At 43.8% G+C, this 72,089-nt stretch overlaps 1 protein-coding gene across 2 annotated transcripts; it reads left to right on the top strand.

Annotated features, from left to right (window-relative positions):
* The first annotated feature begins 38,345 nt into the window (after nucleotides 1-38,345).
* On the top strand, nucleotides 38,346-70,516 carry LOC118792943 (E3 ubiquitin-protein transferase MAEA). 2 transcript variants are annotated; one of them, XM_036550815.1, is made up of 9 exons: nucleotides 38,346-38,415; nucleotides 44,099-44,281; nucleotides 55,722-55,925; nucleotides 58,572-58,694; nucleotides 61,572-61,648; nucleotides 65,515-65,623; nucleotides 67,749-67,882; nucleotides 68,415-68,610; nucleotides 69,735-70,516. In XM_036550815.1, the coding sequence occupies exons 1-9, from the start codon at nucleotides 38,347-38,349 to the stop codon at nucleotides 69,828-69,830; spliced, it is 1,191 nt and encodes a 396-aa protein (XP_036406708.1). In that variant the 5' UTR covers nucleotide 38,346; the 3' UTR covers nucleotides 69,831-70,516. The 2 variants fall into 2 exon arrangements, with proteins under 2 accessions (XP_036406708.1, XP_036406710.1); XM_036550817.1 differs by lacking the exon at nucleotides 44,099-44,281 and having other exon boundaries at nucleotides 38,354-38,415; nucleotides 69,735-70,515.
* The last annotated feature ends 1,573 nt before the right edge of the window (nucleotides 70,517-72,089 follow it).

Here is a 72,089-nt window from a genome sequence, read left to right as displayed (position 1 = left end):
TCTTAGCAGCTGTCCGAGAATTCTGGCTCGAGCCTCGAGAAAAACAGTGACTGACTGAACATCAAAGAATGAGCAAATTCTTGCCTGAGTGCTTGCATTCCTATAAAGCACACCTCTTCCCTTGAATTTAAGGTAAATAAGATCAAGGCGGGTCTTTGATCTCATGCTAGATAACTGTGGGTGCTTGTGGCTAGTAGCACCCCCTGCAGTCAGACATGAGGTACACACAATAGACATTGCGAGCTGTAGTCAGCAAAAGCTTAAGTGTAGCATCAGATTTATGTCAAAAGTCGCGAGCGAAGGAAACATTCTCGCGCACAAAGCAGCCACCACGTGCGAGAGAATTTCTGCTTGGCGAGCGCTGGAGGGTATACGTGCTCGTGCGGGTTACTCTGCTCTCGCGAATCGACCTGAGTTTTCACAATTTGGGGGCGGAAACCAAAGGAGGCACTGGCCCTCTTATGATTGGTCACTTTCAATGCAATCACACCCACACGACCTCCTTGAACCTTAATTGACAGCTTCCGTGAACTGAACGACAGGCAGACACTGTTTGGCCAGAGGCTTGTTATTTTACATTTACATGTATTCATTTAGCAGACACTTTTATCCAAAGCGACGTACAAAAGTGCAAATAGTGGGAAAACAACAGGCACAAGGGCAAGATGTGTACAGGTCATACTATGCAGATAGTGCTAAAGCTGAGCGCAAGGTCAGTGTAGCGAGACAGAACTAATCTGATCTGAGGTTACATATCAAATACAGTCACTGGGACAATAAAGTGCTGCTATACTACCTAGGCAACAACGTGCTACAAATACAACGTAACTTGCTACAAGTACAAGCCAAGAATCTTAGATTTACAAGGTCAAATGGCAAGGGTGTCAGTCCAGGTAGAGTCTGAAGGGGTGTCTTCAGCCCACGTATGAAATTGTAAATAACTGAGAAATTTCAGTCTGAGTCAACTGAGTCCTGACAACAAGTTCGGAGTTGAAGACACAGTGGACGGAACAATGGCGGCGATACCTGAAGATTTATATGTAAGTGATAGGTGATAGATGGCTTCGTCTAACAACCCAGCAGTTTACATACTCTGAAATTTGGCCGGAACATGTTAGGTCATGGGACATAGGACAAGGAGGTCATGTGGGTGTGATTGCGTTAAAAGTGACCAATCATAAGAGGGCCATTGACTCCCTTGGTTTCCGCCTCAAAATTGTGAAAACTCAGGTCGATTCACGCAAGCAGAGTTAACCTGCGCGAGCGCGTATGCCCTCCAGCGCTTGCCAAACAGAAATTCTCTCGCGCGGGGTGGCTGCTTTGTGTGCGAGAATGTTTTATACGCTTGCGAGAATGTTTTCTGCACTTGCGACTTTTGACATAAATCTAGCGCCATACTCAAGGAGCTACGTCCAATGTGCATGGCAATAGGCCAGCTCTGCTTGTGTCTTATTTCCACAGGTTCTCAATGAAGACAATGAGACGAAAGATTGATTTATGATTAAGAATGAACTCTGACGATGGACAGATTTTAACCCCCATTCTCCCAACTACCACAAGGACATGAAATTACCCCCCCCCCCAGCAGAGGTCTAATACCCATTAAGAAACTCAGAGATTTAACACCCATTGAAATCCACCTTGATATGGTTTAATACCTGTTTAAAAGAATCTTGAGAGGGTTTAATATTTTCTTAGAGACCCTCAAAACATCTCACCATGAAATACCAAGCTGCAGACATCTGGAGGAACACAATTTACATTCCTGCCACAAAAACCAAACAAGAAGCCATTTACATGGAGGCAAAACTCATCTCCGCCTCTCTTGGAGCGGCTTTCACCAGACTCTAGTGGCCACACATGCTAATTGCCTGCTTGTTTAAATAATGCCTGGCAGCTTTGAGATTACTGAGTAATATTCTTCACTGTGTATCAATTGAATCTCTTCAATTCTCTATCACCCCCGTATGCTTTTATCATCCTTATTTACAATCACATTACAGTTTTAGTGACTACATTAAAGTAAACACCAATGCACTGGGTTTCCACCTCACCAAAACTTGTGTTTTTGATTGTTGAATTGTGGAGGTTTGTTGAAAAGTTCCTTCATCAACCAAAATCTTATATTCTGTCTCTAGGTTAGCATAGAGTATATCCACCCTAATCACACATGCTCTACTGTCTCCACATCAGCAAGAAACAGACTATTATACTTCAAGATTATTATCTTATATTAAAGTATAATGTTTTAAGGGAAATATAACATTTACTCAAACTAATTTAGTAATGCTCTTTTCATACAAGGTATTGTATTTATGTATTAAAATCATATCTTCAAAATGCAGTTCTTGATTTCTCATTGTGTATGTGTAGATTGACATATATGTATATTTTTGTATATAGTCTACAACTTTATAGGCCTATATTATATACCTTATGGTTGAACCTGTGTTAACTGACATTTCCTAGAGTGTTCTGGTTGGAATTTTTGTGAATAAATCATGTCAAGCTAAAGTAATGAGACAGATTATCTCCAGGCAAACTATTGTCAACAAATTTGACTAATATTCCTACCTATTCAACTATGCAGACCTACAGCTTTTGACGTGTTTTATCTAGCACGGCTCCACAATTAGTGGACGGAGACAAATATTTCACTTCCTGTGGACTTATGCGGAGGGTGTCTTGGTTGGTGTCCAGGTCGACACCTGGCACCGGCGCTGCGGTCGTGAAGTCTCACTAACCACAGCCCTTTTCACTAATCTTCGCAGGACTCCATGTAACTTTTTAAAATAATTTACATCACCTCTAGCAGCACGAAAAAAGTCCTGATCCTGTTCTGTACACACCGCACAGAAATCATACTCTTAAGCCCCTTTCAGACACGCAGTGAAAGCGGGAACTTATCTAGCCATTATCCGGAGGAGCTGTATGTGAGAACGCAAATGTCCAAATCGGACAGTCGGACTGCACATGAGACGGACTTCATTCTGCCAGCTCCCTAGTACAAAGTCCGTCTAATGTCGGATTGAGTCCATGGTACCGTTCGACTACTATTAAATGCCTGCTAAGTATTCGGACACCCTACAGATTGTGACGTACTGCTTTTTGCGTACTATATAGTATGGAAGTATGAGTATTCGGATGCACCCCATGGGAGAATAGGGCAGGTCATGTTCCGGAGAATCCATGGCGAGCGAGTGGGCTTGTTTATGATGTTTCTATCTTTGTATCACGCAACTGGCGCGAAACCGGAAGAATACAAACATCTGCTTCGTACTCTTTTCTGCGTGCATGTATTCGTTGACATTGCGGATACATCCAAATACCTGCTATTTTGAGTCAAATGATCGTAAGAGATAGTTAGCTATAGCTATACTGCCAAAATTTGTCTCTTACGATGATTAATAATGTTGCTTAGTAGTTTATTATATGGTTAGTAGCTAGCTAAGCTGTAGCTAAGTAATAGGCTAGTGATAAGTATAGTGAGATAGGTGAACTGGTGACCTAACATTACAAAGTGAACAACAAAAAATTACCTACCTGTTATAATAAATGTATAATTAATAACAAATTATGTGTACCAGTAGCACCATTTGGATGGCTATGTGTGATTTTTTTTTATAGGCTACCCTATACCACGAGGAAATCTGGACGTTTCTAAACTCGCAATGATTTCATGCAACAGTGTAACATACTACAAATGTAATCATTAATGGTCGCACACTGGGTACTACACTGGAAAATTAGCATGCCGTATACAGTATATCCTTGTGTAGTATGCAGTGGGCGATTTTGAATACAGCAACTGCGATTTCTGCAGCGTACTTTTTGCGTCATGTCCTGCTTCCTGCACGCTCTACCCAGGCACCGCCCATCGCCTAAACCAAACGGAGTATTTCCAATAGGTGAGAACGCGTCTCACACCGATAAACTCCTGCTGTGTGTAAAGTGAGTATACCTTTGGAAATATGATTAGATTTTATAATAGATTACAATTAGACAGTATATGTTTACACTTTAAAGTAAAAAAAAATCTGTATTCAATGTACAGATTTAATGTACATCCATGAATCAGATGACTGTGAACGCAAGGCCCTGCCAGCTCCATATCAATTCGTCCTCACTGGAGGGAGCCACTGCAAGGGCTTTACTCTCCCTGTCCTGTAAACTTCCTCTGTCTCCACTCACTGCAACACAACAGTTGCAGCCTATTCCGAGCCAGGTACGGCTGTTTTTTTTTTATTTCCGTAAACTCAATGGCAATCCACATATTGAGGTATGGATGCTGATGGAGGCAGCGATTTTCCCGCTGTAATCAAGTTACCCCACAACCCATCATGCGCGTGTACACACGCAGACACACACTTTTTTCCACACTACAGTTCTCTCGCGTCTGAGATACGTTCCAAAAAGGCGGCACTTTAGAGATGCATGTTGTCACACCCCCTTCATAAGAATAGTCAAACAGGACCTGGAGGAAAATCAAATACTGCCCTCTGCTGTACTTGTGAGGCCCAGCCCATAGCCAGTGGTAGTTCACTTTGGCTTTGGGATAGCAGACTCTCCTTATATCCTTCATGCAACAATGTTGCCCCTGTCTATATATCTATCTGTCTGTCTTTCTGTCCATCTATCCATCCATCCATCTATTTTTCTGTCTATATATCGATTTGCAAATATAGAATGATAAATATGTTTATGAAACATACAGACACAGATGCTGTGAAATTGCTTTAGAAACAGTCAGGCATTTGCTTTCTGATTTTTTATTTTATCCATGTTTACAAGTTATTTACTTCAATTATTTGTACATTTAGGAGGATTGTCAAAATCCAGAGCACACTTCAAAATGAGATACACTCTGTGAGGTGTGTAAAATGAGCCAGACGTGACAGGAGAAAGCAGTCCATCAATCTAATAACCAATCCTAAAACATAAATGCCCCATGCCAAAACACAAGGAAAACCTTACTGTATGCACTTATGTAAGTCGCTTTGGATAAAAGTGTCTGCTAAATGAATAAATGTAAATGTAAACCTAAGGACCAAGAGAATTAGGGAAACCACACTGTGACAAACTGTTTGACGTCCTGCTATCCAAATGTGGAATGACCACCATGAAATTGTCCCCAGCACAGTAACCAGAGACTGAGGAGGAGGTGAAACAGTACCCACTCCATTACTATAGACTGGGAGGGATGAGGCCGAGACACACCCAAAATTGTGCCACTTAAACAGTGGTTTCTTTTACATTAACTATCAATCTTTTTGGATATTTTTAATAGCTGCAGGATACTTTATTGAGTGGGTATGGGTACTAGTTATATGGCATCAGTTGCATTAAGAATTATATCACAATTTGATGTAGTTAGTGTCTTTTTTGTGAAAACAGAGCATGATTGACTGGTGAACCAGCTGAAGTTTTGATCAGCTAGCCATCCTGTGACAAAGGTCAAGGGGGTGATAGGAGGGTTAAGAAAAGTAGTGTGGGAACCGTACAGCAAAGAAGCACTTCCCATGACTGCTGCAAACGACAGTGGATTCCACCCCCTTTTCTCCATGCATAACTGCAAGCTAACCCCCAATGTTGTTGGAAGACCAGGAGGGATGTGTCGAAATTCAAATCAGCCAACAGGCGGTCTGAAATACTGTCAGTCTTGTCAGCTTGTAATTCACACATCCCCTTCCCCACCGCTACAGCGCTGCTGGTGTGTGCATTCAAAGTGCAGTGTAGCATAGTGGTTAAGGAGCAGGACTCATAACCGAAAGGTTGCCGGTTCAATCCCTGCTGGAACGCTGCTGCTGTACCCTTGGGCAAGGTACTTGTTGCCTCAGTAAATATCCAGCTGTATAAATGGATAACATTGTAAAGAACTGTAACCTATGTAAGTTGCTTTGGATAAAAGCATCTGCCAAATGAATAAATGTAAAAGCTCCAAATAAACCTGTTACCTGATTCACATTTCACACAACTGTGTACTATAGGCCTCACAAATGTACATTTAGTATCCAACCCTTCATTTTATTGCCTGTGGCAAGGCAGGTCAGTGCATGGATGGACTTTACCCCCCATCACAACAGAATAGAAGGAAATAAAAGTACAACCCATTTAAAACTCATTCTCCAGCTCCATGTTTGTGATAATAAAAAGGCCTTACCATAAAATATGTTATGCTGACAGATGCATGTTTATTACTAGATCTGAGCTCTCTGCTCTGAGGCTTAATATTAACATCCTGATCCCCTCCAATGTGTAATCACCTGCATTCATTCAGCATGACATTTTAATCAATTAGGTTATTAATTAATTAGGGATTCAAACAGACACATTTCTGGTGCTCCATGGCAGGTAAGGAGGTGATTAAACTGACATCCACAGGGACGCTGGCATGAGGACTTTTCTGTGGTGTGTCTTTCTCCAGACAACATGCTGGAAACATGCTGGTTAGCATATATGGTGTACCCTGTCCCTGAAGATCACAGGCCCCAATCTTACTTTGGATGTGACCTTGAGCAAAAACACAGACTACTGCAGTGGGAATCAGCTGCTAAAGATCTAAACCTGTGAACATCTCTCCCAGATCGGGGCGTTTCACATATAACGCACAATTGTTGAGACGGCACCCAAATGTGCAGCTGTTACAGCTAGGTGTTTCTTTTGTGTACTGCACTGATTGAATTTATCTGAAAGTGTACACTCTCTGGTTGGTAATGTTGCCCAGATGAGTTCCCTACATGATCTATGTCATTGTGTCTTTTTTTCTTTCTTTTTAATAAACAAAACATGACCGAGTCTAGCAGTCTGCTTACACTCAGCTGTTTACCTGTCTGTTGTGCCTCTTCTGCAGCTGCTGCTACAACAAGTGCAACAAGTGACTGAATGTACCCCAGAGGGTGCTGTGGCAGCACAGAATGGCAGTCATTCCGGGTGGGGACTTGCCAGGCCTAGGCAAGAGGGGCTGCCAGGGAATAGGCAGTGGCAGATAATCACAGCAGGATGGTAATGTGCAGTAGTTTCAGAAAGTAACTGGTGATGGCAGCGATATTATCGGTCTGACAAGCTTCTGCCGGAGCCAAAGCCCGAGCAGGACAGGCTGTCGTCACCCACCATGTGCATCATTGTCACACCTGGGGCACTCTGAAAATTGCACTTTGTTACGGCCCGGTCTAGGGTCAGACCGTAACAGGGAAAAAAGGGGAGACCACAGTCGCGAACAAAGGGAAACGTGTAACAGAATTTATTACACTAACATTTAAAGACAAAAAAACATATAACATAAATAAAGTGGGTAACAGGGAACACAAACTCAGGAGTCGACAAGCCAAAATAACAAACAAAACACAGTCTAACTAACGAGAGAGGGAAACTAACTGACCTCACAAAATAAATCTCAAAACAAAAAATACAGTAAAACTTCCCTTTCTCCCTTACGAAACCAAAGTGAAAAAAGAGATGGAAAAGAAAATGGCATCGACTTCCTACTTCCCACACCCAACCACAGTGTCACGAAGACCAAAAGCAATACTCACAAATACACATGGACGAGAACCTAAGCATACGCGCAATGATGTACAATTAACAATCACAAAATGCATAAACGACAAGTGATCTCCTCCCTTGCGCGGACTGAGCCTCTTTGAAGGGAGCTGTAAGGACTCAGGCAGGGACTCAGTCGCAGACCAAGAGAGCTTCAGGTTGCAGGCGGGTTTATTAATGACGGCAGGAAAGTAGCAAAACCAAAAGCAGGCAGGGTCGAAAACCGGAAGGCAGTCCGTGGACAAAAACAGGGTCAGTAACAGAAGCAGGCAGGATCAGGAACCGGGCAGGCAAACAATCAGGCAAAGGGACAAAACGGCAGGCAGGAAACGAAGACGAAGGGCAGGCAGAGTCAGGCACGGAGAATACAGAAATCCAAAAAACTGCGGGAACGAAACAGGTACGAAAACGCTGAGACGAACTGGCAAACAAGACAGGAACAAGCAGGGTAGAAATAGGGCTGGGCTGATGAGGAGATGGGATGCAGGTGAGCAGGCAGGCAGGTGAAGGTAATGGGGCAATCAGGTGGGCGGGGACCAGGCGGGGAGCGGGGCGGGGCTGGAACACAAGGAAAAACAAAAGCACATGGACAGGGAAAAACAAAAACACCACAGCTAGGAGGGCGGAGCCCTGACAGTACCCCCCCCCCCCTACGGACGCCCCCAGGCGTCACAGCGGGTTCGCCAGGGTGCCGGCGGTGGAAGTCCCGGATGAGGTCGGGGTCCAAGATGTCCCTGGCAGGGACCCAGCACCTCTCTTCAGGACGGTAGCCCTCCCAATCAACCAAGTACTGGAGTCCGCGCCCCCGTCGCCGAACTTTAAGCAGGCGGCGCACGGTGTACGCCTCCGATCCGTCGATCAGGCGGGGTGGCGGGGGCGCCCGGGGTGCAGGACAGAGCGGGCTCCGGAAGACGGGCTTGATCCTTGAGACGTGGAAGGTGGGATGTATGCGGCGGAGCGAGAGCGGCAGCTTCAACCGGACCGCTGCGGGACTGATCACCTTAGCAATGGGGAACGGCCCGATGAAGCGGGGGGCGAGCTTGCGGGAGTCTGTTCTGAGGGGAAGGTCTCTGGTGGAGAGCCACACTCGCTGACCCTGGCGATAACGAGGGGCTTTGGAGCGGTGGCGGTCGGCGAAGCGCTTAGCCTGGGCTGAGGCTCGCAGCAGGGCGAGCCGTGCACGCCTCCAGGTGCGGCAACATCGCCGGATGAATGCAGCTGCCGAGGGGACGCCGACTTCCTCCTCCTGGGCAGGAAACAGAGGGGGCTGGTAGCCCAGGCAACAATGGAAAGGGGACAGCCCCGACGAAGAAGATAGCAGGGAATTTACGGCGTACTCCACCCAGGGCAGGTGCTGGCTCCACGCCGACGGCTCCTGGGACGTCAGACATCGCAGCACCGTCTCCAGTTGTTGGTTCGCCCGCTCGGTCTGGCCGTTGGACTGGGGGTGGAACCCCGACGACAAGCTGACTGATGCGCCCAGCAATCTGCAAAATGCCCTCCAGAAGTGGGAGGTGAACTGGGGACCCCGGTCAGACACCACGTCAGAGGGCAGGCCGTGCAGCCGGAAAACGTGAAGAATAAGCAGCTGCGCTGTTTCTTTGGCGGAGGGAAGTTTGGGCAACGGAATGAAGTGGACAGACTTGGAAAAACGGTCGACGACGGTGAGAATGGTGGTGTTACCATCTGACGAGGGCAAGCCAGTGACGAAGTCCAATGCGATGTGGGACCAGGGTCATCGGGGAACTGGCAGGGGTTGCAGCAGACCGGCAGGTGGCTGGTTGGACGTCTTATTCCGGGCGCAGACCGAGCAGGCGGAAACGAAGCGGGGAATGTCCTCCCTCATGGTGGGCCACCAGAACCGCTGACCGATGAACGCCGCAGTACGTCGGGCACCAGGGTGGCAGGCAAGTCTAGACGAGTGCCCCCATTGCAGGACCTGGGATCGGACAGTCTGAGGGACAAAGAGGCGGTTAAGGGGGCAGGAGCTAGGACCCGGCTCGGTCCGGAGGGCGGCGCAGACGGTGGTCTCGATGTCCCACTGCGCTGCCGCAACCACGCACCGAGTAGGCAGGATGGTGCTGGGTTCTGGGGTCTCGCCTGCTGACGCGAACTGGCGAGAGAGAGCGTCAGGTTTCCCGTTCTTGGTACCCGGTCGGTAGGACAGGGCGAAGTCGAACCGGGAAAAGAACAGGGACCAGCGAGCCTGTCGGGGGTTCAGACGTTTAGCCGACCTGATATATTCCAGATTTTTATGGTCGGTCCACACCAGGAACGGCGTCTTTGCCCCCTCCAGCCAATGCCTCCACTCCTCCAGTGCGAGCTTCACCGCCAGCAGCTCCCGGTTGCCGATGTCGTAATTGCGCTCGGTGGGCGTGAGGCGGTGGGAGAAGAACGCACAGGGATGGAGTTTGTTGTCTGCAGCCAAACGCTGAGACAGGACGGCCCCCACTCCTATGTCCGAAGCGTCCACTTCCACAATGAACTGACGGGCAGGATCAGGCTGTGTCAGGATGGGCGCAGAGGTGAAGCGGCCTTTCAGGTTGCGAAATGCTGCTTCGGCTGCCGGGGTCCAGGAGAATGCCCTGCTGGTAGATGTCAGAGCCGTGAGGGGAGCTGCTACAGTGCTGTAGTCACGGATGAAGCGGCGGTAAAAATTGGCAAAACCAAGGAAGCGCTGCAGCTCCCGACGAGAGGTGGGGCGGGGCCACTCCTCCACCGCACGGACCTTCCGCCGGTCCATTTGTATGCTGCCCGCTGAGATAATAAAACCCAGGAAGGAGATGGTGTCACGGTGGAACTCGCTCTTCTCAGCCTTGACATAGAGGTGGTTCTCCAGCAGGCGCTGGAGAACGCAACGGACATGCTGGACGTGTTCGGGCAGGGAGCGAGAAAAAATGAGGATGTCGTCTAGGTAGACGAAAACAAACCGGTTCAGCATATCCCGTAGGACATCGTTCACCAGTGACTGAAACACAGCAGGAGCATTAGTTAATCCGAATGGCATAACCAAATATTCGTAGTGACCGGTGGAGGTGTTGAAGGCTGTCTTCCACTCATCCCCCTCCCGGATACGGACCAGGTGGTAGGCATTGCGGAGGTCGAGTTTTGTGAAGACGGTGGCCCCCTGCAGCGACTCAAAAGCAGAGGACAGGAGCGGGAGGGGGTAGCGGTTCTTCACGGTAATGGCATTGAGACCCCGGTAATCAATACACGGACGAAGAGAGCCGTCCTTCTTTCCAACGAAGAAGAAGCCGGCCCCGGCAGGTGAGGAGGATGGGCGAATAATTCCAGCTGCTAGGGACTCCTGGATGTAGCGATTCATGGCCTCAGTCTCCGGCAGGGATAGGGAGTACAGACGCCCCCTAGGTGGTGAGGAGCCGGGCAGGAGGTCGATCGCACAATCATAAGGACGATGAGGGGGAAGCGAGGCTGCACGGGACTTGCTGAACACGGGCTTCATATCCAGATACTCCGGCGGCACTGCCGAGAGGTCCGGAAGCTCCTCTGGTGCGCAAGCGACAGGTGACACAGGAGCTAGGGCCTCATGCAGACAGTGGGAGTGGCAGAACGGACTCCAGCCCAGGATCTTGTTGCCCTGCCAGTCGATGTGGGGGTTATGTCGCGCCAGCCAGGGATGACCCAGGACTATGGAAGCTTGCGGGGTATCAATGACGTGCAGTACTATCTCCTCGCGATGGTTGCCGGAGATGAGGAAGCCCACGGGGGGAGTGGCGTGGGTGATGCGGACCAGCGGGGCCCCGGTGATGGCATGGGCCTCCAGAGTCGAGTGCAGCGGGACCCGGGGCAGTTGCAGCTGGGCCGCCAGGTTGGCATCGATGAAGCTCCCATCGGCCCCCGAGTCAATCAGGACGGAGACCGGGTGAGGCTGATCCTCGACGAGCAACGTGGCAGAAAACAGAGGGCGGACTTCAGAGGACTGGCTTAAGGGGGTGACGCTCACCTGTAGTCCCCTTGCTACAGGTGAGCGCTGGCTTTTTGCTGGGCAGGTTGCCACGAAATGCCCAGGTTGACCACAGTACAGGCACGCCCCGGCGCTGATCCTCCTCTGACGCTCAGCCGGGGACAGGTGAGTCAGGCGAGTGCGGTCGACTTGCATCAGCTCCGGGAAAACAGGCGGCGGTGTAGCAGGGCTGCGCGTTGCTGGTGTGGGTAGGGGCTCACGGGAGGGGCTCCGCGGTTCACTGGCTCCTCTCTCCCGCTGCCGCTGTGACAGGTGCTGGTCAACGCAGATAGCCAGATCCACCAAGGCATCAAAGCTGACCGGCAACTCCCGAGTGGTCAGCTCGTCCTTGATGGTCTCCGAAAGGCCGTGGAGAAAGGTGTCATACTGTGCCTCCGTGTTCCACCCACTGGAGGCAGCGAGGGTGCGGAAATCGATCGCGTAGTCAGACACCGACTGGCGCCCCTGGCGGATCAGGAGCATCTCCCTCGCGGCTTCACGACCGTGTTTGGAGCGGTCGAAGACCTTCCTCATCTCCTCGGCGAAGGTGGCGAAGGAGTGGCAGAAAGGGGCGTCAGCATCCCAGACCGCAGTGCCCCACTCCCTGGCACGTCCCGTCAAAAGGGTAATCACGTAGGCGATCCTCGCCCGGTCCATGGGAAACGTGGAGGGTTGGAGTTCGAAAACCAGGGAGCACTGGGAGAGGAACGACCGACAGGTTCCGGGATTCCCCGCGTAACATTCGGGAGGTGGCAATCGGGGCTCCCGGCACGGGAGAGCTGGCGGGCCAGACGGGGGAGCTGCCACAGGCGGTGCGGGGCGGTTCTCCTGGCTCAGCTGCTGCAGTTGCAGCAGCTGGGACGTGACGCCGGCAAGGTTGGTGGCGAAACTCTCCAAGGACCGGCCTATGGCTTCCAGCTGGCTTTGATGGTCCCCCAGTAATGCGCCTTGCAGCTCCAGCGCAGTCCTCAGCTGGGGCAGGTCTGCTGAGTCCATCGTGGCCAGTTCGTACTGTAAGGACTCAGGCAGGGACTCAGTCGCAGACCAAGAGAGCTTCAGGTTGCAGGCGGGTTTATTAATGACGGCAGGAAAGTAGCAAAACCAAAAGCAGGCAGGGTCGAAAACCGGAAGGCAGTCCGTGGACAAAAACAGGGTCAGTAACAGAAGCAGGCAGGATCAGGAACCGGGCAGGCAAACAATCAGGCAAAGGGACAAAACGGCAGGCAGGAAACGAAGACGAAGGGCAGGCAGAGTCAGGCACGGAGAATACAGAAATCCAAAAAACTGCGGGAACGAAACAGGTACGAAAACGCTGAGACGAACTGGCAAACAAGACAGGAACAAGCAGGGTAGAAATAGGGCTGGGCTGATGAGGAGATGGGATGCAGGTGAGCAGGCAGGCAGGTGAAGGTAATGGGGCAATCAGGTGGGCGGGGACCAGGCAGGGAGCGGGGCGGGGCTGGAACACAAGGAAAAACAAAAGCACATGGACAGGGAAAAACAAAAACACCACAGCTAGGAGGGCGGAGCCCTGACAGGAGCAGGCCGGCCAGGAAATGATGGAAGGCTCCAATCACGGGCAAGGGGAGGAGACACCCAGCGAAGGACACACCTCAGGGAAGGGATGAGACGGACCTGGGGAAAACGTAAAACGACGCTACGACACGCAGCCGGAGCAAAAACACATACATCGGGGAAAACGAACAAACACAAACAGTAACGACCATGGTTGTAACAACTTCAAAACTTAAAATGTCTCACTTTAAACACCTAGCACACAGTAATACTGACTGATAGCTATACCTGAAACCTACTGACATTCTGTCAAACCTGAAATTGTCACCTCTGAAACACCTGAAACATAATGAAACACTTCAAATCACTGACAGACTGTCATTCCTGAAACACCTGAAACATACTGAAACTTTCACACCTGAAACACCTGAACTATACAGAAAGTTTCACACCTGAAGCTGTAACCGCTGAAACACATAAAACATACTGACACTGACACAGGTGAAACTGTCACTCCTGAAATACCTGAAACATACTGACAAACTATCACCCCTGAAACACCTGTCTTCTTCCCCAACTCTCACACTTTCTTTGCAGTGGTCTGCACTCATATCTCTGATCAATTCAGCTCCCAAGTTATTCAGTCAAAGCTGGATGATCACAGCCTCAGATGCCAACTGGATGGAGGCCAAGAAACTAGAAGTCAAGGATATCAATGCTGGCATTGTTTAAATCTCTTTCTGATCAGTGCTGGCACTGTTTAAATCTCACTGAGATCAAAGAGAAATCCCAGTTGTCTGACCTTCAAACACGCAGTCCAATTGCTGCCTCTTCGCTTTGTGTTTGTCCATGACGGAAGGTTAGAAGGTCAGATGGTCATGTGTTGGTCCCCACCACGCTTTTCTGATGCTGATTTGCTGACTGATCCACCAAGAGATGACAGCCTTTGTAACACCTCTTCCACCTGGTTCCAGAAAATGAGAAAACTCTGGTACATGGTACTCTGGACATGCTCTGCCCATATGGGCTTTAGGGCCTACTTGTTTGGTCTGGTCGACACTCTGCCTCTGTTCTACTACCATGTGCTTTCCTTTAATAAGTTGCACAGGTGTGGAGGAGTTCTATTACAGGCATTTACTGTATGCAACATTACGCTGTGCGCAAAACATTACATACTATATGCAATTTGATGCTTTACCAAAACAGACCCTTGTTAAAAGTTTTCTAGCAATTAAGTAGGTCCCCACCCACTGCCACTCACATGTATGTAGCATGTAGTATATTACATACAGTATACGGTAGTTTACAACCTAATATACAGTGCACTCAGAAAGTATTCAGCCCCTTCACTTTTTTCACATTTTGTTATGTTGCAGCCTTATGCTAAAATCGTTTAAATTCATTTTTTCCCTTCATCAATCTACACTCGATACCCCATGACAAAGTGAAAACAGGATATTAAAAATTTTTGCAAATTTATTAAAAATAAAAAACTAAAATATCACATTGACATAAGTATTCAGACCCCTTGCTATGACACTTGCAATTTAGCGCAGGTACATCCTATTTCTCTTGATCATCTGTGAGATGTTTCTACACTTTGATTGGAGTCTACCTGTGGTAAATTCCATTGATTGGACATGATTTGGAAAGGCACACACCTGTCTATATAAGGTTTCTCAGCTGATAATGCAGAGCTGGCTGCCGGGTCAAATTGAGTGATCGGGGGAGAAAGTCGTTGGTAAGAGAGGTGACCAAGAACCTAATGGTCACACTGGCTGAGCTCCAGTGATCCTGTGTGGAGATAGGAGAAACTTCCAGAAGTACAACCATCACTGCAACACTCCACCGATCTAGGCTTTAAGGCAGAGTGGCCGGACAAAAGCCTCTCCTCAGTAAAAGAAATATGAAAGCCTGCAAAGTTTGCAAAAAAGCACCTAAAGGACTCTCAGACTGTGAGAAACAAGATTCTCTGGTCTGATGAAACCAATTTTAAACGTCATGTCTGGAGTAACCAGGCACTGCTCATCACCTACGCAATACCATACCAACGATGAAGCATGGTGGTGGCAGCATCATGCTATGGGGGTGTTTTTCAGCAGCAGGGACTGGGAGACTGGTCAGGGTTGAGGGAAAGCTGAATGGAGCAAAGTATACAGATATCCTTAATGAAAACCTGCTCTAGAGTGCTCAGGACCTCAGACTGGGCCAAAGGTGGACCTTCCAACAGGACAATGACCCTAAGCGCACAGCTAATGCAGGAGTGGCTTAGGGACATGTTTTTATGCAAAAGTGGCTGTGCTTGATATATATTGCAGCTGTATTTTTGACACATGCTACAATGTATTTCTTCAGTATGTTTGATTTCATATTCAGCCATATACTGACTGTAATTTTTTTAGAGGTGCTTGAATGCAGTGAGTATTGCATATTTACGGAGTGTAGCCCTGTAAAGGGGGCTTTCTAAAGCAGACCGCTAAGAAGAAATATTAGCAGTTTATAACACTGGACCACAGAGACCCCCAAAATCAGCCACAAGTCTGACAATAAGCGGGAAGCACCAAGGTCACAGCAGGTTTTGTCTGTTTGGATTACTGACCCTCAGTCAGAGGTCAGCCCAGAGCTGATTTTAAAACCTGCCAAAGATGGCACAGGGAACAGTCATTCAATAAAGCGCCTTGAGCAAACACTGTTCATCCTCTCTTGCTTCTGTTTGGTTGAACACACTGAATTGCACTTGGAGAGCTACCCATGTGTACTCAACCACCATCCACTTTACTTTCTTTAAAAAAGCATAATTTCTTCATTACACTCAGATAGCCTACTGGCAGGGTTGGGGGGTAACGGAATACATGTAATGGAGTTACCTATTTAAAATACAAAATATCAGTAACTGCAGTGGCGACTGGTGAGCTGGAAACAGGGGGGGCTGAAACACTACCTTTAAATCTATCATTACTTTCAACCTGTTCCCCTTTATCCTCCTTGATCAACAATAAAACAAATAATTAACAGAATAATTGACACCATTCACGTAAATAGAGTAAATGATTATGCTCGCAAAACAGTGCAGATTGTCTGTAGTTTGTGTGCTTGTGAAAGCTACACATGAGATTGTTTAATTAACAAGGATGGGAATTTGAATAATTCAGTGGCAAGACAAGTAATCCCAAAGCTTTCTCTTAAATGTTCCACATTATAGTTTTCTTGTGTTTTCACATTCAAATTACAAAACGGAGCTAAATTTAGTTAGATCGATTTAAATTACTGAGAATAAACTTTTAGGTTAGGTTGTGTGCAATGAACAATAACGTTTACCAACACAGACCTCACAAAAGCTGTGATGTGTCATGAGCATTTAACGTAATTTCAATCGATAAATGCCATCTTTGTTAAACAATCTCATGTTGTAGCTTTTGCAAGCACACAAACTACAGACAATCTGCGCTGTTTCGCAAGCATAATCATTTACTCTATTTATACGATTTACGCGTTTTTCAAAGCTAATAGGTAAGACTCATTGAACTTTGGAGGTGTGCTCCTGCATCAGGTATGACTAAAGCGAAAACAATACAGGAAGAAACCTAATGCCGCATACCGGGGATAGCTGTTATTGCACTAAAAATAGCTATACGATATACTGGTACGGCTATACCGCCCAGCCCTACTCCAGAGTAATGATATTAGCCAGTAAATGTGCCCCCTGGAGTGTGTTCAATTTCACTTGGGCCAGGTTTCACTCATTAAACATTGAGAGAGCTCTTCAGATGTGGGGGCCTGAGAAAGTCCCAGCACCATTTGGATGGCTATGTGTGATATATTTTTAATAGGCTATACCCAAAAGTACAATAGCTATGTTTACCTTCTCCACCTCCGTGCGACATTATGTACTCATACCACCGAAAGGTAAGACATTGAAAAGAAAAAACCTAAAAATACTTCAACTCGTGAATACTTTTCGTAAACTCAATACTTTTTGCTCATGAGAATGCAAGTGGCATCTAGTTGGAAAATACCACGAGGAAATCTGGACATTTCTAAACTCACAATGATTTCACGCAAGAATGTAACATACTACAAATGTAATCATTAATGGTCGCACACTGGGTACTACACTGAAAAATAGCATGCAGTATACAATATATACTTGTGTAGTATGCAGTGGGCAGTTTTGAATACAGCCACTGCGATTTCTGCAGCGTACTTTTTGCATCTTGTCCTGCCTCCTGCATGCTCTACTCAGGCGCCACCCCCCGCCTAAACCAAACGGAGTATTTCCAGTAGGTGAGAACGCGTCTGACATGGACAAGCTCCTGTTGTGTGCTACATATGTGAAAGGGCAACTCCAGATAATGTGCAGACGTGATTCTCAAGACTTCTCAAACCCTCTGATAGTGTATGAAACCAAGCTAATAGCCAGAGTCTCAAACCCTCAGATGGTGTAGCAAACAAAGCTGACAGCCAGAGTCTCAATCCTTCTGGTAGTGCAATAATTACTCTGATTAGTTTGAAGTGGTATGCTTTGTGTTCTTTAACATACACCTCGAGGCACCCTTCATGACTTGCAGAGTGTCTTGACCTGTAGTTCAGGAACTTCTGGTCTGGAGTTTGCAGCGTCCCATGGATGTTCGAGCACCCAATTACACCCACTCCACTGCAGTACAGAGGAGGAATTGGAGCAAACAAAGATGGTGGCAAATTTTTATTCTGAATCTGAAAATGCATGCCTGTTCAAGACTTTAAGGCCATTTTCTAAGACAGCATTTCCCAAACTTCTCCTTGAGAACCCCTTGTCCTGCTTGTTTTAGATCTCTCCAGGGACGTTTCTAGCTATTGAAAAGATCCGGGGCTAAGTCAAGTTTGCCTGGGGCTTGTTTTTTTTTTTTTTTGTTTGTTTTTTTTTTTTTGAAGGGCATCGGTAGGTTGGGGAGGTTATATCTACCTTTATAATAAATAAATATTATCACACCTTCAGATGCTGCAAGTCAAGTTCCACTGTGTTACACAGTCTGTCTGTTGTTTTGTTATAAACACCTCCTTTTTCAGGGTGAAAATATTCGGGGCTAAGCTTAAAATATTCGGGGCTATAGCCCTGAATGATCGGACCTAACGATGCCACTGGATTTCTCCCTGCTCCAACACAGCTGATTAATAACTCCAGGAGAGGTTTGGGAAACGCTGTTCTAAGACACCTTTCCAAAAGTCAAATAAAGCCACACTCAGACAAGCTGTTAAAACAAGTTTTTTCTACTGTACACCCTTCTAACTAAGGGAGCATGGCCTCATATCACTTCAGTTCAGAAACAAAATGGGTTTCACAGTAATAAAATTACAGTCTCTGTTCTGAATCATATGGCTGCCTTGGAGCAATTTATTAACACTGAAGTCTTGTTAACTCTGTTTTGATCCATGTGGTAGTTTACTCAGCACCATCATATACTTATGCATGGAAAGACAAAACACAAAGTACACTACTGTGGAGGACAAAAAATGACATAAGCATAAATAAATAAATAAATAAATGCAGAAATAAATAAATGAAAAATAAATACATTTTGGTAATGAAAACGGCTATTTCTGTATTTTTACATTTATTTATTTATGCATTTCTACATTTATTCATTTATTTATTTCTGTCCGTATGTTAATTGAATGGGTGGTCCTATACCTCAGTCTAAACCCGGATTGGTCAACTGGGCGAACCAGACAGAAGCAAACGATTCCTATCAAATCTACACAAGCTGGTTAGCTAACCTTGGTACTAAATCTACGCAATGGCTCGTACAAAATTTTCCATCAGTAACACAGGGCTACATTAAAACTAACTGTCGACAACTCAGTTTAGCTCAGCGGCCACCGGAATACGCCCCCTCAGTCGGACTGAGTGGCAAAACATGCTGCAACATGGCTGCCTGTAGTAGGAGAAACTGCGAAGCTGGGAGTAAAACTGGCTAAATTAAAAGCAGTTTGACTTGACAGTGATCCTTACAACTTACCAAAGAACCAGTAGTCCGTGGACATGTGGCCAGGAATCGGGGTTTCCTGACGTTTAGATGTACCTGATTTCGACGCCGGGGAAATACACAAAGCAAAGCCTGAAGGACATTCTAAAACGATTAACGTGGCTTAATGTTCCAAAACTGCGATCAGTGATCACCACATTTCTCTCGGACATCTCTTGTCAGAAACACTTTCTCCTGTCAGAAACATTTACACCTGTCAAAAAAAAATCAAAACCGAAATCCTAGGAGTATGGTCGTTATCTCACGTTAAGCGTTTTCCTCTCCATTGACGCCCATTGTAAGGAAAAAGCCTAATGTGGCTTAATGTCTCAAAACAGCGATTAATGATCACCAAATTTGTCTGACATCTCTCATGTCATAAACACTATCTCGTATCAAAAAAGCAGAACTCTCCATTGACGCCCATTATAAGGAAAACGCTTCGTAGATTAATTTTCCAAACAGCGACCGACTAACACAAAAGCAAAACTGAGAGGACAGCAGGCCTACTACCATATTCCTTGGATTTTAGTTTTGCTTTTTTGATAGGAGATGGTGTTTATGATGTGTGAGATGTCAGACAAATTTGGTGATCATTGGACGCTATTTTGGAACATTAAGCCACGTTAATCGTTTTAGGATGTGCCGGCTTTTGTATGTCTCCCCGGCGTCGAAATCAGGTACATATAAACGTCAGGAACCCCTAATTCCTGGCCACATGTCAATGTCCATGGACTACTGGTTTAGGCAGTAGTGTTTATGACATGCGAGATGTCAGACAAATTTGGTGATCATTGATCGCTGTTTTGGGACACTAAGCCATGTTAAGCTTTTTCCTTATAATGGGCGTCAATGGAGAGGAAAACGCTTAATGTAAGATAAAGTCCATACTCATAGGATTTCGGTTTTGATTTTTTGACAGGTGGAAGTGTTTAGGCCTACGACAAGAGATGTCCGAGAGAAACTTGGTGATCATTGATCGCTGTTTTGGAACATTAAGGCACGTCAAGCCGTTTCACGTATAGGCCTAAGCGTTTTAGAATGTCCGCAAAAGCCTTGACGCTTGGTCGTAGGCTAGCCTACTTCAAGACGGGATTTGTTGGCGAAATTAAAGTGATGAGAACACCAATGGACATTCTGGTTGTATGTGGTTTGCACAAATATTTTTATTTGATTACAACTTTTATTTGGAAACCTGTAAGCTACACGTTTCGGTGCCTGGATCCCAGTTGTTTCTGCGAATTGCAGGGATCCATTTACTTCTCTTTTCTTTAGCTTTCGGCAGTCTGTAAAAAGATAGCTCCGATTTCTTGTTGAATCTATTTGTACAGTCAATCGCAAAACAGCTCTTTCCCATTTTAGTTGTGTATTTTGTGTTTCCGCTGCATTCAAGCTGGATGGTAACGCTGCTACTCATTACCCTAGGGCAGTGTTTCTCAACCCACTCCTGGAGTACCCCCTGCCCTGCATGTTTTAGATCTCTCCCTGCTCCAACACAGCTGATTCAAATGATCAACTTGTTATGAACTCCTGAAGCTGAAGCCCCCCCACCACCACCAGCAGCAGCACCACCACCAGCAGCACCACCACCACCACCACCACACGCACACGCACACACACACGCACACGCGCGCGCGCTTACGTCATCACGATGCAATTTTTGTGTTGAAGAAAAGCGCTCTCGCACAGCACAATGGAGTTCATGATTGTGCTTACTTTGTGGCTTATTTGGAGTGACACACGGCCCTCTCAAATGCCTTATAGATTTACGGATTATGCAACACAGCGATTTTCATTTAATCATGCTGCACGTAGAAAGATTTTTAGGGAGGCAGCTGACGTTTCAGTCGTTATGCTAAGGGACAGACCAATGTTTTGTGTCAGATTACAGTAGCTAACATTATTGTGATTAGGCTAATGTTAACCAGGGCCACACTTGTGTGTGCGCTACTGTCATCATTACAACAACAAGCATCTTCTATTACTGCTTGAATAGTACACTTTTCAATTTATTCGAGAATATTTGGGTTAATAACGGGCCTGGTCCTCACCTTATTGATGAACTTGAATCCGCGAGTAAAGCAGCTCCAAATTCCTCCCTCAACGTCAGCTGCCTCCGTAAAAATCTTCATATAAGTGCAGCATGATTAACTGAAAATCGCTGCGTTGCATAATCGATGCTAACTGGCTGGGGAGTTAATGTTAGCTGTCTAGCGATAGATTTGACAAACATAGCTTGTTAGCTAAAAAGCTACTTATCGGAACGATTGTTGAAGACTAGCTACTTAAACAGGTTGGCTGATTCATTTGTGATACTCTGGCCAAGTCCCTGAGAACAGCACAGAACATCGCCACGTAAAGTGTGGTTAGTTTTATTTCAGCTTGAAACAAAAGAAAAATATTTGTGTAAACAACAAATAAAACATAACACACTTCATGTTCTGCAACATTGTTTTATGAATGGAATTCTGTGTTTCATAAGCCTTTTCTACTGGCGAACGGTAATAAATTGTATCGTTGATAAATGATGTCATATATAATAGGCAGTTTAGATCTACGGCATGTTACACGAGCTATGTACGGGGTTTGACTGTTTACGTTCTTTGTCATGCAGTTGGCCTTTGAAGGCATTGTCGTTTTACCCTACTTCAACGGATTTTGATAAAGGAGTTAACGAAACCTCTTGTCTGCGTGACCTGTTGGAGAGGAGTTTAACTAACTGTCGACTTTGGCAAGGCGCTAGAGGTAGAGGGCAGGACACTTCATTCATTTTATTATTTTCTGGCCAAACCCTAAAGTGAGAGGATTAAATACAATTTAATTCAAAGAAGGAAATGCTGGAATGCGTGAGTCCAAATAAGAGACTTGGTATAGGTATTGGCTTTTGACCAGCTGCACTTGCAGCTAAATATATATTTCATCGCGAAGGATGACTTTTTCATCAGTGATCTCGTTCTGCGTTCCACAGATTTTCTCGATATTTTAAGTCCAGAAATCACATAGCTTAGTGATTTACTGCAAGGCCGCTAAACTTATCAAAAACATTCAGCAAAATGCGGAACAGTTCTGATACCGAGTGTTCATTATGAAGGTAAATATGTTGAAAAATGCAAGAGTTTGTAGACTTGATTTTGACAGCTTGTAGAATACGATGTGAGAACTTGTGTAACAAAAACCTGAACTTGTATGTTTAAATTTTCACTTGTAGAAAAAATGTGATCTTGTATGTTGAAATTGTCGCTGTAGAAAAGGGCCACATGTTTCTGTTTCTGTCTTTGTCTTTGTCTTTGTTTGCGCACCACCCCCACCTCTCACAGGCACTTGTTTACGACTCAGTTGAAACCTGGCCAAACTGGTCCTGCTGCTCCCCTTATCAGCAGGACCCCCACAGGTAACTCGAGGCACAGACACACCCCCAAGGACGGCCCCCAGGTCACCATTTGCCCTCGGACCTGCCCGTGTCTTTTGGCCACCAATCAGGGCCTCAATAGGGCCAGGGATACGGGACAATATAAAGGTGGTAGTGACCTCCCCTACCTCAGTACCACAACAATACCTGGGAGGTGAAGAACTGGGGAGACCAAGCCTTTGGGGACCAAGCATTGTGCTGTTGTTGTGTGCGTCTGTGCCAAAGTAAGTAGTATGCCTAAGTTCAACTGGTTGTAATACAATTGCCTGTAGAGAGAGAGGGGTGTGCACGTTAATTAAGATAGTGTGTCCTTGACGTATAAATGTGTCCATAGCCATTCATGCAGTCAAAGCCTGTATGTCGCATGCCTGTTTGTATATTGCACATTCAATGAATGATTTATTCTCCCTGCTTACTCTTCGCAGGAAACCTGACTCCTGTGTCCTGACCGACACCCCACTGTGACAGCAAATTAGCCTGAACCTAGTTACGGGTGAAACTGCCCCCTCAGTTTCAGTCGCTACAAGTGAAAATTTAAACATACAGGTTCAGATTTTTGTTCTACAGGTTCTCACATTGTATTCTACAAGTTGTCAAAATCAAGTCTACAAGCTCTCATATTTAGCAACATATTTACCTTCATAGTTCATATTAGTCCCGCGGTCAGAGGCACGCAATGTTATTCAAGCGGACCGTAATGTGGGCACATGAGCATAGAAAGCAGAAACCCGACTGCTCGCCTAGCAACGCAGTGTTCTTGGCGCAGTCGTGCGGGTGTGATCGCGCACTGCTATAACAGCATAACTGCTGTCTGTTATGCAAACACAGCCGGTAGACAGACAAATGAATAAATAACTGTGCCTGCACTCCAACCCCTGCCTACGACAACCTTGTAGGCTCGTATTGTCATTGGAACCTTGTCAATATTTACACACAGACGTAGTAGTGGCGGGGGAAAGTTCACTCAGTAGATTCTGCAGGAGAATAGCACATACATTACAAACTGAGGTTATTGGTGTCCGTTTGTACTTGCAGTGCAATGCAGTTTTTTTGTATCTTTATTTAAATTAGGGAACGAGCCTTTCATCCATACTCCATTAGCTTTAATAAGTTAGTGCTACAGACCGGATCTGAAGGGTATGTGTGTTTGGGGGGGGGTCAGAGTGAGCTGGGGGTCTTGTGAAGGTTTGTTCATTTCACCACATTATGGATGGCCACCATTCCACTTCCTGATTCTGAAATGTGGCAAGCAGCAAGTGATATATGCAAGGGAACACTGAACAATGGATTGAGTCTCCAATTGCAACTGAGCACTGGTCAATAGAAATAAGGACAAGCAAATGTTTTTCCAATTCCCTAAGCAGACATTCTGTACAAATACAAATACTGAAATAAGAATTTCAGTGTGTAAAAAAATAGGCCTTGAGGATATTAAAATCTGACCAATTAATCAACCCAGTGACAGAGCTGATTTTATCAATCACATTCTGTATGTACTGTAACCAGCTGTAAATCAGTTGGAAATTTAGAGACATTTTTGGATTATTCAAGGATAGCAAGGCCATTCTTTGAAAAATCCTTACTCAGGTTAATTTCAAGAGACAAATAAAACCCAGGGAAAGTGGAAATCTGCCTTTTTAAGGGCTCTAAACTGGTGAGTACTTGGTACGTTCAACCAAACACTTTCCCTGGGGTTCTTTCCATATTTTCACCAGCTTCACCTAGAAAACTTTTCTCAAGCTCATTTCAAACAAGACAACAGCTGTGAGCCATATAAATTGCTGAGCATCTTTTTCAGAGAACTGCCCGAGGCCACCATGAGATGTTGGTTTTTACAATAATCTCATTAAATATTGCCACAGTTTTGTCTGATTCACCGCTTATGTTCAAATCTGCCATGATGCCACATTACATTACATTACATTGCATGCATTTAGCAGACGCTCTTATCCAGAGTGACTTCCAGCATAACAGAACATAAGTGTTTCCATGTGTACATGGCTGGAGTTTTGAAGCGCAGTAGATTTTCATGCTCAATAGACATGATCACACAGCGTTTAAATATAGTTTTGAGGTCCCCTATCTGTTCCCAACATGAGTCACACACAGTATGTATACAAATGGCAGAGTTAACTACCATTCTCATTCCTGCTGGCAACAGGTATCTTGCTGTAGACACGGCATACCCAGCACAAACTCTCACCACACAGTCATTCATACAGGGTGTCAGGATTGCTCACAACTTCACACCTCTCTCTCTGTCTCTCACTGGCTCCCTCTTGCTCTCTTTCTCACGCGACTACCTCTCGCTCTCTCTCTCTTGCTCCCTCTATCTCACCCTGACAGCTCCTCAGCTCCCCACAGCTTTTCAAAGCCTATCCAGCTGATTGATTGATTTACTGAAGTTTAAACTGCACTAACATACAGATGTAACTAACAATGATCCCAAAGAGTAACACAACCTTAAACTAACGCAATATCCACACCCATGACTGTTACATCAGTCTTGCTTTGACCACACCCTAAGAAGCAGCCAGATGATTCCAGCCACAACTACACCACACCACAGTGCACAAGACAGAAACCAGACTGAAACCACACCACCCTTAAAATGTCTCAATTAATTTCCCGCACATACAGCTAAACCCAGCTAAACACACTGGGTACACAGAGGCGCATATGTATGTGTGGAGTGGTGTATGTAACATGAACCTCGAAGAACTTTTGGGGCACGGCCCCATGTGATTTTGTGGTCATTGGGCTTATAAATACATGTTTCTCCGCCAGAGCCAAGACTCGGTGGCACAGAGCAGCAGGCCTGCACTGTAAGACTGTATGCTCCACAGACTGCCCCGAATGAGGGGTGCAGGCCTGAGGCCTGTCTGCTTCTCTAAAAGGCAATCTGCTGCTGTGCTCCATCGCTCTTCCCCATTTCTCCCCAAAGGAGTTGAATGTCGAGTCGAGAAGCAAGTGCCACTTCACTGTGCTGACAGTTGTCAGGCGAACACTTCGATCACTGACCTCTGGGCCTGAAGGAGACCACAGAAAATCAAAGGAGAACTAGCTTTGGTATAAAATTTCCACGAGACAATACTCACAGGTAAGTTGTCACAGGTAAGCTATCTTAACGGCTTGATCTACCAACATGATCTACATAAACCTTACAATGACACCTTTAAGTCAGTAAAAAAAGATCAGAATATGCTCAAAATAGATAGCAAATGACCACCTACATTATAAAGGTGGGCTGCACTCGGGGGAACCAAAGTGTTTATGGTATCAGAACATTTCTCTCTGAGAATCTGTAGAATTTCATTTGTATTCTGACATTGGTGGGAATGTTTTTTCGGTGAGTTGAGTTATTCTTGCCCTCGAAATGTAGGGAGTCAGCAGAGGTGTCCTGCCTGCAAAAAAGTGAGCCCATCTGGAATAATAAGATTATGACTACAGGCGCAGGGGGGATTTCAAATATTTCCATTTCTCGCCTCTGCTCAGAAATGATAACAATCTCCTGGGATAGCTCTTTCATTTCTGGGTTTCTTGTTTAGTAGAACTCATATCTAATCCTGCGGTTTGTTTGCAAGATGAAAGAGAGCTCTGGGCTTTTCCCTTGCAATCTGCTTTACATGCCACCCGCAATTACATCAAATATATACTGCGTGGACATGTCCAATAATTATAAACACTTAGGGCTACATGTAATCTACCCATGGTGCACTTTGCTAACTCTAACAGAAATGCAGTACGAAAGAGTTAATTTTGCATTATATAATATTTTGTGGCCTAGAAAATTGATGAAAATGGTTTGTATAAGGAGCAAAAAATGTACTTCGAGAATTTTTGTTATTGAAAGTTAAGAACACATGGCATGGCAATTACATTGAATCCATTTCTGGGCCACTATGCTAATAGCCACATTCTTACATTTAGTGTCTGGCTGATAAATTATTAATATACGACTGCACAAAAGATGAAGTCTGTGCGTTTTGGGAGAGTGACCAGAAGCCGCCAATGCTTATTGGTTAGTATCGTGGCTCCAGACTGCTTGAACAGGAAGTGGAGGGACATGGAGCCCTATATTTATGCTGGATGTTTCCTTCAGCCCCGCCCTGGGAGCCCAATCCGCTGACCTCCGCCCCCTGAGTCCCACTATAGAGAAGCTGGCCGATACTTCTCCCATAAATGAGTAAAAAAGAACAAAAGGTAAAAACAAACAATAATTCAGTTTAAAACCAAACAACCAAACAAAGGAAACCAGCCTATGCACAGTACCAGCAGGACAATGTGAGCCACACCCCTGCTCTCAAGTCACACATGTATTTAATCCACCTACTCAGGGATTGCTCGTTAGCCAATAAGCTGGTTCCCTTACAAATTGCCAACATGTGCATACAATTAACCAATGATTAATATACAATTGACAATTTACCTTTGGCTATTTTAACTATTAGCATTCAGTCCAAGGAAGAGGTGGTGAAGGCTCTCCTTCACACCCACCCCCCTTCACAGCAGCCTTCAGGGTGAGGACATACAGACTGTCACAGCTGACAGACAGACAGATCTGGCCCTCGGGCCAGTGACTTACTCTGTATTAAATCTCCCCAAGCCTTCATTAATTACACCATCGCTACAAATCACCGAGACACCAAGCCCTCATTGGCCTGCACGTCAGCCAGTGTTTTCTAATGTAAAACAGGGCAGCAGGATTGTTCACTTACAGTTGTACTGTACTGTATCTTCATTTGTCAAAAACACACTGGCCCCAGTGGAGCCAGTGTGTGTGCCTCCCAAACCTGTCCAACCTGACAGTTTCAGTGCAGGCTGTAAAATGCTGAGCGCTTTTCTTTTGGCAACAGAGCGCATTATTCCTCACGCGCTGGGCAGCTAAACTGCTGACGTGTGGCACTTCCACTACTGGAAGTGCCATAATTCTGCATCTTCTTCTTCATCTTCTCCTCTCTGACAAAAAATGTTGAATGAAAACATGGCCAACATCACAGCCTCTACAGCTTACAAAAAAAGCACTATAATTTGTTGGTACAGAACGCTACAATACAGCCAGATGTTCAAATGGTGAAAGTATTTCACTGGCTGTCCCTATATATACAACTCAAGACTGACAGCAAAACTGAACACACCCTTGCTTTAATTTGTCAAATCTGAGCTCTGATTTTTTTTGTGTTCATTTTAAGGTAGCACCAAAAAGGTGTCCATCTCCAGATACATCTTGGTTCTGCCGGTAGTGACACAAATGTCACAATACCAGCGCACATCACAGTAATGCTGCTCTGCAAAAGGATTTCCACTGGAGAAAATATTTCTCGTTACAAGATGGGAATGTGTGTTTCATTTTTGTCTCTGTATGAAAATGGCTGAATTTTTGTTTAAGATTTTCTTTTGTTTTGAGAATGTGAAAAATGATTGTGCACAGCTGTATTTCTGCATTGATGTCAAAATGAGAATTATGAGAACTCTTGAAATAAGATTTCTTGAAGAAAAAATTATTCATGTGTTTTAATGAAAAATGATCTATTACCATTGACATCTACTTTGAATGACAGTCGCTCAGATTGTGAGTATTAAATGACTGTCAGGCCCACAATGTAACGTAAGACATGGGAGGCAGGCACTGTTAAAATCACGCAAAAGTTCCCTGTACTAACAGACATTATACACCACTATATGACAAAGGCACGAATATGCAGTCACACACACACACACACGCACGCACACACACACACACACACACACACACACAGTGCCTGGGGTATGGAGACTAAGGGCCTCTTGTAGCAGCTCAGACCTTCTGTGTTTCTAGTATTCTGGCTTGTTGTCTTTCTACTGCAGTGCTTCACCAATCAGATTGTTGTCTTCACTAAATATACTGAGATATTAAAAACAACATGAGTTGGGCTTTAATGTTTCTCCGGATGTGTATGTTCTCAAACAGGCAATAAAAACATTTCTGATTTGTTTAATCTCCTAACAATCTTTTACCAAACTTAAAAAATGTATGTCGGCCAAAACCATTGCTTGCTGTTCTAACACAACAAAGTACCCCTATCTCTCGATCCCAGCCCCAAACATCCAACACCCTAAATCGAGATGTTATTATAAAAATCTGGAATTTAAAAAAGAAGAAGAAACTATCATTGGTCCGCTGTGACGGGCCTGCTCCAGTAAACGGAGGAACGGAGTTTAACCGTATATGCAACATATTTGCCTTCAAAATCAAATTAGGCTAACGCTTCGAAACCCTGGCAGACGTCAAGGGCATCTAGGCTCCCCCGAGATAGTCAGCGGACGGTCTTGAATCATCTGTTGTCAGCCGCTTACATTTGACCGATGGAAATGGTATTATCCAATACCAAACGTGAAATGGCAGGAACGGAGATTTGAGTGATGTGTTATTACAAGACAGCCCGTCCAGCGTTCAGGTGCATCGTCCACAACTGTCTTTGGTGTCAAAGTGTTAATATTGTTAAAGAATTTCGCCAGCTCCCCTCGTTGTTGTATGCTGCGCGGACTCACTGATCTTTGCAGTAGGCTAAGTGAAGCAGCTGATGTGGTGAACTGAATTTGCGTGGATGATGGTTTAAGGATAACACAGCCGTCTACAGTTTTACTGGGTAGGCCTTTTTTCACGCCGCCACATTGGAAAGCAACAGGTGGTAAAGTTACTTCCGGTCAACAAAGGCAACCTTCGGCGAAGACGTGTGTGTTTCTCTGATGTTCTCCAGATCTTTGGCAAATCTGCAAAAATTCCGGCTCTCACAGGTTGCTGAAACGGTGGATATATATTGCAAAACAAAACGATCCAAACTGGAGCGAGGATATAAACTGTTCCATTAACAGTTTCTTTAATTATGAAGGTAATGTCAGCTAGCTACGGAGACGGCTAACGTTAGATCAAGCCACTTAGCAGCTTGTAAATGCACTTCAATAAAGCTGTGTAATGAAATTGTCCAATTGTTCATTGTCGTAACATATGTCATGATAGTTTAAAATTCATTCATGTTTGTTACGTGCATGTTCTTTTTGGTATAGTTTCCGACGTAGTAGCGCAAAACGAGCACGGTGCTACAGGTCACGTAAAAAGAATGAGGAGCCACACAAACTGGAGGTGTAGTGAAGATAATACTGAATCTGTGAATCTGGGGCAAAAGGAACAAGAGCGCTGAATAAATTGTTTGCATCGGTCCATTGAAATAGATGCTTTGGCTAGCAACATCAACGTTTTCTCCACCACAACAAGGTTTGACTCGACGATCAATGCCCAGTCTTTCAGTCGACCTGTCATAAACCGACTTCCTGGCTGGGGTTCTGTCAGAGACCCAGGGAAAAATACAAGGCACCGCATCTTTTTAAATTCTGTTTAGACCACTAGTTGTAAACCGGTCGTCGCTGTGAAAGTGCATGCTACAAACAACTGTCATCACAGTGTCATCACAGACGTTAAACAGCGGGCCTTCCTCTCTCTTCATGGCTTGAATCCATACTCTCTTGCAGTGGTGTACTGACTATCGGGCATACCGGAACAAATCCCGGTGGGCCGGTGGACCGTCAAAAAAACCATAAAGTTTTTACCGGCCCTCTTTGTGTGTCTGTCATCTGATGAAATGGTTCAGTTGGGAGGACTGGGAAATGAACGTTTATTTCAATAACAAGATACCATAATTTCATGAATGCTTTCACTGTTAAGGCATGTTGCCCAGCCGTTTTCAACGACACGTTCGTTGTGTAAGCTTATCAACAACGCGCTCATCTAACCTAAGTAAAATATTGCATTGTCACCGCAGTTTTTTAAATTAACGCTAAATAAAACGAGACAAGTTTTCAATGTTAGGTGTTTGCCGTTATCAAGGCAAGCATCCTAGTGTAGCAGAGCTGAAGTGATTAGCTCGTGTGAGTCCTCCGTAAAGCCTTAGGTAGCGGGTAGCAGGTAGCCGAGTGGTTGCACCGGCTACGTCACTCCCCCTGAGACCAGGTTAAGTAGCGTTGTCGCCGACAGCCTAACGGCAATTTGCCTTTAGCTCAACTGGCAACGACGCTGGCTTTAAGGGGTTGGCAGCGAGCAGTAAGAACCTCAGTTCGAAACTCGCTCGCTCGCCGACCCACGTAACATCATATTAAAACACAACGCAAGATACCACCCGTTACACTAGCTACCTAGCGGGTTAAAGGGAACTTCAGGACCGCTGATGTACCTACCTAGCTAGCGGCATTAAACGCGATGATATAAAACTTGCTACGTGACGTATATTCAGAAGAATATAATCGTTTGTAAGGTCCATGCACATTAACTAATTAAGAGGTAGCCTCAGTTGTAGACAGAACTTGAGAATCGCAGCCAAACGTAATTTAAATTACTAGTAATAGGGAAGTAAACATACCCCCTGTTGGCTCAGACCGGAAGGTCGCCATATTTACGTGAAAAAGACCCGTTACATAAGAAGCGAGAGCACTGGCGTTTGGTACGGGGCGTTTTCACCCCCACGGTGGTATCTGCACGATTAAAGACATGTACATGCTACCGTCGCTGTCCGTAGACGACAACCCAATTACATAAATTTAAAAAAAAGTAAATTAACACTGTAATTAGGCCTATAGCGCTATTGTCTGGAAAAAAAATCACTGTTCTTTAATTACCACTCATAATTTCTTAACAGGTAGCACATTTTCACAATCAAGCTCATTACTTAGGTTAACTATTTTTACAATTGAACTTGGTGTTGTTTATAAAGGCAACTGATTTCCTAAGCCTTCCTTGAGTGCTACTCTGGAAATTCCAAAGTCGTTTTTTATCTTAAAGGTCATAAAAGTCTTTGAGGGTGTTGAAAAAGTAGCCTCAATCAACCTTAAAACTAAATTAATACTACTACAACCGCCGCGATCGTCCGAGCTATGATAATGGTACTGTATGATAAGACTAAGTTGTCGAATTCCCATGAACTAGCTTGCAATATTAGGCTATACAGTATTCATCAAAACTGGTCAAAATATTCCTTGTTGATTTTCTGCACTGCCTTCGATGAACCATTATTGGTAAGAAGTGGGTTATTATTATCATCACTTTATACCTTTATACTACCATACTTAAATCACACATAAATTAGCATCTTATTTCCAGCTGTTAGCCTTGTCTTTTTCTACATAACGGGCTATGATTGGGAGATGAATGCACGTACTTATCCTAACACATTTTTCTTAAAATGACACATCTGTAAAGCTTGGAATAAAGGCGTGAACCGCAGATGCAGTGAAATCCCTCCATCACGCGTCTGATAAGAGCTCACAGGAACCACTGTACACGGTAACGTAATTTAACACAACGGAATGTGGAAAAACATGGCGAAAGTGGCTTCAGTTGCTCTTCTGTCAGCTAGTGGTCCTTCCAAGTGCAAAACATCAAGGCTTTAGTTCCAAGCTGAGCGGTCATTCGCATGGAGAATGCGGAGAACTACATCATGTCAGCTGCAGCCTCCAGTGCGGTTTCCCCAAGATAAGATTTTAAGAATTTCACAGGGAAAGAAATCGTATTCTCTGAACCGAGATATCATTATCTAGTAAACAAACTGTCTTTGGTGTCAATAATAGGCGACATCGTCAAAATCTAAGCATTGCGTTTAACTACACATTGATTAATTTGCAATCTCACTCACGGCGGCCATGGGATAAGATACGCGTTTACATTTACTCATATTTATTTATTTTGTTTTACTTGAGTCCATTTTCCAGTACAACCACAACTCGCTGATTACAACCTCTCCAATCGGTACCTACAACTTCAAATCTGCGCGCCTTGACTTTTGCAATACGAGGCGCCGTTGTGGCCAAAAGTCGTGTGAAAAACGCGAGAGGGAACGAACTCTTTTTGCGCGAGAGAGATCCAGTTACCAGGCGAGAGAGGTCCGGTTAGCCCGCGAGAGCAATTGAAACTCTACGAGCGCGATTGAAGCCCTCTAGTGGCAGGTGTGGCACCCTTTGAATGAACGCGACACAGTCCGCTCATGTTCTGGCAACTTTATTTTCTTCCCCGGTACAGAGATCTTTTCTGTTGTTTCTGCATTAAACAAAATTTAGTACACACAGTACAGCACTTCAGCAGCACAGCTCACAACCCTCTCAAGCCCACCGCTTTTTTTGTTTTTTTTTTTTACCTCACATCCTCATGCTGTAGCTTTCGCAATAGCGCACAAACTACAGACATCTGCGCTGTTTCGCGAGCATAATCATTTACTCTATTTACGCATTGGTGTCAATTATTCTGTGAATTATTTGTTTTATTGTTAATCAAGGAGGATAAAGGGGAACAGTTTGAAAGTAGTGATAGATTTAAAGGTAATGTTTCAGCCTCCCCTGTTTCCAGCTCACCAGCCGCCACTGATATAAAAAATGCAAACACATCAAAATCAGCTTGAATGAATATGTTCCATTCTTGGTCGCAACACAGGTCCAATGGTCAGCGTGTGCGAATGAAAAGTAGCAGCTACACTATATGGACAAAAGTATTGACCATTACATTGTAATGACATTGTATTCAAATACATATACTTTAATATGGAGTTGGTCCCCCTTTTGCAGCTATAACAGCTTCCACTCTTCTTGGAAGGCTTTCCACACGATTTTGGAGTGTTTCTGTGGGAATTTGTGCACATTCATTCTGTAGAGCATTTATGAGGTCAGGCACTGATGTTGGACGAGAAGGCCTGGCTCGCAATCTCCGTTCCAGTTCATCCCAAAGGTGCTTGATGGGGTTGAGGTCAGGGCTCTGTGCGGGCCAGTCAAGTTCTTCCACACCAAACTCATCAAACCATGTTTTTATAGTCCTTGCTTTGTGCACTGGGGCATAGTCATGTTGGAATAGAAAAGGGCCTTCCCCAAACTGTTGCCACAAAGGTGGAAGCATAGCATTGTCCAGAATGTCTTGGTATGCTGAAGCATTAAGATTGCCCTTCACTGGAGATAAGGGGCCTAACCCAAACCCTGAAAAACAGGTGTGGCCAAATACTTTTGTCCATATAGTGTATCTAGGTAGCTTCAAACCAGTTAGCTAGCTAACTAGCCAGTTAATCTCTGTTGATTTATCAGGTGAATTAATACGAATAGCTAGCTAATATAATAATGATGATCATGATCATGCTGATGACAATTATAGGCTGATAATGACCTAATTAATAAATTACAACAAATATTTTTATTTAAATGTTTTATTCTCGTAATGTAGTTCCTTATTGTAGGCCTACACTTGCTAAAAGGGAAATTAAATCAAAATAAAATCAAAATAATTTACCAGACAACTAGCATGGGTTGATAGAAAGGACCTAAATGTTCTGCAAAATGGTAGTCTCATGTTTGGGCCACAAGCAGGTTGCTTATGATAATAGCTTTTGTAAATGCCTATGGTAACACGAATGGGATATTCCATTTCCTGGGTCCATTTACGTGACCCACTTCACGTCTCTATGAACAATCAAAATCATACGTTATAGCCCTGCTACTTGTCCTTACTAACCAGCTACTCGTGTAAATATGGGGGTAAGTAATTTATTTCTCTGTGTTGTTCTACTTTGTTTCCATATGAGCTGTGGCAACAATGCCATTGTAAAAATATAAATAACTATATTATAACTATATTTATATTTATATATAACTATATTTATAAACAAGTGTTGTTTATATTTATAAACAAGTGGTTCAATGGAACCCAAAAGGTTTTACTAGGCCTATACACTACCAGGATGTGTCTCAGGTGATCCAACATTCAAGACAGCAAACGGACATGCTCCTTCAGCATACGATGGCAATGCTCCAGACTGTTGTGTTCTCTTAACTGCAACATTCGCTCGACATGTGATGACATGACATATCACGTTAAGCCTTTTCCTTACAATGGGCGTCAATGGAGGGGAAAACGCTTAACATAGTATAATGACCATATTCTTTGAATTTTGGTTTTGATTTTTTGATATGTGAAAGTGTTTATGACAAGAGATGTGTGAGAGAAATTTGGTCTTCTTTGATCGATGCTTAGGTACACTACGCCACGTTAAGCTTTTTTCGTATAAAGGCAGAAAAGCCTGTTCCTTATTGCAACAGTAGGCCTACACATTGCTGATCATACACATTACTGATCACCACCCCAGGGTAGGCTGTAGCTGAAGTGATGTCGTAAGAGGTTAAACATGAATACTTGCATTAAGCTATTCTCAATAGGCAAACTGTAGGCCAGCTACAAGCAGTGTCTTTACAATGGGTTCCTATGCGGAAAACGTCAATGAAAATGTCAGTGTTTATATTAAACTGTGGTTGTAATCAGCGAGTTATGGTTGTACTGGAAAATGGACTCAAGTAAAAAAAAAAATAAATATGAGTAAATGTTGGATTACAAGTTTGCAGCTGTCATTGTATTTATGTAAATATCAATCTACATATTTGTGGATTTGAACATACAAGTTCACATCGCCAGGGCTGTGTCTCTACGCAAGTGAAAATTTAAACATAAGAGTTCAGATTTTTGTTCTACAAGTTCTCACATCGTATTCTACAAGTTCTCAAAATCAAGTCTACAAGCTCTCGCATTTTGCAACATATTTACCTTCATACCAACTTCCCCCTCAAAAAACTTGTTCTGTTTTTACAGTGAACATTTGTGTGAAATAAAATGATAATTGTTGGCGAATTGAATGTCTACCTATAACGTCAACTAAAAATGTGTAATCGAGGTATTCAAAGTTTCTTTTAGCCCTATACTACGGAACTAAGGGAAAGACCTTTTCACAGTAAAACCACGTTCATATGTTGATATCACAATGTCTGACTAGGTGTCAACACCACACCTCTCCCTGTTAAGTATGTTTTTTGAAAGCGTGCCTCTTTTCTCTAATTCCCATTTTGTCAATGTTGACATGGCATGTCCTTAAATGTGGGCCACCAGCAAACTGCTTCCAGCTCTTAGGACCACAAATTAGTTCTATGTGACAAAAGGAAATTATGAAATATGAGTTACTTTTGTGTTTCTTATCTAACATTCAATGTCATATTTCCATGGAATTACTAACTGTCTCTGTGAGAGACATGTGAAATGATCGTGGGCCTGATGAGCCTGTTTGGGGTCTTTTCAACCTTTCAGCTTCTGCAAACACCCATACATAAATATCACCTTGAGGTAGGATCACATCTAAAAGTTGGATAGCTGCCATTTAAAAGTGACAAAGCAAACACGTTTTGGGGATTTTCTGTTTTACAGGGTAGAAGAGCAAATCCCAGTCATAAGCTGCTAAAATGTTTCTCATTTGTCTTTCTTAATGGCAGGCAGTTCAATATTTGGATTTGATCCAAAATAGGCCCGATCACCGATCAGCCCAGTTGTTCAAAAAGTTTAATCTGGATCAGAATGATCTGGATTTGGAAATCCCATGTTTTGCTATCCAGGATCAGGTAATCCATTTTACTTTTGTGCCAGTTTTTCAAAGCAACATTGGATTGGATCACCCTGATCCAGGTACAAATTTTTCAAGATTGCCAAATCCGGATTACCAGTGCTCAAAATGGGACTACATATCACAATGTAGGCTACTAGCTATGTGAAGAACAACAGGTAGAATAGCCATCTTGGGGCCACTTTAAATGTTTTTATTTAAAGAGACATAAAACAGCACAGGGAGCGTGCAACATAATACTTGCCTGTATTTTCCTGCACAACATTGCGACCAGGTGCAATGTCCCTCTCTGTGATGATGTTTATGATGCACCTGAGCCTGTTGAAGACCCAGACCAACCTCCGGCGTTCTCTCAGAATGAGGGACTGACTGGACGTGCAATAAGGGATGCAATTGTTAGTAACTACTTTTCAGTGGTTCATCTCTGATGTGTCATTGTAAATAATATACAGTTATAAATGACAGGTAAAATTGAATATTTTTGTTTGATATTGACAGCTGTTTGGGGGATTATTTTATGGGGACTAAATCCTTTTTTTTACTTTACTGTACTGAAAGGCTTAATAGGTAGCCTAATGTCTACTTTATCTACTTTATCACTGTAATGGTTAAACAAATCAAGTGCAAAATATAAATAAATGTTGTATTATTTGACCAATTTTAAAGTTTTATTACATTTTGTTCCTGAAATCCACCCTGAATCCACCCTTCTGCTGGGATCAGGAAAATACTGATTTTTTTGGATCAAAGGTATCCCAATCCTACTAAAAAGTTTTTAACAACACATACTGAAGGATTTCAGAATCCTTTTTTTCTTTTGAACAACCCATTTTCAAGATTTGATCAAATCCGATAGCCGAAATCCGATCAGATTACTTCTGAACAACTGGGCCCTTGTGACACATTTCAGGCACCAGGGGGTACTGCCATTTTCTGGGATATAGGGGATTCAGGATTGGCACAAAATTGAAAGCAGAGTTCCTTTCTCCTTTGGCAACCAGGATCATATATGGGAGGATGACAAAGGCAGTACATCCCTGGAATGTTCTTACTTGTCAGCAGGTGGATCTGCCACTCTCCCCAGCCAGAACATAGGGGTGAAGTGAATGGAATCCTCCAATTCACATGCACACCAGTCATGACAATTTTTCACGCAATCCACCAAAAAAGCAAATGCTTCCCTGACAACATCTGAATGACACATAGATGCCCGGTGAGCTGCAGACTGCACCCAAAAATAACCCCCTATAGGCTTGTTCACTAATTCTCAGGAGTGTCTTCTGGCTGCCATAATGAGTCTGTCCTCCTGCTGTAGGAAGTGAGGGGAGACTTTTAACGAGTCTGGTAAAGTGGGGGCTTTGGAGCCAGGGAGCACAGCTGGTGACCTATAATGATGGACCTGTTATAGGGGAAGAGGCACAAAATATTGATTTATGGTCAGTAACTTAAATATGCAGAAAAATCCAAAATAAAAACATGGTGGACATGCCTTTACATGCAATCAACTGTACATGGGTTATAATGTTAATACGTAAAGTGTGATATACACTAATTCTTCATCCAAGCGTAATGTTTTGCATAAATATATCATCTTATGGAAATAGATTGGGCTAGCTTGTTAGCTAGGGAAGCACCTAAGCATCTGTATCTATCCAGATGGCCATTTATCTAACAGTTTAATAGCTAATGATAGCTGGTGATTTTATAACTAGCTGGCTTTTTGTGTAGCTGCATGTCACGTGATCTTCTCTGGGTGCAGGCAAGCAGGGTGGCTTTGTTCAAATAAAAACAGTTGAATCATGCTCAACTCTGAGCTGCAGGACTCAACCAGGAACCTCAGTTGAAAAGCCACTGGTTGCCCCAGCTAAGGATTCTTCAAAAGAAGAGAAAACCTTCTCTTTTTTTTTTTTAACAAATAAACATATATTCTATTTATGTATTTATAATGCCGATTTTAAGAATCAACCACTTTTAAGAATGAAATCACGCTGAATGGATGATTCTTATAAAGGGAGTGTACTGTGCCACAATTGCCTCAACTGTCTATTAACTAAAGAAAAAAAACACTTTATCACAGAAAGTGACAATATTATGTCATTAATGTATAGTGATAGAAGAACTTTTGAAATACACTGATTAGATAGTGATGGCTAATGTCATTGTATCAATTGCAGCCATGGGTCAATTTCTCTTCCATTGTTTATTTCTGAATGAATCAGCTTGCATTAATCAGTTTCTCTTGAGCGTTAATTTTCGAATTGCAATCATTGAGCCAGCGATCATACTAGCAGCAGTTTTTCTTCGCGATACGTATTTTATTTATAACAAGGTTAAAATGTGTTGGCAGGTGCTGTATACTCTTACCACCTGCTGGTTAGTGAGCTCTGTGATATGAGCGAAGCAGTGTACACTCGGTAGAGTGTAGATCGAAGCCACTACCTAGATCTGTGTATGTGACTTTTTCCCCAAACGAAGATGGCGGTGCAGGAATCAGCCGCTCAACTCTCCATGGCACTGAAGGTCCAAGAATATCCAACTCTAAAGGTGCGGTATACGTTTCCAAATCATATGAACTAAACATGGAATACTCACCAATAGCATGTTAAATGTTACCGAACGTGTTTTTCATAATGGTCGACAAATACTCTGCTTTGGCAGAACGGGCACAACCAAAGAACGGGCACAGTACAAACGCTTCGCTTGCTATCCAGCTAAATGCATTTAGACTAGCTAGCTAGTCTACGTTACCAAAAGCGGGGTTTAGCTTTCGCTAGGTAGAATGTTCCACGTCTGAACCCAAGTTAGCTAACGCTCGTTAACGCCGGCTAGCTAGCAACCTAGCTACCCAGCAAGACTAGCTTTCTAGCTAGACGGGTCTGTCGGTCATTGTCGGCTAGATAGGTCGCTGTGGCAGCTACTTAACGTCTTACAGCCATCGACATCTGAAGCGACAAGTACAGTAAGGGCAGCTAGCTGGTTAGTAATTTGCTGGTAGAAGAGACGTAGGAATATCGTGGTATCTGGCTAGCGATCCACTAGTTTGCTAGTTGGTTGGTAGCTATCTAGTTAACCTGTCGTTTGCTGGCCAATGAGTAATTGAACTTGGTTACTGAACTGACACTTGAGCATGTGAATTTGCCCCGTGACAGCTAGCTAGCTAGCTAATCTGTCTATAGCACGATAAGTGGTCAGTTGATATCATCGCTCGCTCATACTCGCTGACTAATTCAAGTGACTCCTTGCTGGCTACCTAGGTGTGAGGTAGTAATGTGTGACCAGGCCTTGTTATTCTTTTTGATAATGATGCTGAAAGGAGAAAATACAGTGATGTAGCGCCGCCATAGGATGCGACCGTAACTCGCTTGGCTAGCTAGACAGCAGCTAGTTATTGCGTGCCACTTTTCTAACGCTAGGTAGCTGGCTGGTTTCCTAGTAAACTGTTGGCTAGATCTTAGGTAGCTGACCAGCCCCGTTTCTGTGTGTTTATCATTGCTGCTGCATAGATTTGGTGGCTCCGAAAGTCTGTACGCTTTTGCTGTGTCTTTCTTGGTGTTCTTTAAAATCACATTCCCCAAAGCACTGATGTTTAGTGTTGACAGCTTGCTTGTTCAAGTGGAACATTCATTTAATGTATGCTGGTTACTCCCGATTGGCTTACAAATCAGGTAGCGGTAGATATATGTAATTCCAAAAGCATGAGCTATTTCATTTGAGCAGCAATGTGGACGCGTTCAGCTTGAACAAAGCCGCCCTGCTCGCTTGCGCCCGAAGGCGATCACGTGACAGGGATGAGTAAAGTGAGGTTGGGACAGCTTTGCAGTGAGCCCAGAGCCATGTGAGCCGAACGCAGGCGACCAATCACCGCTCACAACTAAATCATGTGCTGTGCAAAACCTCAGTCTTCATTAACGAGAGCTATCGTGGAAACTTGATGGGGCAATTAGTCTTGTGAGCTATCTTAGCTGTGCTTCAGAACTGTACTACTTAAACCGGAAGTATCACGAGTTTAACGTGCAATTGTGTGTTAAGATAAACGTGATTGCTGTGTAACAACACGCACGGGTTCAGCTGATTCGCAGTTGAACTGTCTGGAAACCGGAAGTTGGAGATTTACCCAGAACCAGAGCCCATCTATATAGGTATTCTCTGCCAGAGTACATAATTAACGAGAGTGCCACTTCATTACATAATAATCCTGTCGTGTCTGAAAGGGAACTAAAGTTACGACTTTATTGTACACTCTATTTATAAGCATTTTGGTCTGGATCGTGCGTAGACGTTTGTTTCGGATAAAGGTGGCTGTGAAATGAATGTGTTCGATGGCTAAATTGTGCTGAAAATTGACGGTGCCGCACGGCGTAAAAATCCTGGTGATATATAAAGAATGCACTGTTTAGATTAAGCGCGTTTTGTTTGTCTTTGTATTAGAAAAAAACAGCCTACAATATTTCGAAGATGTAGAAAGTTATCTCCGCAAACCTTAATGATAGGACTATATAAAGAGATATGCCTATATTGCTTTTTATTTCACACAGTCAAAGTGACGACACAGGCCTACATGGGGGCAGACATTAACAAAGTATTACTACCGTTTGTGTGTAGGATGTGATGTAGGTCTCATTCTGCAAATGAGATGGTTTAGTCTCTCCTTAAACCACCTCAGTCAGGTTTAAGCAAATAACGTACAAAAAGTGACCTCTAGTGGCTGATATGAAATTTCTTGAAGAAACAGCAACTGAGATCAAGCTAAACCTCAGCAGTAGGTTAGACCAGTGTTTCTCAACCCTCTCCTGGAGGATCCCCTGCCCTGCATGTTTTAGATCTCGCCCTGCTCCAACACAGCTGATTCAAATGATCAACTCGTTATGAACTCCTGAAGCTGCTTAATAACAAACTGATCATTTGAATCAGCTGTACTTACTAAACGAGATTGTGACACGCACGTTTTTTTCCAAATTTAAATTATTGTGCATTGCATATTTGTGGACAGACGTATTTTCAGTTTAAACAACAGAAAATATGTTCACGGATATAATTTGGTTTCATAAATACTTTGATCTATGGTCCATTCAGTTCAGCTGATATAGTGGACTCACTGATCAGGGTGAACCATCCAGATAATTTAAAGATCAGAGAATCCACGCAACCCATGTGTTGATTGAACATACAAACAAACAGAGGCTTTGTTTTTAGGTACATGCAGGACTGCAGAGAGTGACCTCCTTTTGTCATTTCTGCTGAGGCTGTGCAAATCACATTGGCAGAATAGGACAGGTTCTGCACAGAGCCTGCCCAGCTGGTCCAAGCCAGTGAACTTTACATCTAGTTGTGACAGTTGTCTCCCTGGTGACCAACAGCAGTGTGGTGCGGTGTGGTGCTAAGGCCGGTAACCCAAAGGTACTGATTCCTGACTGCTGTGATGCCCTTGGACAAGGTCCCTAACCTGATATTTATACCCTCAATAATTATCCAGCAATATAAATGGACAGCCTGTAAGATGTCTCTTGTCTGCTAGGAAAATACAATGTAATGCAGTTGGCTAGCTGTCTGCTGTTGTAAGCAGTGAAAGCCTGCCAGGCTGATATAATGAAATACCTGTGAAAGTCACCTAGCTCTGTCTGTTTTGGTCTTCAGAGGGATGCTGGAACCTCGACTGCATAACATAAGCAAGCAGAGCCTGCTTATGCAGAGTGCTAGCTGCTACTTCTTAAGCAAGATGGAGCCATTCCAACAGATTACCAATGACTGCTTTCCAGTTCAGTAAAGTTATATAGGCTTAAACTTGTGAAATTCAATTGATCCCTATACATGTTGAACTGGAAACAGTTTTTTTTTCCTGGAAGAGGTGTGTTCCTGGAGGGGGTTTATATGGATGTAGCTGGAGACTGGACGATGCCCCCAGCCACAAACTCTAATTCCTACTTTCTTTTTTCTAATTTCCTCTTGTAATTATGGTTTGACAAGCATGTTAACATTTCTACTCAATTATCATTGTTACAGTTATGGATTGAATGGATGCTGGATTGAACCTGTCCACTGCGCTTGTTAAAATGCCAGTTGGCATCATCACCATGGCTTCTGCATTGGGGTATATTTCAAATTACCAGTCCTCAATGAAGTGTGAACACTAAAGGTGGTATCAAAAGCCAGTGTAGACACTGCAGTGGACATTGATTCCAATAGTGTCAGGAAATGGAGCATAAGATGTCTATCCTGTTTTCAAGCACACGTGTTAGCCCAGTAGCGGAAGGGCTGGAACACTCCTCAGTGGCTGTGTTTACAGAAGATGCTGCTTGGAATCAGCTCGAGAAGAGTCAGTGTGGAAAAACACTGACAGGCTCACCCAGGTGTTGTTCCTTCCTAAATTCTGTGTGTTGTGAGAGGTCAGAGAGGCCAAGCTGAGTGAATGCACATTTGCAAGTTTCGTGTGCGTTTGGAGTAGAGGCATAGTTGCATTAAGGCACTGTTTCTGGTCTTAACTTACTGAAAAGCATTATGCAAGCCTTAGTTGCTCTTGCTGCTGACCCCTCAAAACCATACAGGTACATTGTTGTGGACAGGTGGGCTTGGGGACCTGCTCTTTTTTGGTATCGCATGTGGTCCTCCTCGTGCTGGGATGGCCAGACAGATGTTCACATTTGTATGGTAGCTACTGTGAGTGAGACAATGTCGCGGGGTGTTTTCGGAGATGGGTGCTCCCCCTTAGCAGATGCATGGATGGGGATGCTGGCAACGGCTTGACCTCCTGGGCGGAAATACGCCTATCCCCCGCTGAGCTGGACATACATGCCCTCCACCGCTGCACTGAGCAATGTCTGCAGAATGAATAGCGGTGCTCGTATCGGCCACAGCTGCTCCATCCGGTTCACTCAGCCTCTGTCATGTTACATGGCATTGCATTGCATTGTTGTCATTTAGTAGATGCTCTTATCCACAGTGACATACATGGGGGGGGGGGGGGGGCAGTGCCGTTTTTGGGTCACCTTCCTCCAGCTGCAGAAGGCAGGGCAGATGAAGGCAGGGCAAAGGTCTCTTCAGAGCAGAGAGCAAGACCTGAGCAGGCAGTCCCTCCCCCCATGCACCCAGCCGACGATGCGAAGGAGGTAACCTGAGAGGGAGGTATGCAACATGCTGAGGGGGTACTCGAGGCTGTGGTGCCCTCCGTGCAGGCTTGTCGACTGGCTGAAAATTTCAGCAGAAAAACAGGAACGTGGCACTTCTGAAAGGCAGATGTTGACTGCATTCCCATTTCAAGCCTGTTAATGCCTTACACTGCAGCAGAGTATTGTAGCAGCCGGGACAAGGTAACTCCTTCACTTTTATATCTCCTGGCACGCTCGTTTGTGGCCTCTTTCTGCTAGGTTGAAGCCCTGACAAGTTTAACCTGTGTAGATCATACCCTGCTTGTCTTGATGTCCCTATAGTTATCAGCCAAATTTGAATAGGGGATACTGCCCACAGTCATCCCCAAACCTAGCTGCCGAAAATCCGGGAAAGCAGAGTGTGTAACATACCTGCCTATATGTTGGGCAGATGTGGGGTTGAATCAGGACATGGGCTGCTAACTTTGCAGCCACTGAATTGCCTGCATTGTGTGTCCTCTTGCTCTGCAGTCAAATTCACTTAAAAGATGCATGCGCCCCCTTACTCACTGATAACCACGGTCCCCCATCTGGAGAGCTTTTGACTGCATTTGTAAGGTTTCCATCAGGGGCAGGAAGTGTGGGATTTACAGTGGTGAAGTGCAGTCATTAGTGCTGAGACTGAACCTGTTGATTATTCAAATATTTGACCATGCAATTATGAATGAGTTACTTGGCTCAGTGCTTGACTGCTTGTTAAGTAATAAAAAACGGATGAAAAACCCCAGACCTGTTCTCTAATCAGTGCTCATGATTTCCCTGACTGAAAGTGTGAGTTAGTGAACTTTCTGTTGGTTTTTACACGGGAAAAAATGGAGTTTCATATAATGCTAGGTTAAAAGAAGCAGGGCAGCATGGGGCTGTGGAATGTTTGATTGTCATTATTTAAAATACACTTGCTTTTCATTAAATATTCTAAATTCGCACAAGAATGAGCGGTGAAATGCTTAGCGATTGGGAGGCTGTTAGCTCTGTTTAAAAAAGTGGGGATGACCTCACACAAACACCTAGGGCAGGCTGCTTGCAATAACAGCGCAATGTTTTGGGGGGGGGGGGGGGTTCCATGGTGTTGCATTTGTCTGCAGGTACCCTACGAGACACTGAACAAGCGGTTCCGGGCAGCGCAGAAGAACATTGACCGTGAGACCAGTCACGTGACCATGGTGGTGGCGGAGCTGGAGAAGACGCTGAGCAGCTTCCCGGTGGTGGACTCAGTGGTGTCTCTGCTGGATGGGGTGGTGGAGAAGCTCAGTGCACTCAAGAGGAAGGTAGGCTGCTGCGCCCACAGCGGGTACTGTCTGGAAACCGTGCTGTGGGGGACTCCAGGTGGTGTCCTCCCAAGGTTACCAGTTAGCTTTGATGGCCGTTTGGTGCCCTTCCCCGTTTGGATTGCAGAGGCTGTTAAGCTCAAGTATTCGAGGAAATGGAACGCTTCAGGGATGCAAACTTGTCACCTTTCGGCGAAAATTTCTGTTTTAAATCCAAAATAGGTCATTTGTGTGATTCATGTAGATCTGTTGAGTTTTTGAAATTGGAGGAGGGGGGTAGTCTGGGTCTGCGAGGACACAGTCATGGGGAATGAAATGAGAACCATGCATTCTGCGTTGTCAAAGAAAAGTTCCTGGCTTCTGCGCTTGGCATGTGCAACGCATGTTACGTTACATGGTTCGTTATGTTTTCATTAGCGTTATTAAGCTTTTCATATTTTTCAGTTAGCATTTACTATATTTTTTAACATTAAATCGCTGTTTCCTCAAAGCTAAAATTAGCTAGAATTTAGTGTTCTAATCTAGTGTTCTAATCGCACCGGTTTTAGCATACGCGCTAAACGGCAGATCACACCGGTGTGACTGTAAGATCGAAAGGGTTTAGGTAAGAATATCTTACAGTAGCGTTATGATAACCTTAAGTGGCTTATATGACGGTATTGGGACTGTTAATTAGCCTGATAAGGTTGAGTTGTTTTGATTTAGCGAACGCTAGCCATCACGATTTGGATGTGGTGTTAACATTATTTCCAGTCTAACTTTAACTAGCGTACTTGTTATTCCAAATTCCACTTGTATAATGTATAACATTACTGACAGGGCTCTGCGACCACTCGTTTAACGTTACTAACGTTACCATTTTGCCGTCAATTACAACATAAATTGAGCTCCTCAGCCAAAGTGCCAACTTAATGTTAACGTTAGCCCCTGATGGTTCCATTTTCTTTATGCTAAGATAATATTAGCAAGGCTAATACTGTCATAACAATGACGTAATTAAGCAATTTGCTTTTGGATTTGTTTTGGAACATGAGACTAATTCATGAGACAACCGTGTAGACATTTAGCTAAAATGGATCTATGTTACTTATGAAGTTGTTAAACGGCACACTTGTTACAGTAGCCTAATTATGTCACTTGAGAAAGGGGCAAATACCAAGCTCACTGAAAACAACAGAAGCTGAATTGAAATTACCTCGTTTTTCTAGGAGGACAGTCTCTCTGTCTCTCTCTCTCTCTCTACCAAAATATAACATAAGCTGTGTTTTCCATTTGATTTTTGGACCCAGCTCTGCACTCTCTTGACTGTTTTTTTTTTAAGTGCCCTGAACTGATGTCCCTCTTACATTACTTTTGTAGCAGTAGGATTACATTAATTCTAGGGTGAGTTTTTCCCTATATCCTCATGCTAAAATTGACTGTAAATCCACATTTTAAAGCTGATATTTAAAACATTTTCTTCCCCGGGGGGCATGCACCCAGACCCCCCTAGGGGGTTCTCATCTTTGTCAACTTTTTCACCCCTGATGAGTTTGCATCCCTGTGCTTTGTTTAAGAGCAAAGCACCACAGTGGTCAGGTAGAATGTGAAGAAAACCTCAGTGGAAGGAAATACTGTGAGACTTGGAAATACTGTTCTCAGTGTCTGAGTAATACATGGGTTGGCTGTATAGGTTAGCCAGTGCTCTGTAGTATCTAAGTAATAACTGGAGTGGAGTTCTGCTATTGGCTACATAACATTGGCTATTGCTCTGTGGTGTCTGGATGATGGGTGGAGTGGAGCTCTGCTATTGGCTGTGGAAGGTTATCCAGTGCTCTTGCCGTCAGGCAGGATTTTTGGGATGTTTAGGTTAGGAGGTGGACATATGTACTCCAGAGTGCTCCAGCATTAAAAAGGCAGTACCATTGCTGGAAATATGCAGAGCGCATCACCCAGTGATTTTGTTTAGCAGCATATTAAAATGGACAGATCAGATGGATCTGTGCCTTATCATTGAATTTTGTTTACTGTTGGTTTTTGTTGCCAGCAGTAGATATGACTGTGGTGTTCATTATGTTACAAAGAACTTTTGTTCTGAGTATAACCATTATGGCTGGGCGGTATGGTCTATAAGTAATATCGTGATATTTTTAGGTAGGGCTATTATGCTCTCGTTCATTTCGTTGTGTCGCAAATCACACACTTTACGGCAATATTTTTCGTCATTTGGACGACGCCTTGCGTTCTTCCACATGGCAAGGATGCAGGCAGGACGTTTGCATGAAGGTAACACAAACAAACATGGAGGAGAGTGAACATGACACAGAACTATAGTTGAAAAGTGTTTTCCATTTACCTTTTTTTTAGGGCTGATTAAAAAATAATCTAATTAATTACATGCTTTGTGATTAATTAATCTAAATTAATCACATATATCAATATTTGCCGTGAGAAGCATTTTATGTTCAAATCGTGTTTTATACAATAGTTAGTTCCGACCAAGTAATTTGATAAGAGGCATTTCATGAGTGCTGACATTCAGTATAACAACCCTGGCAATTTTAACTATACACGTATCACTCCGCTTTACAGATTAAATCGTTGATGACACCAATGCCAATTTAATTCGCATTTACCGACAGCACAAATGTGGATACGTTTGTGTATGATATAAAAGAACCTAGCTAGCCTGCAGTTGGGTATGATACATGCTTAAATGAAAAGTGATGTATGGGGTCACGGGCCATCATAGAGTGAGATTAATCTGCGTTAATTTTTTGACGCATTATTTTTTCTATAATTAATTAATCGAAATTACCGCGTTATTCTGACAACCCTGCTTTTTATATTTTATACATTAATATTTTATATTTTGTTACATGCTTAACCCTTTCGCGCATAACGTCTTCGTGTTGCGTTACATGATTCGTTATGTTTTCATCAGCGTTAAGCTTCTCATAGTTTTCAGTTAGCATTTGCTGTATTTTTTTTAACGTTACATTTCTGTTTTCTCAAAGCTAAACTTAGCTAGAATTTTTCCAATCTAGTGTTTTAATCGCACCGGTTTTAGCGTACTCGCTAAACGGCTAATCCATACACGCGAAAGGGTTAATTGAAAACTTGCCTAAAGGTTCTAAATAAAAGGAGAAAAATAATCAAATATGAGTAAGTACCTTTTATTTGTCGACTATGTAATTCAAAATGTAATAAGAAATAGGCCTTTCCATGTGGTCATTTTATATAAACTATTTATTCATTGAATTTACAGAAAATGTGCTATATCGTGACATGTATCGTTATCGGGATATGAAATGACCTATATCGGCATATGAGATTTTGGTCATATCGCACAGCCTTATTGAGGGCTTTATAGGCAATATCACGATACACAATATATGTTTCCATATATTGAAATCTCCTCTAAAGCACTTTATAAATGCTCGATTTAGCCTAACTCTTTGTTGCATACAATCACACTAGTACGATGATTCTAGTAGTCCCTGCAACGTATGTCTGCATTAAAACATTCTTGTTTATATTCATTAGTGGTTTGCCCCTTGTGAATTTGCCCTGTGACAGCTAGCTAGCTAATCTGTCTATAGCACGATAGGTGGTCAGTTGATATCATTGAAATATTCACTAACTAATTCAAGTGACACATTGCTGGCTACCTAGGTGTGAGGTAGTAATGTGTGACCAGGCCTTGTTATTCTTTTTGGTAATGATGCTGAAAGGAGAAAATACATGTAGCGCCGCCATAGGATGCGACCGTAACTCGCTTGGCTAGCTAGACAGCAGCTAGTTATTGCGTGCCACTTTTCTAACGCTAGGTAGCTGGCTGGTTACCTAGTACACTGTTGGCTAGATCTTTGGTAGCTGACCAGCCCCGTTTCTGTGTGAGTTTATCATTGCTGCTGCATAGATTTGGTGGCTCCGAAAGTCTGTACGCTTTTGCTGTGTCTTTCTTGGTGTTCTTTAAAATCACATTCCCCAAAGCACTGATGTTTAGTGTTGACAGCTTGCTTGTTCAAGTGGAACATTCATTTAATGTATGCTGGTTACTCCCGATTGGCTTACAAATCAGGTAGCAGTAGATATATGTAATTCCAAAAGCATGAGCTATTTCATTTGAGCAGCAATGTGGACGCGTTCAGCTTGAACAAAGCCGCCCTGCTTGCCTGCGCCCGGAGGCGATCACGTGACAGGGATGAGTAAAGTGAGGTTGGGACAGCTTTGCAGTGTGAGCCCAGAGCCATGTGAGCCGAACGCAGGCGACCAATCACCGCTCACAACTAAATCATGTGCTGTGCAAAACCTCAGTCTGCATTAACCCTTTCGCGCATACCGTCCCACCGGTGTGATTAGCCGTTTAGCGCATATGCTAAAACCAGTAAGATTAGAACATGAGATTGGAAAATTTGTAGCTAATTCTAGCTTTGATGAAATTTAACATTAAAAAATATTGCAAATGTGGTGATGAAAACTATGAGAAGCTTAATAACGCTAATGAAAACATAACAAACCATGTCACGTAACGCGTGCTACATAGCATAAAATAAGTTGCGTGCGAAAGGGTTAAAATAATCAGCTGTAGACCGCTTCATCTTTGGAACACAGTAACAGCTAAATGGATTGTTTCGCGCATTTCATCATCAGTGCTTGTGTACAGGCAGGGAGAGTGCAGGTAGGGAGAGACCGACTGAGCCAGTGAAAAAGAACAAGTACTACTTTCAACCACAGTGGCTAATGCAGTACCCATGTTGGAGGGGCACCAAAACAGCCTAATGATCATCATGCACTCGAACGAATGCGACCACGTAAAATTTTAACTAGAGCTGCCCCCTAATAGTCGACCAAAACGTTAGTCGATGAGAGGGCGTACTCACACTAGGCCCGGTTGCCTTGTACTGTGCTCGAGCACGATTTCCCCCCCTCCCCACTCCCCCGTGGGCCTGAGCATGCTTACGTCATCTCGATGCAAACTTTTTGTGTTGAATAAAGGCGCTCTGGCACAGCACAATGGAGTTCATGATTGTACTTTGTGGCTTATTTGGAGTCGTTTTGGGTGCGGTGACACACGGCCCTTTCACATGCTGTGAGACCTAGGCTGAGTCTCCAGGATGACACTAAGTGGCCACACCAGCTCAAGTGTGACGGAGTGCCGTCACTACGGTTGAGTATGTGCTCTGACTGCCATACCAACGAGCCTGGCTCTTTGGCGTTGCAGTCAAAGTTGCATGTTTAGTACCCCGTAGACCCAGGTTCAAGGCCGGGCGGGGCGACTGCTCTCGCCTTTCGCTACAAATGGTGTCAGGAGTGGGATGGCTTTCCGCGAAGCCATCGGAGGTGTGCCCTGTGTGTGAGCCGTATGGGGGACCCCGAGGTTCAGTTGACCCCGGTGTGTGAGGGATCCCAGAGATGGGTGAAGCACGGTGTGAGGGACCCCAGAGATGGGTGAAGCACTGGTGAGTGGGGCAGCCTGGGATGGGAGAAGTACAGCAAGAGAATGCGTGAGGGACGCCATGGTGCGTGAAGCGCATGGGCGTGCTTCCCGAAGGGGAGGGCAGTGTGACGGAGTGCCGTCACTATGGTTGAGTATGTGTTCTGACTGCCATACCAACGAGCCTGGCTCTTTGGCGTCGCAGTCAAAGTCACATCTTTGGTACCCCGTAGACCTGGGTTCAAGGCCGGGCGGGGCGACTGCTCTCGCCCTTCGCTACACACGCCTTATAGATGGTTATCGATTATGCGATTTTCAGTTAATCGTACTGCACATACAATCAGATTTTTATGGAGGCAGCTGACGTTTCAGTCGTTATGCTGTGTCAAATTACAGTAGCCTAATCACAATAATGTTAGCTAATGTTAACCAGTTAGGGCTACTACTTGTGTGTGCGCTACTGTCATCAACAACAAACATCTATTACTACCTGGATAGTACACTTTTCAATACATTCGAGAATATTTGGGTTAATAACGGGTCTGGTCCTCACCTTATTGATGAATGTGAATTGTAGTCGGCGAGTAAAGCTCCAAATTCCTCCCTCAACATCAGCTGCTTCCGTAAAAATCTTAATATGAGTGCATCAAGATTAACTGAAAATCAATGCGTTGCTTAATTGATGCTAACTGGCTGGGGAGATAAAGTTAGCTATCTAGCGATAAATTTGACAAACAGCTAGTTAGCTAACAGGCTACCTATCTGAACGATTGTTGAAGACTAGCTACTTCAACAGTTTGGCTGCTTCATTTGTGATACTCTGACTAAGCCCCTGACAACAGCAATGCTTATATCGCCTCGTAAAGTATGGTTACTTTTATTTTGTTTGCTAGTAATCAAGCTAATGTGGGGATCCACGGAGTTATTTGTAGGTATAGATCTACAGAACTAACCAATGAAAGATCATTTTAGAGGTAGCCAGATTGTTATATTTAAGGAAGTCGTCTAGCTAATCAAATGATGGTTTAAAGGATGTATTATGATTGGGTGTGTAACTAACATACATTTATTAAATGGGAGAGTCGAATCATTAACGTCATATTCGAGTTCTGTGCTCTGGCACGGTTAGTGATCTCACTGATGCGTACCATGCCTGAGTCCAACTGAACCGTGGCCATACAGTATATTCCCGCAGCCCCCGCGAGGCGGGGGGGCCCCGCAGTCCAAACGGGCCCCACCCCCGCCTGTCAACAACTATTATGATAAAAATTTAAAAATATATATATTTTTACTATTTAAAATAAAATATATATACAATTACTTAGGGTGCACATCATGATATTGTCTGTATTTTCAGAGCCAGTATTGGTGTAAAAATAAACCAAATATTATTAAAAAAATCTTTGCGTCAGACACTTTTGGTCCAATTGATACATTAGGGGGAAAATTCGAATCAGTACAACTCAGTGACATCACATTCTGAAAACAGAGCCACTTTGAAAATGAAACGAAAATGCCAAAGTGAGCCAAAAAACGGCACAAAAAACAAAAATCTGCTGAATTTACTGCCAAACTTCCGAAAATAACATCTACACTTAGAATGGTAAATCCTGTCAGCCGTGAAGGATTCAGTCTGTCAGAGTTAACAGGTAGGCTAGATGGTTGCTATAGTTTAGACAGCTACCGACAGTGTTGGCAAGATGAACAGTTAGCCTAATTGTGTTTAAGTTATTTCACCAATATACCATTTTTACTGGTGTGTAACAGTGGATTTTTCTGTGGCTAACTAAAAGTAATCCTGGGTGCTTTCTGGTAATGGTTAGCCTTTTAGTTTTTTCCTTAGGAGCGACCATTTAAGACGGAGTACAGGTGCACTGGATACACTTTACAGTACTCGACGGCACTTGATAAAACAAAACGTTTACGGTGCTTTCTGAAGTCACACTCTTTGCTGCATGTTTGGTGGAGGTTGTGATGGTTGGTGGCAAAACATGTTTCTTAGAAATGCAACAACACGATAAAATTAGCCTAGTAAATAGGTAGGTAGCATGTAGGTCACATGCTATCCCAAGTTAGTACGACTATTAGGGATTGCCGAGAGATGGAACGGAATATTTCCCATTTTTATTTTTTATCTTTTGGGTGCCTATCACCTGGAAGGCGTGGAGTTGTCTGTCCGTCTGTGATTAAGCGGTCATACGCGGTGACTCTCAAGTGGCTCACTCTGCTTGCGTGCCTGTCTCAAGGCTACCCAGGCGGAAGACCCCGCAAATCTATACGCAGCTGTAGGTCCTGTTTTGTGCGCCTTTGACAGTGCATTGGTGCTCCATATACCTTCATGGTAGTCCTCCCGGGGTAGGGCTGATGCGATACTACAAACACTGCAGCATGTTTAAGCAGAGGCTCCTGTAAGCTTTCGCATCCCTGAGTTCCAAGTCACCCATGAATTTCCCTTGTTTATAGTTCTGCTATTTTCCGGTGCTCGGAGTATTCGCTGTTGCGCAGTCTTTATGCTTATATTACGATATTTCGAATTGGCTTCCTATGGCCATAAAACCCATATCAGCCTATTGCTTCTTCTGCACGGCCGTCGCAGGATCAGCACCTTGACAGCGGTTGTGACACTTTGTAGTTTGTAATGTTAAAAAGCAGCAGTTTACAGCAAACTTACTCATCCAATTAACTCCATAATGTGTCCAGTGTTATAAAGTGGTCTGTCAAATTTTATTGTGCGTTTGAAATGATAAGTATCCTCATTATGAAAGATGTTAAAATTCGCCTGCTCTGTGCTGCAGGGAAGGGGCCCACTCAGGGTTAGCTGCGGGGGGGCCGTTACGGCGCTGGCCCGAGCCCACCTCTTCAAGTGGGCCCGGGCACGGTTCAGTGTACCATTCCTGGGCACGGTACGGAGCGATCACACTAGTCAAATGAACTGGACTTTGGGGGTAAAACGTGCTCAGGCACGGTACGGATTGCCTAGTGTGAGTACACCCTTAGTCGACCAAGTTTTCATTGATCGGTTAGTCGCAGAAAAAAAACCCCCTCAAACTCCATTCGGTAGCTGTGCATTGTTAAAAAGTTATTAGACTATGTCGGGCAGGAAATCATCCAAAGTGTGGGATCATTTTGAGCCCAGGAAGGTGACATGCAAACTCTGGATGCAAAGATTCACCTATCATTCGTCGCCCTCAAACATGACTTATCATCTGAAACATGTAGAGGGAGAGCCTGTACGAAAGTAACACGGCGATTTTCTCCGAGCTCATACAAGTCTGATATGCCTGACTGCGTCAGCATGTATAGCATGCAACACTTACCAGAACCACGAAAAATCATGTAGCTATGTCTTACTTTCGCAGAGTTATACCCGAGAAGCTGTTTTCAGTCAAGGAAAGTAAATTCACTCAAGTGGTAAATTTTTTTGAATGGCAAGTTGTGTCTATCGTTTCAAGTGTCATAGTCATTATCATTTGACAGATTAATTAGTACTTTAACACATCCTGAAGTTTGCCATGTCAGAGGTTTTCAGTTTAGAAGCAAGTCAGGTTTACCTGTCAGGAGTCATTGTTGGGATGAATGTAACAGTTGTTTCTTTCGTCCCTCTACAGTGACAACTGTACTTACTATATTATTATACCGAAGTCGTTCCACATTTGTACAAAATAGCAGCTGGTATTGATAGAACACACACGTGAGTTGTTGATCACAACGAAAATTAGTTTCTGTCTGTAACGTGATCTTTTAAAATTACATTTATCTGAAAAGTGTTACTTTCGTCCCAGCTATCCCCTAAGTAGCCTAAAGTTATTATCCCTTTCACACATAACTTATTTTTTTGATATGTAGAGCGTGTTACGTTACACGGTTCGTTATGTTTTCAGTAGTGTTATTTAGCTTCTCATAGTTTTCAGTTAGCATTTGCTATATTTTTAACGTTAAATCGCTGTTTCCTCAAAGCTAAAATTAGTTAGAATTTTTCCAATCTAGTGTTGTAATCGCACCGGTTTTAGCATACGCGCTAAACGGCTAATCACAAGGGTGTGACTGTAAGCGCAAAAGGGTTATTCCAGTATGCTAAATAATTAATGGCCTAATTAACATTAACGAATTGCAAAATAAAGGCTAGATGCAGCGAAATAAATATATTGTCATATGCACTATTAGGCTTATCCAAGTGTTCGACTGGTGAAGCTAAATTACCTCGCTTACTGCATGTTTGACTTAATGTTCTGTTTTTATTTCTCATTTGTTTTATAAATCATTGTGTTGGTGTTACACGTTTATAAATTGTGTTATGTTATACTGTGTGGAAATTAGCAAAATGTTCAGTCTACTTGCTGGTTGTTCCAACACATTCAGAATCATTACCGCTTTTGGCGTTAGCATTGTTGTTAACAGGTGGCTCGCTTTGTGCGTGCACTTGTAAAATTTATATTTTAAAGGCTCATTTTTACGGTTTTGTATTTCTCTGTAACGTAGTACAGTGTTAACAATGTTACTCATAACATTCCCTGGAACTCAAACCATTTTCTGATGCCCCAAAAAATATATATTTAAATAATTAAATTAATATCATAAATGTGCGACCATTAGTCGACTAATGGACTGAACTAACGACTACTAGTCGACTAGGAAAATCTTTGGTCGGGGGTAGCCCTAATTTTAACTCACACACTCTCAAAAAAATGGTTGCATATGCGATAGCCTCCTAGAAAAGGGCCACATTCCTTAGTCCCTGTTTGTGCACACAACCCCCACCTCTCACAGACCCTTTGTTTATGACTCAGTTGTAACCTGCCCAAACTGGTCCTGTTGCTCCCCTTATCAGCAGGACTCCCGCAAGTAACCCAAGGCACAGGCACAGGCACACCCCCAAGGATGGCCCTGGGGTCACCATTTGCCCTCTGACCTGTCCATATCCCTTGGCCACCAATAAGAAACCCAACAGGGCCAAGGATTTGGGACAATATAAAAGTAGTGGTGACCTCGCCCACCTCAGCACTGCACCAATTCCTGTGGGGTGAAGAACTTAGAAGGCCAAACCCTTGGTGACAAATAGAATAGAATGGAATGATCTTTATTGTCATTATACTCAGGTACAATAAAATTTTGCATGGCTTCTCCTGATGTAGTTATAAATAAAACAAATAAATAAAAGCAGTGGCAGAAAGACAGCAGTAATAGCAGCTTAATGTTTAATGAAAACAGTGGTATTACCAGCTTAATGTTTAAAAAAAAAAAGTTGTGTTGTGTGCATCTGTACACACACACAACATAACCAAATACCAACAAACACTGTGTAAGGTGGATTCTCACACACCAAATAAAATTCTGAACCCAAAACCCGACTCCTGTGTCCTGACCAACACACCACTGCAACAGCAACCTTAGCCTGAACCTAGTTCATGGGTGAAACCGCCCCCTCAGTTTCACTCCTAGAAGTACATTTGTCTGTGGATTAAATCAGTTTAAAGGGAAAACAGAAATGTTGCCTCAGATTTTACAGGCTCACAAACACGCCTGAAATCTTGTGAGTTGAAGGCCGTCCTCACAGGTGACATTTTGGATTGTAAATTGTGAACTTTAATTTTTTGTATCTTACAAGAAGCTGAGAAAGCAAAACATTTTGATACACGGGGCTTGCTGTTAAAGATTCAACATTTACAGGTAAACCTTTCATGCTGGATTTTGAGCTATTACTTTATTTAGTTTAGGGGGACATTTAATCAATTATTAAATGGCTCCATTGGCATACACTGTGGTTACGTTCTGTGTTTAAAATAATTGTAAAGGAAGTCGTATGGATCCAAGAGCCATCAGGTTCTTCATTTGCACTTAAGTAAAGAGAAGCCTCTCCTATATATGTAATTTCAATTGAAGTTGTAACAAGTTGTGTTTAAAAATTCCCATTTTGCAGCCTGTAGCATCCAGCATGCGATAAGCAGGCTAGCGTGTCATAGCTGAACAGTGAAATCATGCTACGTCCAATCCCTAGCCTCTCCTTGGTGTGTTTATCCACAGGCTGCAGAGTCGATCCAGGCAGAGGATGAGAGCGCCAAGCTTTGCAAGCGGCGCATCGAGCATCTGAAGGAGCACAGCAGCGACCAGCCGGCAGCTGCCAGTGTGTGGAAAAGAAAGCGCATGGACCGCATGATGGTGGAGCACCTGTTGCGCTGTGGCTACTACAACACTGCCGTCAAACTGGCCCGCCAGAGCGGCATTGAGGTGGGGTGGATGACAGGGCCTTTTCTGTAAACTGGTCGTCTCATGACGCATAATGTAGAAACCCTCTCAGGATAGGGGGATGAGCTTTCCTGAAGGGTGCCGTGCTGAGCTGGTGGCACACTTGATTAACTTTGCTCCATAGATTAAGATGAATTGGATGTGAAGTTCACACCCTGCATCTGCATTGTAATCCACACTTAATCCATATTGCATCCTGCATCCACATTGCATACACACTGCATACTGCATCCACACTTCATCTACACTGCATGTTGCATCTACACTGCATACTGCACCCACACTGCATACTGCATCCTGCATCCACTCTGTATCCACACTGCATCCTATATCTGCACTGCACACTACATCCACACTTCATCCACACTGCATGTTACATCTACACTGCATACTGCACCCACACTGCATACTGCATCTACATTTAATCCATACTGAATCCTGCATCCACACTGTAATCCACACTGCATCCTATATTCGCACTGCATACTGCATCCACAGTTCATGTTGCATCTACACTGCATACTGCACCCACATTTAATCCATACTGCATACTGCATCTACGCTGTATCCACACTGTAATCCACACTGCATCCTGTATCTGCACTGTAATCCACACTGCATACTGCATCCACACTTCATCCACACTGCATGTTGCATCTACACTGCATACTGCACCCACACTGCATACTGCATCCGCATTTAATCCATACTGCAGCCTAACTAACGATAGCTATAGCCTTACTCCCGCTTTAAAACATACATTTTCTTAAGCCAATTAAATTGTACTGTGCACACATCAATATGTTCTAGAACAGTACACTTACTCCCGCCTCTCTAGAGAACATGACGTACCAAACACATCACACGCTGAACTGATTGGTTCTCACATGGTTCTTATTCGCATAAAGTTGGGGATTCGCTATCTCAATTTTGCTTGCTTCACCGGATTCGCTCTGATTTCGCCCAATCAGAGCGAATTTCGCCCCCATACAACCTGAATGAGAGCAAAAGCATACCGTCACAATCTCTACGCAACCCCACCCTCCCTCTGCGTCTGCGTGCAAACCCGGCCCTACTCACTCACACAAGTTCTCTTGCACAACACAGTGCTGGTCCACACTGCCGATACAATTTTTCATTTACATGTTTTGCAGCTGTATATTTTCAAACAGGGAAGGAAACCCTTTGCATTTTATTTTGATCACAGTCTCTTTTAATAAAAGTGCTTATGATGTCTCACACGTGGCTTTGACTTATAACCGAACATTTATCCCACTTCGTAGAAAATACCGAGATATATATTGTATGTATATATAAATATATATATAATATATATATTATATATATATATATATTTATATAATATATATATAAATATATATATATATATATATATATATAGTGCTTTTGAGTCTCCTGATAAAAAATAATCTTTGTGTTTTTCCTTGGCCACTAGTTTCTGTGTTCCCTTCTTCAGATTGCTCTCAGAATTATGTTAAGTGAGAAGGACTGCTAGCATCTCTATTTTCGCATCCTGAAATTGAACAGATGCTAAACATTTTAATTGTTTGGCAGAAGCCTTCTGAAACTTACGTCAAGTCCAGAGAGAATGACCCTCAAAAAGATGACTTTGATGCCACATTGTAATAAGCATTTTGATTCAAAATGTCTTTTACAATGTGGTTGATTCATATTAGTAAATGTTAATGTGAAAAATGTCTCTAACTTAGGCCAGGGAAAGGCTTTCCCTAATGTTTTGCAGAAGCTTGTCTCAGGGGCTGCTGACTTGCAGTAGTTGAAGTAGTTTCCCACTCTTTCAGTCACTGTTGAAGCCCCGTCAGGGACAACTCTAAAGTTCAAATGTTCACTCTGCAAAATAAAACGGGAACCAAGATCTCAGCAACCATGCAATCTCACACGCGGCCTAAAGCTGCGCAGAAGAGACTGAGCCACCCGATTTATGCAAAAGTTTAACTTGCAGCAACAGACTGTTTATAGAATCAGGGTGTTCCTCCATGTCTTAGTAGCTATTTTTAATATGGGCGGTGTGTTGGGTTGGACAGCGGGGGGCTTTGGTGTTTTCAAAGCTAGAACAGCCAAATAAGGAAAAAAAAACATCTTACCCCAGAAAATAGCCAGCATAGATCCTTTGCAAGCAATAAAAGCAGAACTTTCAGAAGCTTGTATACATTACTGACCTCTAGCAGTAGGGATGGGTAGAGCTGATGTTTCAGTGCCCTGTGGTGATTCGCACAGAGTGAGACTCTCCATCGCAGATTGCCATTCGTGTTAGCAAGCATCAGAGAAAACTTGCAGACAATTAATGAGGACAGCATAGTTTTATTTTCTCAAAGTGGTTTTTAATCAATTTGTTGTCTTTGTTCACAAACTGAGTTCAAAATTAACCTTTATTTAAGAGAGGGAAAGCTGATTTCCAGTCCATCTTTAATGATGCATTCTCTTGTTCCAGTCAGACTGGTTTGGTCAGTAGAGCTGCTGCTCCTCACAGCTGAGATGTCTGTATTGGGTGGGCAGGAGTGATATTTTGAAGCTGAATGTCATGCTGCTGTGTTTTACACCCTGTGCCATGAGATCCATGTAACCCTCACACGCACCCCTGTGTTCCAGGATCTGGTCAATATCGAGATGTTCCTGACCGCTAAGGAGGTCGAGGAGTCTCTGGAGAGACAGGAAACAGCCACCTGCTTGGCCTGGTGCCATGACAATAAGTCCCGCCTCCGTAAGATGAAGGTATCAGCCCTATACTCAGAAGCAACATTGCCTTAAAAATATGTCCTGTCACAAAATACAAGATGAAAAGACGATTTATATGTGTACATGATTAATACAGCTGTATGGGTCAAATGTATGTGCTTGAATTGAATCAGTAATCCATCTCCATTTGAATTGAGCATTTCTGTTGAACAGTGTAAGCCTCGGTTATCACAGGCTGAAGCTGTGCTTTAGTCAAAACTTTATGTATTCAGCATGCCAGCATGGCTACCTTTCAATGAAACCAGTGTTCCTTTTGAAGATGGCAGAGGGGTGCTCCATCCATTCATGAGAAGAGACTGCTGTATGTGGCATTAAATTACTATGGTTTCTGCAGTCTTCTACTGTGTGTATGGTTTATGACTACTTAAATAGTTGAATATATCATAAGTCCTGCAGCTTTGACATGAATGTGACTGTAGTAGTAAATGATGCCACTTTTCCACCAGCGCTCCTTTTATGGGAGGCAGAGGCTACCAGGGGATTCTTGATTCCCCACCTCCCACCTCTTCCTCTCTTTTACTGTTTATCCTCCTGCACTCTTGTATTTGATTATATATGTGTGCCAGTTTTATGTGCGTGTATGGTTGCACGTGTTGTTGTATCAGTCAAGCAGATAGGACTAGATATTAAAGTCCCTGAGTAATTGGCAGTCTTGAGGTGTTGAGTGGGGGGATCAGGGGTAAAAACATCATTGGGGTCATCAGGTGGGCACCCTCTTTCCTTAATGTTTCGTTGATGGGCCCAACGGTGAACCTTGCAGCCACAGGTAACCCCCCTCTGCTTTTACCTCTTTTGCTGTTGGTCAGCGTGCAGCCCAGATGTTATCCTTTCTTTTTAGCCATAGCCAGTTGCTGCTTCTCTCTGCAGCTTCGGATAGGCGTCTGATAGCCTGCCGTAGGGTGTGTCCTCGGGCTCCCATGTCTTTCAGTAGCCTGGTGGTGGAAATAGCTACAAACCCCCTGCAGCCCACTTCAACTGGGAACATGTATGTTTTCCAGCCCTTTGTCTTGCCTCCTCTGCAAGGTGTGCATACTTGAGCTTCTTGTGTTTATACACATCCCCAGCCGCATCTTCCCATGGCACAGTCAGCTCGACAATATATAGGAGCCTGCAAGAGCTGGACCACAGGATCAAGTCTGGTCTGAGCTTGGTGGAGAGGATCTCTGGTGAGAAAATTAGTTTCCGGTCCAGATCAACTTACAGTTTCCAGCCTCAGGGTGGGTGCAGCAGGCTTGGCTTCCTTGTTGTTGTTGGGTTGTTGGTACATTGCACAGCTGATATGAAGGCCACAGTGTGTATTTGGGATGGCTGACAGGGGGTAAGGCATTGGTGTTGGTCCGCCTTTCTTCCAAAATGGAGGCTAGCTGCCGAAGGACTTGGTTGTGTCTCCCAAGTGAAGCGCCCTTGCAGGAGGCTGATTGGGCACGCACTCAGGATGTGCTTAAGTGTTGCTGGAGTTTTGCAAAGGGGGCATGATGGATCTTCTCCCACCCACTGGTTGAGATTCTTGGAAGTGGGGAGAACATCATAGGTGGTTCTAATGATCAAACTCAGTCTGTTCCCTTCCATCTCCCAGATATCCCTCCAGGTGAGTTTCCGGTGTTCCAGACTCTCCTATCTGGAGATTGTCTTTGCCTTGTCTGGCCTGTGATACTGCCTTTGCGCAGTGTGCTGCCTCCTGTTGCTGCCTCACCTCCTCCACCCCCAGCTTTCTTCTCAGTTCAGGTGTTGCTTTATGCTATGAGGGTGTTGTGAAAAGTCTCTACCACCTCAGATGGAGTCCACTTTCTTCCTGATGACAAACAGGTGTCACTGCTCTTGATGCTGCATCAGTGGATTCAGTTAGTGTCATTAATAACCTTGCCTTAGTACATTTGTATTCCTCCACTAGACTTGAAATGGGCAGCGCCAGAGTGGTCTTCCCGTACAATCTAATAGTACTGATGCAGAGTGGGAGTCCAAGCCATTTCTTCACATACCAACTGACTGTCCTTTCCAGTTTTTCTACCTTTGTGATGGAAAGATCGTACACTGTCACATCAGTCAAGGAGCAAGCCCAACTGGAGGCACCACAGATTTAGATTTCCAGGAAGGAAGGTCTTATCAATGTGGGCCAAGCTATTGATGGTTTCTTCTCCTAGATGTTTACTCTGGTCAGCATCCTTGAGGCTTGCATTGTTCCATGTCCCAGGCTGTTGACAGGAAGCTCTGACACCGTTGGAATCAGTGTACTTTCAGTGTGAAATTTCTGGTCAGTGAGTTTCCTATGACGATAGAGATGCTTCTGGATTTGCTGGGTTTGATGTTCACGTGTGCCCATGAGATGTTGGTGTGGAGTTTGTTCAATAGTCACCTTGTGCAAGGAACGGTTGAGGTCAAGGTAGTCATGTCGTCCATGTAAGCACAGATTGGGGGTAGACGTTGACCAGATCTTAAACGCTCTCCTCCCGCTACCCATTGAGACCCTCTGATGATCAGTTCCATTACTATAGTAAAGGCCAGCGGGGAGATGGTACACCCAGCCATTATTCATATTTCTACTGTTTGCCATGATGTTGTAAACTCATTGTAACACAAAATTGTACGTCTTGGAAATAATTCTTTACCAGGTTGATGATGGTCGTTGGCACTTGGAAGAACTTGAAGGCTGTCCATAGGAGGGAGTATGGAACATATCCAAATGCATTGGCTAGGTCTAGGAACAAGACGTGTAAATGTCTTCCTTCCCTTTTTGCTGCTTGGATTTGATGCCAAATCATGCTGATGTCAAATGGGTACCACGGTTGAGACATTGGTGGTATATCTATATGTGTATGTATGTATGTGTGGTTGTATACATGGTTTTCCTATCAGAGCTGCCTGGAGTTCAGCCTGAGGATCCAGGAATTCATCGAGCTCATCCGGCAGAACAAGCGCATGGATGCTGTCAGGTAGGGAGCGCTGTTCTTGCATCGCGATAGTGACAAAAACTAGTGGTACAGAATTATTCCTGTTTTAACTTTGTTTAAAAAGTCCACTTGAAGCTATTGAGTAATCCCCTCACAGGAATCATTATGTTACCACTTACAACATGTAGTATGATACTTAGTAGAGTGCAATGGCACAGGAAGAATGCAGTTTATTATCTTGGGTTAACTACCAAATCACCGAAAAGAAAAGAAAACGAAAAATTCATGCAGTTTATCTAAGTGTCAAGTTGCTATTTAACATGGCAGGAATAAGAAAGATGCTTTTCAGAAATTTGGAACACAGCTTTTCAGACTCAAGCATGTACATGAATCAGATTGTTGCGGATGAATGTGATTATAACAGTCAGAATACGCTAGGCATACGATACATGGAGCTTATGATACGAAAGTTCCACAAAATGGTTTGCAAAATGAGACAAAATTATTTTGAAACGATATTCCCCCACAAAATAATGCGGATAAGAAAAAACATAACAGTTGAACAATGATGCTTTTCTTTTCTTTTCTTTCTTCAGACAAACGAATAACTATGCCAATATTCATGATGTACCAGGGGTTTGAATGCCGTATCGCTTTCATAAAACATATCCATAACTAGCTGAACTCCACATAACTATAGTATACATAAAGCAAGAAGAGAAACCACGAATAAAAGTAGTACCTAGCTTGTTATGATATTAATAGTAACTTTCCAAACATCACCTAAAGGCATACTCACACTAGGCCCTGCTGCCTTGTACCATGCCCGAGCAGGATTGTCCCCCCTTCCCATTCCCCCGCTGGCCTGTGCTCACATTGCGCTTAACGTTCCAGGCCCGAGCAACGCTTGCGTCATCATGATGTGAGTTTTTGTGTTGAAGAAAAGCGCTCTTGCACAGCTCAATGGAGTAGGCATGTCACGATACCAGAAATTTAGTAGTCGATACCAATGCCAGTGGAACTCGAGACCCAATTCGATACCACAGTAAAAAACAAAAACAAAACAATAAATCTCATGTACTTCAACATACACTCCTTTATTACAACATTTGAACATTACAAAAAAAGAACAGTGGCATGTAGCCTTAAAGTATTTAAAACAAACAATACTGTGTCTAATTACAAACAATCAACTTTTTATGATGGTACAGCATTTCAATTGCAGTACCTGGCCAAGACATGAAAAAATATGGAAATAATAAATAGGTCTATATATAATAATAAAAAGTAACAACTATTAACATTACCAAAAAAAAAGAACAGTGGCATGGTATTTTCTGTGCCTCTGAAAAGCTTCTGATATGGTTGGCTGTGTATGTGTTTGCTGACTTTGGTCCTGCCTCTCCTGGTCGACATCCTCCTCTGGCTAATACTGTGAAAGGAAAATTATGAGATTTCAGTTATCAGGTATAGCTCAATGACTGTAAGAAAACAGCAGAGGCTCCACACACAATGTACTAACACACACACACACACACACACACACACACACACACCTCTATATACTCAGAGTGCAAGCAGTAGTTTAAATTTACTGACATGGTGACAGACCATTAGTCCGGAAATATTTATTTAAAACGCTAACGTTATATTTTGGTGACAGATGACAGACTGAACGGTAAGGGCGGTAGCCTATTACAAGCTATGGTTACATTACGTTGGCCTAAACACGGTAGTCTTTAGCGTTTAGACATTGCAAACGTCGTATGGAACATGGTTGGCTACACAGCAATGCCAGCTGTCTCAAACAAAAATAATGGAAACGTGTTTTTCAGGATAGCAAGGACAACACTTTGGATACGTTGTTAATGTAACGTTAACATGAATTGAAACTCACTTTGAATTCTGAATAAATCTGGATGTCTGTCTTTGAGGTGCTTCGCTAAGTTAGAAGTGTTTCCTCCTTTCGTCTGTAAAGTTCGATGGCACCGTTTGCATACTGGTTTTTGCGAATTTATTATTAATCCCTGATGATCCGCCTCGAACGCAAAGTACTTCCATACACGACTCTTACTGTTTTTCTTTTCGACGAGTCGGGGCGGAGCTGTTGCTGCAGCTGCACTTGTCGCAACCTTCCTAGTGTTCTTCTTCCTTTCGCATTTTAACGGCAGACTAGAATACTTCAGAATTTAGTTTATTGCCAAGTAGGTTGCCCCTACAAGGAATTTGCAACAAGTACTGAAAAACAAACAGGCGTATATATTGCCCCCGTCAGGTCCGGAAGAATAACATCCCCGATACCTACGGTACTGTAGAAAAACGAGTAGCGTCACGTTTTCAGAATTTTGGCATCGACTTGGTACCGAAGTATCGGTTCTCGTGACATCCCTACAATGGAGTTCTTGATTGTACTTTGTGGCTTATTTGGAGTCGTTTTGGGCGCAGTGACACACGGCCCTCTCACATGCCTTATAGATTTATCGATTATGCAACGCAGCGATTTTCTGTTAATTATGCTGCACGTATAAGAAGATTTTTACAGAGGCAGCTGACATTTCAGTCATGCTGAAGGACAGACCACGCAATATTTTGTGTCAGATTACAGTCGCCTAATCACAATAATGGTAGCTAATGTTAACCAGTTAGGGCTGCTACTTGTGTGTGTGCTACTGTCATCATTACAACAACAAGAATCTTCTATTACTACTTGGATAGTACACTTTTCAATTCATTCGAGAATATTTGGGTTAATAACGGATCTGGTTCTTACCTTATTGATGAACGTGAATTGTAGTCGGCGAGTAAAGCTCCAAATTCCTCCCTCAATGTCTGCTGCCTCCGTAAAAATTTTATTATACGTGCAGCTAGATTAACTGAAAATCGCTGCGTTGCATAATCGATGCTAACTGGCTGGGGAGCTAACGTTAACTATCTAGCGATAAATTTGACAATATAGCTAGTGAGCTAACAGGCTACCTATCTGAACGATTGTTGAAGACTAGCTATTATTGTCTTCTACAATCTGTTGAAGGCTGCTTCATTTGTGATACTCTAAGCCCCTGACAACAGCAATGCTTACATCGCCTCGTAAAGTAAAGTATGGTTATTTTATTTCGTTTGCTAGTAATCAAGCTAATGTGGGGATCCACGGAGTTATTTGTAGGTATAGATCTACAGAACTAACCAATGAAAGATCATTTTAGAGGTAGCCAGCTTGTTATATTTAAGGAAGTCGTCTAGCTAATCAAATGATGGTTTAAAGTATTTATTATGACTGGGCGTGTTTGCTAGCTAGCCAGTGAACAAGGTAGCTAACAAGCTGGTTTATGTTTATTTCATAGACTATTAACGTTACACAGTAGAGTTTAGTTGCTGGCTCAGTATAAGAACTACTTGCTTCTTGAAAGAGATATAGATGTTTCCATCTTAAGTAACTTAGCAATATGGAATGGATCAGTTGCAATTTGTATGTTTATCAATGTGCAATGATATTAAAGCAATACAGAAAAATGCCCTTTTCTCGTGGTATATTGGTGACTGTTGTCACAACTGGAAAGCAGATGGACAAAGCACTTTTTTTCATGCTGGGGACAGAACAAGTAAAGCAAGTAAAATTCCACTGACATGATATTTTTAGGGGAAAAAGTAAAAACCAGTCTGGCTAGTTTTAATTTGTTAGGTGGTAATTTGATTTCAAAAAATGTGTTCTCAGTACCACATATTGCAATAATTTCCTGATTCATTTCATATTCTTGACTGTAAAATTACGTTATTTTCTTCTCATACCTGGCAAATAAGAAAGTTACGTAACTGAGTTGTGTGATAGGGACATAATTGTTTTAGTGTACAATTATTATGAGTTCCTGTGCTGTGAAGCTGTGCTGATCTTTCCCCCACACCCTCCCAAGGCACGCAAGGAAGCATTTCAGCCAGGCCGAGGGCGGGCAGCTGGATGAGGTTCGGCAAGTGATGGGCATGCTGGCGTTCCCTTCTGACACACACATCTCTCCATACAAGGTAAGACAGAGATGCATACAAACACTTGCACACCCCACCCACACACACTCACACACACACACACACACACAAAACACACATTTAAACACACATACATACACACCCACATAACCGCACAGACAAAACACACATGAATACACACACACACACCCACATATACACCCCTACACACACCATGCACAGAGGGATATACCAGAGGAATAGCCAGCAAATGGCTGAGAGGTCTAACACAGACAGTTGACCCCCAGGGATCAAAACGTCACACACACACACACACACACACACACTCATGAACGTACACATGTAACGGGTGGTATCTTGCGTTGTGTTTTTAATATGATGTTACGTGGGTCGGCGAGCGAGCGAGTTTCGAACCGAGGTTCTTACTGCTCGCTGCCAACCCCTTAAAGCCAGCGTCGTTGCCAGTTGAGCTAAAGGCAAATTGCCGTTAGCCTGTCGGCGACAACGCTACTTAACCAGGTCTCAGAGGGAGTGACGTAGCCGCTGCAACCACTCGGCTACCTGCTACCCGCTACCTAAGGCTTTACGCAGGACTCACACGAGCTAATCACTTCAGCTCTGCTACACTCACCCCCCTTTGACCTCCTCTGACTCCTCAGCGACCACTGGCGGCCAAGCTGTGCTTTAGCCAGAGATCCGAGTCACGGCACCAATGTAACGGGTGGTATCTTGCGTTGTGTTTTTAATATGATGTTACGTGGGTCGGCGAGCGAGCGAGTTTCGAACCGAGGTTCTTACTGCTCGCTGCCAACCCCTTAAAGCCAGCGTCGTTGCCAGTTGAGCTAAAGGCAAATTGCCGTTAGCCTGTCGGCGACAACGCTACTTAACCAGGTCTCAGAGGGAGTGACGTAGCCGCTGCAACCACTCGGCTACCTGCTACCCGCTACCTAAGGCTTTACGCAGGACTCACACGAGCTAATCACTTCAGCTCTGCTACACTCACCCCCCTTTGACCTCCTCTGACTCCTCAGCGACCACTGGCGGCCAAGCTGTGCTTTAGCCAGAGATCCGAGTCACGGCACCAATGTAACGGGTGGTATCTTGCGTTGTGTTTTTAATATGATGTTACGTGGGTCGGCGAGCGAGCGAGTTTCGAACCGAGGTTCTTACTGCTCGCTGCCAACCCCTTAAAGCCAGCGTCGTTGCCAGTTGAGCTAAAGTCAAATTGCCGTTAGCCTGTCGGCGACAACGCTACTTAACCAGGTCTCAGAGGGAGTGACGTAGCCGCTGCAACCACTCGGCTACCTGCTACCCGCTACCTAAGGCTTTACGCAGGACTCACACGAGCTAATCACTTCAGCTCCGCTACACACACACCCAACAAAAACATCCAGTCATTATCAATATTCATGTGGGAGAGAAGAACACTACATAAGAACCCAAGAACACGACATAAAAATAACAGATAATGCATAGATTTGATTAATTCTCCTGCCTCATAGTGTGAGTGGATGCAGATCTCTTTGCAGTACGTCATTATTCACCTAGAAAGGGTTGGAGTTTCCCAGCATGCTTTGGGAAACCAGCATGATTAAATATGGGATATTGTATAACAGGAGCTGTGTAATATTAAAGCATCTGTTTTTGCAACAGAGGGTGCACACATTTAGTTTTGGACAAAAAAGATGTGACTCCACTGTTTCCTGTTCTCAAGTGATGATTTCCAGAAGCGAGCGTTCTGCCTTGTAGCCACTTCAGTCTAACCTTGTATCATTTCCCTGCTATGCAACATAGCTTGGATTCCCTAACTAGCTAGTTAGTCTGTGAGTATCAGGAGTATTGGCACAGTTATAGCTGTTTTTAGGCACTATATGAATGAGGTTTGTTACATGTAATCAATAAAAGTTCTTAAATCTGGTTGCTACTCTTATTTAATGTAGCTAGCTAGCTAATGTTAGCCGTATGTTCATCCTATAATATTAAAACAATGCATGAGAATTCCCTTTAGCCATGGTATATCAGCTAATATTGTCGCTGCTGGAACATTAATTGATCAATAGGGACAATAGGGTGGAAGAAATTGTTTTATAATTGTATATGTGGCGAAACAAAATGAACATTCTTAGTATTGAATGCTGTCACCCCATTCTCCTTGTCCTGTCAGGATCTGCTGGATCCTGCACGCTGGAAGATGTTGATCCAGCAGTTCCGCTATGACAACTACAGACTCCACCAGCTGGGCAACAACTCTGTGTTCACTATCACCCTCCAGGCAGGCCTGTCAGCCATTAAGACTCCGTATCCTCTGTTCTGCCCCCCCCCATCCCAGCTCTCTGATTGGCTCTGTAATGGAGTCCAAACTTTTAACATTTACTCTTGTTAATCGCAGTAATCATCCTTTATTCTCAAAGACCATGTGAGGATGTTCTTGTCACAGATTATCACAGATTTTACTTAAAGCAAGCTTTGAGCATGTTTATCTGTTTCGAGATTAAAAGTATTGCCACACTTTCTGTATTTGAAGTATTTGAAAATTAACCACCAAGAACATGTTTGGTGGCCCTTCCAGGGGCTGATTCCCACGCTTAGCACATCCAGCCAAACACTTTCCTGGGGTTTCTCACTGAACCATCTCAGGTGCTTTTTATTACGCTCATATGAAATGTTACCATATCTGTTACCATAGTTACCAAATGTTACCATATCTTAACTGTGCAGTTAACTCCCTGCTCCTTCCATCTCATAACTATAGATAAGGATGTTGGCTCACTCTGTTATCAGCTCCCAACTGTGCCTTTTCCCCAGTTCTCCTTAACTTGCGTGCCTCTAGGCAGTGCTATAAGGAAGATGGGACCTCCAAAAACCCCGACTGCCCCGTGTGCAGCAAGTCCCTGAACAAGCTGGCCCAGCCACTGCCCATGGCCCACTGTGCCAACTCGCGGCTCGTCTGCAAGATCTCAGGGGAGGTGATGAACGAGAACAATCCACCCATGATGCTGCCTAATGGCTATGTGTATGGATACAACGTGAGTAATGCCACAAGTGTGCGTGTGTGCGCTCTGAGTAACATGGGTGCATGTACACAGTGAGTAAACGCAACGTGTGTGTGAGAGCACACAGTGAGAAACACAATGAGTGTGTGTGAGTGCATATGTGTGTGTGCAGATACAGTGTGAGTAATGAAATGTCTGTGTGTGGATATAGTGTGAGGTGTACAGTATCTAGGTGTGTGCATCATTTAGTGTGTTCACGCTCAATAGTGAATGGGGCGTTTGCCATGTATGCAGAGGAAATATGAGTAATGGACCTTTTGACTGCAGCTCCATTCTGAGTGAGTGAAACTGAATGTCTGTTGAAGTGTTGAAATAAATACCAATAAAGATAAATCTTTATTGGTATTTATTTCAATTTCACACTAATTATTAATACATTCTAATAAGATTGTCGGGGTAATTCGTCTCATGGTGGCTACACTTCCAGTGGTATGACAAAAGAATGCCTGTTTGTGAGACACATTACAGTCTGATTGCAGGAAGGTTTTAATGTTGAAACGGGGCCTTGAAGAAAAGGGTGTATCAGTGGTTTGAAAATTAGCTTTGATGTATTTTGGAAAAAAATTACACCCTTCTATGGTAACAGTGAAAGCCATAAGCAGTTGAAGTGTTGCTAACTAAACTAGGTTACCTTCAGTTTGTTAGGGAGATGCAGGGAGGCACTTTCATACCCAGTTTCCTCACAATGGAAATGTCTCTGCATCAGCCAAGAGAAACCTGAGATGACCAGGAGATAACTGCAACCACAGCTACTTCTTGGGTGACACTGCCAGACCAGCCGTCTTACTTTAAAGTTTCACTTCATCATGCCAGTGTTCACCATTCTGACAACTGTGAATGAAATGAGTTGGATCTCTAATCTTGGTTGCTAGGAAGTAGTTACATAACCTGCTGGGTGATCTTTTTGAACTTTTTCTGTGTTCTCTCTATGTTGGATGTTTATGTTACACAGCTGATGTGTGGTATAAGTTGTTTAAACCAGTTTGAGGTGTCTGGGTTTGACGGATTTACACCGCCACACAGGGCTGAGCCATGGATCTTATTAAGCCATGATCTTATTTAACCCCTGAAATGCCACTCTGCATGTTGTGTTACAGTCCCTCCTGTCCATTCGCCAAGACGACAAGGTGGTCTGCCCTAGAACCAAAGAGGTGTTCAACTTCTCCCAGGCTGAGAAGGTGTACATCATGTGAGGTTTGTGGCGGGGCCCCATTGGTGTGGGACTCTCCGGGGGGTGCAGGTGAATTACATGCCCACCTGACCTCACCTGGCCAGAGAGCGTGAAGGCATACGGAGTCCTCCCCCGCCGGAAATGGGACGCTGCTCTCAGACAGACTTGTTCCTCATGACAAGGAGCCAAAATCACTACGAAATCCGTCTCCCCCACTCTCCCACCACACCCTGACCCTCCCCTACCAGCACAGAAAACATGGGAAAGGAAATTCAGAGGTCTTTGGATGGGACTGCAGATTTCTACGAGTGCTAAGGGACTTTGTTTTGTTTTTTTAGCTGTGGCATTTATCAGCCTAGTTTAATTCCAGTAGTGTGGTGCATATAACAGGGCTCGTTATCATAACTCCAAGTGCTTCTGCCACCTAATCCAGCTCAGGTCAGACCACAGGCTGGCCTCATTTGGTGTTGAAACAACAGCACTGTTTGTTTTTTATCATATACATAGTGGAAAAGACATAAAAGTTTGATTTCTCATTTTTTTAACCTTGTATTTAGAGGGTGAACCTTTGGCTGGGACTAACCATTGTTCTTGAAGCCGCATGTCTTTCAGTACCTACAGTGCCAGCTCCCTCTGTCCACTCTCCCCCAGGAGATTGGCTGCCTCTAGTCTTTTCAGACACGTTTAGTGTTGGAGTTGTAGAAGACTCTTTAGAGACTACGTATGCATGTTTATATTACTATACTAGGAGATTGCTCTTGTACTATTGCTGATAAAGTTTGTTTAATAAAAAGAGTGTCTTTTGTTTTTGTTTTTCTTTTCTTTGTTTTTCTGACCCTTTCATTCCAGGTTAGCCAATGGATGTCCAGAGGTCTGGTTTAAGCAGATCCTTGGCAGCAGTAGGTGAACTTTGGACAGGTTACACTTAAGATGGAAGGGCAAAAATGCATTGGCATGCTGTATTCTTGGAAGAGTTAAGGAGTATTTAAACATGGGTCATGAGGCTTACTCAGTCTGGAGTGGTTGAGCATGATTGGGAATGGGGTGTGGAGATTGAAAGCACGCTCCGGCTCGAAGGACCACTGAAACTGAGGGGGCAGTTTCACCCGTGAACTAGGTTCAGGCTAACGTTGCTGTCACAGTGGTGTGTCAGTCAGGACACAGGAGTCAGGTTTCGGGTTCAGAATTTTATTGAGGGATTTTCTTGGGTGGAGTATGTGTGGTATGTGGTTTCCTGGAAAGATTCAGGAAGAACAATAAATCTGAATTGATGTATCATATCATGAATGTGCAATACATAATACCACATGATAATGCAATTCTAGCATTTATAAAAGATACATTTATTGTCTGTGCACAATACGTACAAGCGGGCATTCGAGCAATATTGCAAAGTACGTTGCACTGGGATAGCTATAGATTGTATCCAGTTACCGACATACAGACTCTAACTGCGTTAATCGTTATGGCAATGAAGTCAATTCAATTCAGTTTATTTATATAGCGCATTTTACAACATGAGTTTACATTGGTATTTCAGGCCTGATACCCCCTCAGAGCAAGCCAAAGGTGACAGTGGCAAGGAAAAACTCCCTGAGTAGTAGGAAGAAACCTTGAGCAGAACCCAGGTCAGAGGGGGAGCCCATCTGCTTCTGGCTGGCACTGGATGGACAAATAAGAGTAGGAAAGAATTTCCTTATAAGTTTTTAAGTATTTAAGAATGGTGAAACATATAAGTATTAAGACACAGCAATATACAGTGCGTAACACATAATGAGTCTTGTGAATCTTAAATCTTAAAAGTTATATAGTAGAATATGCATGGCATGTAGTCCTGGAGGGTCCAGTTCTTGGTACATGGAGGGCTCCACAGAAATGACAGCGAGGAAGCTGGGGGTCCTGAAGTGGTGCTTGAGTTACAGCTCCAGGCAGGACCCCGGAGCCAGGTGGGGAAAACGAAATTGAGGAGTAGGGAAAAAGATGCCAGTGTGCAACAAGGAAAAAACCCCGGCAGACTAACATTATGGCAGCATACCTAGGGGACGGGAGGCAAGGGACCGGCGTAATCATGAGGGTGACCCTAAGGCAGTCAACACCAGATCACGGCACAGAGTCCATGCCATGATAAAGCAACAGCAATGACCACTTAGTCCACCACAGACTCTATGATCCATGCCAGCACCAGTCCTTGTCCCTCAGCTGAAGGATTTACTGTATAGATATGTTTTGAGCCTAGACTTAAAGGTGGAGAGAGAGTCTGCTCCCCGAACCTCGATGGATA

The sequence above is a fragment of the Megalops cyprinoides genome, chromosome 18 (assembly GCF_013368585.1).
Source record: "Megalops cyprinoides isolate fMegCyp1 chromosome 18, fMegCyp1.pri, whole genome shotgun sequence".
Lineage (NCBI taxonomy): Eukaryota > Metazoa > Chordata > Actinopteri > Elopiformes > Megalopidae > Megalops > Megalops cyprinoides.
Note: the sequence above shows the minus strand (reverse complement) of the source record. Positions and strands in the feature narration are given on the sequence as shown.

Excerpts from the sequence above, each read along its gene's own strand:
- LOC118792943 (XM_036550815.1), top strand. The coding sequence starts at position 38,347 with ATGGCGGTGCAGGAATCAGCCGCTCAACTCTCCATGGCACTGAAGGTC. Across the intron at positions 55,926-58,571 it reads CCCGCCAGAGCGGCATTGAG|GATCTGGTCAATATCGAGAT; the intron begins GTGGGGTGGATG and ends CCTGTGTTCCAG. Across the intron at positions 65,624-67,748 it reads CACACATCTCTCCATACAAG|GATCTGCTGGATCCTGCACG; the intron begins GTAAGACAGAGA and ends TTGTCCTGTCAG.